Source organism: Rana temporaria, chromosome 2 (assembly GCF_905171775.1).
Source record: "Rana temporaria chromosome 2, aRanTem1.1, whole genome shotgun sequence".
Taxonomy (NCBI): domain Eukaryota; kingdom Metazoa; phylum Chordata; class Amphibia; order Anura; family Ranidae; genus Rana; species Rana temporaria.
In genome coordinates, this window is record NC_053490.1 from 469424200 (window position 1) to 469488842 (window position 64643).

Here is a 64643-nt window from a genome sequence, read left to right on the forward strand (position 1 = left end):
CCTGTCACTGTTGGGGGCCCAAAGCAACCCCCTTTTTTTTTTTTTTTTCGGGGTCCGGAGGGGCAATTTTTTTTAGGGGTCCTCAGGGGCCCCGATGTCCCCAGGGCCCCAGATGGCAACCCCCCTTTTTTTATTTATTTTTAAAAAAAAAAATTTTTTTAATATATTTTATTTTTTATTAAAGGGCCAATTTTTTTTTTTTTTAGAGGTCTGGGGGTCCCCAGGGGCCCGTAGTTCCCCAGGGCCCCGGATGACAACCCCCCTTTTTTTATAAAAAAAATCTTTTTTTATATATTTCTTTATTTCTTTTATTTTATATATATATATATTATATAATATAAATGTTGTTATTATTATTATTATTATTATTATTATTATTATTATGAAAGGACCCAGAGGTCCCCAGGCACATTTTTTTTATATATTATTTTATTTCTTTTTTTCATATATATATATATATATATATATATATATATATATATATATATATATATATATTTATTAAAGGGCTCAGAGGTCCCCAGGGCCCCATGTGGCAAACACCCTTTATTTTTTTATAAATGTTTATTTTTTTATATTTGTTTATATATTTTTTTTTTATTAAAGGGCCCAGGGCCCTGGATGGCAACCCCCCCTTTTTTTTTATAAATGTTTCTTTTTTATATATATTTTTTATTAAAGGGCCCAGAGGTCCCGGATGGCAACCCCCTTTTTTTGTAATTTATTTTTATTAAAAAAAAATATATATTAAAGGGCCCAGAGGTCCCCAGGGCCCCAGATAGCAACCCCCTTTTTAAAATATATTTTTTATATATATTTTTTATTTCTTTTTTTTCTTTTTATTAAAGAGCCCATAGGTCCCCAAAACCCCCGGATGGCTACACCCCTTTTTTTATATATATTTTTCTTTATTTCTTTTTTGTAAAGGGCCCCCCACTTCTAAATTCGCAGCAGCCCCCCCCCCCCTGCTTCTCAATTTCAGGCGGCAGCACCCCCCATCCCGGTTCTCTGCTCCAGGGGGCCCATGCCCGAAGCTGTGTAAGTGGCCCCATAATTCCTGATGGCGGCCCTGCCGCCCGTTAAGCCCCTGTGCTGCCCACAAATCAGGCTGAAAATCATCAGCGGCACGCAGTCAGTGACAGTACTGCTTCCCTTCCCAGGGTTTTAAAATGTACAGCACCCCTGGCTTCCCTTTATACGTGCACTTCTCCCTTCCTGCCACTGGGTGCTGCTTGTATATAAAAGTGAATTAGAATGTGATTTTATAACATCCCCAGTTTGCTCTTCCCGAGGCTGACTTCTTCATGTCCTGCTCCTCAAGGTATGTCACTATTTGCTAATCTATATTGTAAATAGATTGTTTTCTGTAGAGTGTGCCTAAAGTCTTTATAATATTTGATGATTCACTGCAGGTCTGGTCAGTGTTTTAAAAAGTTCCTCTATTTTACACGGGCATGGGGTCACAGCACCGTCTGTCCATTTTGCTTTAGCACCATGGGACCCCATGCCATGCCATGTGTAAAATAGAGGAACTCTTTAAATCACAGACCAGACCTGCAGCCCAGGCTGAGTAAGGCCTCAGAGCACATGGCATTACTGTCTGTATTTAACTGCTTGATGGGCTTATTTTGGGCCTGGCTGGTTCACATGTATGTGTTTTGGCGGCCCACATTTGCGCAGGCACAGCAGCCCATTCATTTGAATGGGCCGCCATGCCTGCGTTTCCTGCAAAGAAAAGTGCATGCCTCATGTAATAGGCTGCGCACGCGGCACGCCTATGCCCATCAAGCACTGAAATACAGCACTGTCTGTCCATTCTGCTGTCTGCTGTGACTTATCTGCAGTTCCCGCACTGTCAAACTTGCTGCATTTTTAGATGTTTAGGTCACGCTTTTAAAAACACAGTGCGTTTGTGTGTGTGCAAGAACTGCAGGTAAGTAGCATGGTGCAAAAGCAGAATGGATTTCAAGGCAACTGTATTTTTAAAATGCTGAATGCACCTTTTTTCTGCAGGAAACAAAGGCATGGCAGCCCATTCAAATGAATGGGCTTCTGTGCCTGCACAAATGAGGGCCGCCAAAACATACATGTGAACCAGCCAGGCCCAAAATGTTTGCCCAGGGCCCAAACCATATTAAAGACGGCCCTGGGCGGGGACGTACCTGTACGCCCATATGCCTGTACGTGCCATTCTGTGGACATACATATACATGCGGCGGTCGTTAAGCGGTTAAATTTGGTATGTAAAAAAAACAAAAAAAAAAATGTCTGCTTTACAACCACTTTAAAGTGGAACTTTACCCATAACAACTTAATAATGTATAAAAATAATGATCTTTAGCAAGGAACATATATTCCACATTTAGTAATTGCACTACCAAAATGAGTGTGTGCTATAAACTCCATCATTGCTCCTGTTTCTTCTTGCTGGAGGCTGCCATTTTGCTGAGCTCAGAGCCCCTGAACAGCAGTAAATCCTGAAGCGGATTTAACATTTAAAAAAAAATGTTACATTCCTGGAATGCCGGGATTGCTGACTGTCACATTTGCTTGTGTCCTCAACCAACCTGTCAAACCATAGCCGATGTCATAACTGATCACAGGTGCAGCACCACGGTAGCTGCAGATCAAACAGAAGCAGGTTCCTTGGCTGTAAAGGATAGGAGGGTTTCATTTTGCTTTAAGGCTGAGCAGATCTTCCTCTACAAATTCAGTTTAGGTAGATTCACAAAGAGTTAGGCCGGCTTATCTGCAGATAAGCCGACCTAACTCTGAATCTACGCCGGCGTTTGTTTAAGCGTATGCTCAAACAGAGATACGCTTAAACAAAGCTAAGATAGGCCGGCTTGCGCTGTTCTATCTTAGCTTGCAATGTTTCTGGTGGCCGCTAGATGGCGCTTCCATTGCGGCTGGCGTAGATTATGTAAATGAGGGGATACGCCGATTCCCGACGATTTACGAGCGTACGCCGGACCTACACCGTCGAGTTACGTTGTTTCCGTAAGGGATAGGCCGCCTAAATTTAGAGCTATGCTCTAGTGGACAAACTATTGTTAAGTATGGCCGCCGTTCCCACCGCGAGCTTCGAATTTTTTGCGTCGTTTGCGTAAGTCGTCCGCGAATCGGGAGTTACGTTGTTTACGTCCGCGTCAAAATCAATAGGGCCGTACGGCGTACTTAGCCGCAATGTGCCCTGGGAAATGTAGGCGCATGCGCAGTACGCAAAAACGTCGAAAAACTTGAGGTCAAGCCTCATTTCCATAGTACACGCCCCCAAACAAGTCATTTGAATTAGGCGCGCTTATGCCCGCTCGTTTTAGGCTACGCCGCCGAAAATTAACAGGTAAGTGGTTTGAGAATCACTAATAGCCTAAATAATTTACGGCGGTGTAGCCTAAAAAGACTAGGCTAGGCCGCCCTAATTTTAGGCCATTGTGTGTGAATCTACCCAAGCTGTGCCTGAAAAGAGAGAGCAACTGAGCATGTGCAGAGCAGGGTGAGTCAGATTTCTAACAGTATAGACACTTATTCTAAGAACATGCGAATATATGGGGCGCTCGCGGGGCTAAGGGGCTAAGTCCACACCCCACACTACATTGTATAAGGCTGCTGCTTACACGACAGCCGTATAGAGTGATTGAATGGAGATTAGGCATGTAGTGTAGTGTGCAGTCAGTCAGTGTAGTGTATATATAATACAGTTCGGAGTATATAGTGCAGTGAGTGTAGTATATAAAGTATTTCACAAAAGTGAGTACACCCCTCACATTTTGTGTAAATATTTTATTATAACTTTTCATGTGACAACACTGAAGAAATTGCTACAATGTAAAGTAGTGAGTCTACAGCTTGTATAACAGTGTAAATGTGCTGTCCCCTCAAAATAACACACAGCCATTAATGTCTAAACCACTGGCAACAAACGTGAGTACACCCCTAAGTGACAATGTGAAAACTAAGCACAAAGTGTAAATATTTTGTGTGGCCACCATTATTTTACAGCACTGCCCTAACCCTCTTGGCTATGGCGTTCACCACAGCTTCACAGGTTGCCACTGAAGTCCTTTTCCACTTCTCCATGGTGACATCACAGAGCGGGTGGATGTTAGAGACCTTGCACTCCTCAAACTTTCATTTGAGGATGCCCCACAGATGCTTAATAGGGTTTAGGTCTGGAAAAATGGTTGGCCAGTCCATCACCTTTACCCTCAGCTACTTTAGCAAGGCAGTGGTCATCTAGGAGGTGTGTTTGGGGTCGTTATCATGTTGGAAAACTGCCTGCGGCTCAGTCTCCAAGGGAGGGGATCATGCTCGCCTTCAGTATGTCACAGTACATGTTGGCATTCATGGTTCCCTCAATGAACTGTAGCTCCCCAGTGCCGGCAGCACTCATACAGCCCCAGACCATGACACTCTTGTCTTTGTACTCCTCACCTGGTTGCCGCCACACACGCTTGACACCATCTGAACCAAATAAGTTGATCTTGGTCTCATCAGACCACAGGACATGGTTCCAGTAATCCATGTTCTTAGTCTGCTTGTCTTCAGCAAACTGTTTGTGGACTTTCTTGTGCATCATCTTTAGAAGAGGCTTCCTTCTGGGACGACAGCCATGCAGACAAATTTGATGCAGTGTGCGGCGTATGGTCTGAGCACTGACAGGCTGACCCCCCACCCTTCAACCTCTGCAGCAATGCTGGCAGCACTCATACATCTTTTTCTCAAAGACAATCTCTGAATATGACGCTAAGCACGTGCACTCAACTTCTTTGGTCGACAATGGCGAGGCCTGTTCTGAGTGGAACCTGTCCTGTTAAACTGCTGTATTGTCTTGGCCACCGTGCTGAAGCTCAGTTTCAGTGTCTTGGCAATCTTCTTATAGCCTAGGATATCTTTATGTAGCATAATAATTATTTTTTTCATATTCTCAGAGCGTTCTTTGCCACAATATTCCATGTTGAACCTCCAGTGGCCAGTATGAGAGAGTGAGAGCGATTAACACTTAATTTAAAACACCTGCTCCCCATTCACAACGGAGACCTTGTAACACTACCGAGTCACATGACACCGGGGAGGGAAAATGGCTAATTGGGCCCAATTTGGACATTTTCACCAGAGGCGATTCAGTTCGCATGTGTTGCGCTATATAAGTTTCTCATTCACTCACTTTTGTTGCCAGCGGTTTAGACATTAATGGCTGTGTGTTGAGTTATTTTGAGGTGACAGCAAATTTACACTGTTATACAAGCTGTACACTCACTACTTTACATTGTAGCAAAGTGTAATTTCTTCACTGTTGTCACATGAAAAGGTATAATAAAATATTTACAAAAATGTGAGATACTATATGTACGAAAGCCATTGTGTTACATCGTTCCTCTTCATATAACCAAAACCTCACAGGCTAATCTCCATACTGTATGTCTGTGTGACACCATCCATTCATAGTCCACCGTTTGTCTAGTTTAACAACTTTCATATTTACAAGGACTTAGGGGTAGATCCACAGAGCAAGTACGCCAGCATACTTTCGAATTTCCCGCGTCGTATCTTTAGTTTGAATCCTCAAACCAAGATGCAACGGCATCTGGGTTCGATCCAACAGGCGTACGGCTTCGTACGCCTTCGGATCTTAGATGCAATACTTTGGCGTCCGCTGGGTGGCGTTCTCGCCGTTTTCCACGTTGGGTATGCAAATCAGCTATTTCCGACGATCCACGAACGTACGCGCGGCCGATGCATTCTCTTACGTCGTCTCTAGTCGGCTTTTTCCGGCGTATAGTTAAAGCTGGTATTTTGCGGCGTATAGATAGACTTGCCATGTTAAGTATGGCCGTCGTTCCCGCGTCGAAATCTGAATTTTTATTTTATTTTTTGCGTAAGTCGTCCGTGAATCGGGATGGACGTAACTCACGTCTAAGTTAAAAAAATGACGTCCTAGCGACGTCATTTAGCGCAATGTACTGCGGGAAATTTCTAGACGACGCATGCGCAGTTCATTCAGCGCGGGGACGCGCTTCATTTAAATGAAACCCGCCCCCTGATTGCCGATTTGAATTCCGCTGCCAGAAATACACTACGCCGCCGTAACTTACAGCGCAAAATCGTTGAAAATCCGCCAGGTAAGGTACGGCGGCGTAGCGTATCTCTGATACGCTGCGCGAATCCAATTCTCTGTGGATCTACCCCTAAGTCTTCAGGCATACAGGCTTATGAAAATATGCAGGACTTTTTCTGCCATATTTTGACTATTTTGACTAAAAACCCCTCTAATGTTACAATATGTATGTGTGTATTTATGAATGTATGGTGTTTGAGGGCAAATGCTTTCTACTTGCTGGAAGATTCATTTATTCTGGCCACAGGAATAGATTTAAAATACATGCGCACGTGCTTAGATGCGTTTATGCGCGCACGCTCTTTTATTTCTGCCTGTAAATGCTACTCTTTAAATATGCCTGTATGTGGCCTATACTGTATCTGCGCATGGCCACACAGTCTAAAATAGTAGTGCTTTTACAGACTTTAAAAAATAGCTGAATGCCTGTATAAGTATTGTTTTTAACCACATCACACCCAGCCTATAGCAAAATGACGGCCTGGGCGGTGGTTTAATTGTTGTGACTGGACGCCATATGACATGCCATTCATGCATGCCGCTGGGGGCATGGCAATTGGTGGTAGAGGCGTATCTAGTGAAAATAGCGCCTGTGGCAAGCACTGAAACTGCGCCCCTGTCAAAACATTTGAAACCTTTCAGATAACCAGGGACAGAGAGGGACACAGTGCGACGAGGACAGAGAGGCACACTGGGAACCACTGGTGGCTGGGGCTGAAATTTTTTTTGGGGGGCACCTGTCAATCCCCTCCCCAGGACAAGTAGCAATATTAGTAATTGCAGTGCTTGCGCCTGGCTTTAGCAGGCCGGCCGCGATGCCGGGAGCTACATTAGTGCGGGAGGCGTCCACAGGAGGACGGGTGTTTTTTTTTTCGTACAGGGGGTAGCTTTTTGCCGCCCCCTCCCTATGGCGCCCATATGACTTGCCATGGCTGCCATACCCTAGATACGCCACTGATCGGTGGTGCGGTGTGGCACTGGGACACACTGCATCTCTGATCATGGTAAAGAGCGTATGACATGGGCTCTTTACCATGTGATCAGTTGTGTTCAATCACAGTGTTAGGCTCTGTTCACACCTAGGTGTATATACGCCTGTAGTGCGACGCCGCAGCAGCCCCTGAGACGCTGGAGGGATGATTTTACATTGCCCTCTATGGAGATGGTACACATCTCCACGCCGAACGCCTGCCGCCTGAAAACAAGTCCCGGACCTTTTTTTCAGGCGGCTTTCGGCGTTCGGCATAGGAGATGTGAACCATCTCCACAGAGGGGGTACAACTGCATTCACAATCGCGGCGACAAAACGCCACAATTTCTCACCGCAATTCGCGGGACAAAACGTCGCGATTTGGTACGCCAAGGTGTGAATGCAGTCTAAGTGCCGGTTCACACAGGGGCAACCCAACTTACAGCGCGACTTTGCAAGGTGATTTGGAGGCGACTTCAGCGTGACTTTGAGCAACTTACAACGCGACTTGAAGTTGCCTCCAGGACAGGCGACTTTGGCTGTGGCCAATCACAGAATAATCAGCTTTGTGGGAGGGAGGGGTTTGCCTGGGTAAACTATTTTCTTTTCCTGTAAAGTTGCTTCAGTTAAGATGGAGATCCGACTTTGGAGGCGACTTCCATTGAAATCAATGGGTACAAGTTGCCCAGAAGTCGCCTTGAAGTAGTACAGGAACCTTTTCTGAAGTCGGAGCAACTTCAGTAGTGTACATTAAGACGGCTCTCATTCACTCCAATGGAATTTCTTATGTCCAGCGACTTGGGGCAACTTGAGGTCTGACAAGTCGGATCCCAAGTCGCTGTAGTGTGAACCGGCACTAAATATAAAATGTCAGTTATCGGCATTCCACTATTCACGCTGACATGAGAAGAGGAGAGCCAATAAGCAGCTCTTCTGATGGGGGGGCAGGGGTCTGCGCTGATAATCAGTGCAATGATTATCAGTGCAGCCCCATCAGCGATGCCCACCAGTCCTCACAAATATTGCCCACTAGTGCCCATCAGTGCTGCTTTTCAGTGCCCATCAGTAATGCATGTCAGTGCCTCCTCATCAGTGCCGATCAGTGTTACTCATTAGTGCCACCTATTAGTGCCCATCATTGCCACCTATCAGTGCCCATTAAGGCTGCCCATCCCATCAGTGCTGCATAGAAGTGCTGCCTATCAGTGCTTAATATTAGTGCCTCCTCATCAGTGAAGGAGAAAAATTACTTATTTACAAAACCTTATAAGAGAAAAACATTTTTTTTTTTAAAACATTCGGTCATTTTTTATTTGTTTAGCAACAAATAAAAAAACTCAGTGTTGATAAAATACCATCAAATAAAAAGTGCTATCTGTCTCAAAAAAATTATAACAATTTTGTTGGGGTACAGCGCCACATGACCGCGCATTTGTCATTCGGAAAACTGAAAATTGGCCTGGGCAGGAAGGGGGTAAAAGTGCCTGGTATTGAAGTGGTTAAGCTCTGTGTGCATGAGGCCTCAAGCTCTTCATGCTGATAAAAACCTTTCCATTAGTGTTGAGCAGAATATGCCATATTCGATTTCGCGATATATCTCGAATATATATTCGAATATTCGAGATATATTCGCTAAATTCGAATATTCGTGATATTTTATCGAAATTAATTGATTGCGATTTTTCGCTATTGCGAATGCGAAAATAATTGCGATTTTTTTAATAACTGCGGTAGGAGCGCTCTGATTGGCTCAGAATATTCGTGATATTTTATCGAAATATCGCAACATGCGAATGCGATATTTATTGCGCAATTTCGAGATATGCTGGAGGAGCGCTCTGATTGGCTCAGAATATTCGTGATATTTTATCGAAATATCGCAACATGCGAATGCGATATTTATTGCACAATTTCGAGATATGCTGGAGGAGCGCTCTGATTGGCTCAGAATATTCGTGATATTTTATCGAAATATCGCAACATGCGAATGCGATATTTATTGCGCAATTTCGAGATATGCTGGAGGAGCGCTCTGATTGGCTCAGAATATTCCTGATATTTTATCGAAATATCGCAACATGCGAATGCGATATTTATTGCGCAATTTCGAGAAATGCTGGAGGAGCGCTCTGATTGGCTCACTCTGAAATCGAATATTCGAGATATTTTAACGCAATTTCACAAAATGCGAATGCGAAATTGATTGCAGATATTTCGAAAACTGCTGTAGCAGCACTCTGAAATCGAATATGTATGATATTTTAACCAAAAAACATATTGCGATTGCGATTTTTCGATCGCGCATGCGCAATCGCGCGAACGACACGCGACCATTTCCTGGAGCCTTGCCAGTTTCCAGCTTATGATCGCAGCGCAATCACACAGCAACATGGTTGGAAGCAATTTCACTAAGTCTGAGGAAAAGTTGCTGATTTGTGTAAGTATTTTGACCACTGTTATTTCATTATCTTCAACTGCATTTTAGTCTAGTTTAAAAGTTAGTATATATGATCAGATATTAGTATTTCACAAAAAATGTGTCTCCTGCTTTTACAAAACTACAAGTCCCAGCATGCCTGGACAGCTGCAGACACCCTGGTTGGCAAATGTGTATTTAGGCACTTTTCCTTGTTATTTAGCATAATGAATTTAACATTTTTTTGGACATAGGACGTATGCGAACGTCCTGACTTCAGTGTCCTCAAGGCCCAAGGACGTTCGAATACATATTGCCCTTTAGATGTTGCAGAACTACAACTTCCAGCATGCCTGGGAATGCTGGCACTTCTAGTATTGTAAGTTCTGCAGGCCCCCATTTTTCAGGCCTTTATGCACGGGTCTCTAAACTGTGGCACCCTAGATGCAGCAAAAGTAAAATTCTTAGCATGCACTGACAGACCGTGGCTGATGGGAGTAGTAGTTTTGCAACAGCTGGAGGTGGACTGGTCTTGAAACCCAGAGTTAGGTAACAATCCCGTAGTGTTTTGCAACCATTCTGCCTCCAGCTGGTTATTTTCTGTTGAAAAGCCTGTGGCGTGCAAAACACAACCCAAAAACTCCACCCGGTGCAAGGAAAAATTTGCACACACCTAAAGAGTGACATCACAAAAAACTGCGACGGTTGCATACGTCAGTGGTCCTCCGAAAAGGTCCCGTCTCTGACCCCCCGGGGCGTTAGGCTCCTGACAGGGAAAAGAGTTAGCAACGCATATCTCCCCTATACGTGTATCCTGTGTTGTTAATAATATATTCATAATTATGCAAATGATAATGGCTGCTATATTTATGTAAAAAAGGTGGCGACCGAAATGGCAGGATATAAAATCTGTCATGTTACCCCTGTCATTGATTAATAAGGCGAGAATGCTTCCAATTGTTGAATAGCATACATTTACGTCATATATCCATAAGGCTGTCAACAAAAGTATTACAATATACTTTGTTCTTCATCTTGCAGAAGTTCCTGGAAACAGGATACGATGAGCTGCGGAGGCAGCAAGAAAAACAGGGAGTTATAAGCTCCCTGATTGAGGAACTAGGCGAAGAACACACTCGCATGGCGATCCTCAAAAAGTGGTCCGACCTGAAGAGGCGCCAGATGAACCGGGTCAGGCGTATCCGGAATAAATATCATCCTGGTAAGTTATTGGTCACAGTTATGTTTTTTTTCCCCTAAAGTGTATTTTGTGCGTGTACTCGAGAGAGGAGCCGGACTGCAGGAGTTGGGAGTAGGCAGGCCTCCCCCAGAGGTAATCTGCCACCTTTCTCCATGCCCCGGGTGGCAATGGCGGGTGTGAGGGGGTCCTCCCACACACACCGTCCTACCTGCTCCGCTTCGAAGCCCAACGGGGCAGAGGGACACCCTATAAGGGAGTGAGAGGATTTGCCCGCTCAACCAGCCCCGTTAGTCCTTCGCCTCTCTTTTTAGAGACCGCATGGTCAGAGTGCGTGCATGTTAACCCAATTGCGAGTGCGTGTGTAAGTGTGGTGGTTTTTGTGGGAGGGAGGTGGGCATACTAAGCGCAGGCTTACCTCGCATAGCACACCCACCGGGGGCCGAGCTGAGATCACCAAACTCAATTCACATGTAGCCGAGAGCGGGATCCGAACCCCTAGCTGCAGAGGTGAATGGCTTGTCAGCGCAGTGGCAATCGCGTTGAGCCAGCCCGGGTCCCTTGGGGACAGTTATGTAAGGTCATATGTAATTAATGTAAGGTCAGATGTTGTTAACCAAGACGCCATGTTGTTGTAACATATATCACCACCAGCCAAGGTATTCATAGTACTGTTGGAAAAAAACATGGGACAGCAGACAGGAACACAGAAGTTATGTGGGAACATACTTTTCCCATTGCTTTGCATGGGACTTTAAACAAAAAGCCCGACCCTCACCAATGGGGTTAGTTAAGGGATAAATTAACGATCCTATACTTTAAGTGGACGTATAGATAACATGTGACCAAGTGTTATCGAAATATCTACAGCTGTTATGAAATAACATGTATTTCCCATAGAGTTGAATGGGACTTTAAAGAAAAACCCTGACCAAGGCAAATGGGGGTGGGTAAGGGTTAAACCACCAATCCTATATTTGTGGCTGACATATAAGTAACCTGTGTGCCAAGTTTCATGTAAATATCTTTAGCCGTTTGGACGTGATGGTGGAACATACATACATACATGCACACACACGTTGAGTTTTATATATATAGATTCCCACTAAATTCCTGTGTTAGGCGTGGGGTTGTTATAGTAATCCCGTGTACTCCATCAAGTCCTTTTTTTTAACATGAGATCGTCTGAACAAAACAAAGGAGACAAAAACAGCTCATTTTACCATGGTGGCAGCCCAGCTCACGCTCAGTCCCCTGTAGTGCCCACAAGACCCTTTAATATAACATTGTCCCATTGGTTAACTGTCTATATAAATTAATTTGTATTCATATACAATACAGTAGAGTACACAGAATTTGCATACGTCATTAGAAAACATTTTTATAATCTATGAACATTGTGTTATTATAGGAGCTCCGCTACCAACTGTGCGCCCCAAGCGCACAAGGCGACAGGCCGCAGAGGAGGAGCAGGAGGAGGATGTGGAAGAGGAGGAGAGGGATGAGGAGGAGCAGCCAGGGCCATCCACATCACCACCCCCAGTTCCTGTGGAGGAGCAAGAGGAGGAGCTGCACCCCCCCCCGAAACTTCTGGTGGAGTAGTGGGTGACGAGGAAGAGGAGCAGGATGAGACGGTTAATTTTACCATCAATCAGGAGGGTAAATATGTGCACAGAGATTAATAAAATTTCAACAATAAAATGTAGCTCTAAAAATGGACAGCATTTAAAGCAGGGCTGTGGAGTCGGTCGATAAATTTTTCGACTCCGACTCCTCAGTTTTATGTACTTCAGACTCCGACTCCCCGACTCCCCGACTCCGACTCCTCTGTATTAATATGCGAATGTATTTTATAGATTCCTTGAGGGAAAGAAACGCAAACTACCACAGGACTACTGGCTGGGAAGCCAACAGTCTACTGTATTGCACAGTTTAAGCAAAAGACAAACACAATGAAAACAATCAAGTGACTGGATAATAGCAGCAGGCTTAAACATCAGGAACATGATCTTTAACAGTTCAAAAATACAGACCACATTATTTGGCTGTTTTAGAACAAAAACAAAGCTTATCTCTAATGAACCAAAAAAAAAAATATGAAAAACCTAGAAATGGTTTATATTAATCTTGAAATGTAGTTCTAGGCTTAGCAAATGCAAATAAATGCAATGTAGAGTTCTAAGGAAGAGAATTGCCTCTGCCAGATCCTCTTTCATAGAGTCTCTTAAGTCAGACTTTATTATTTTTATGGCTGAAAATAATCTTTCGTAACGGTCTTTGAAATCCAAATGTTTTTTTCTTATATCCTAACAGTTCTAAAAAAGCTCGAGGTGAAACAAGCTGCAATGAAAAACCTGACGCAGAGAGTAATGGCAAATGAGCAGCAGATACTTTTTTTGATGCGCCAAAATCAACAACTGGTGCAACAACTGGCGAAAAACATGGATGAGGTGACAGAGCTTCAGAAGTTAATGTCTTAATTTTTTTTTTTTTTTTTTTAATAAAAAATGTTATATTTTGCAAAGGTTTTATTTCTTATTGAAATTGTTAGTTTTTTAAACACATCTAACTTCACATCTAACACATCAACATCAACATCAACATCAACACATCTAGCTTAATAATAACCGAAAACATTTTATACTATTACTAGCTGAATACCCGGCGTTGCCCGGTCTTCCTATCTTAACCTTTTGGGGAGGAAAATCATAGTAATATAAATATACCCATCTTTTATATAAGGGTGTTGGTAAGGGTTAATTTAACTGTTATATATTTTTATTTGGCATATAAGTAATATGTATAGCGGGTATTATTGAAATATCTCCAGGCGTACAGAAGTTATGTGGGAACATACATTTTCCATTGATTTGCATGGGACTTTAAAGGAAAACCCCGACCCTCACAAATGGGGGTAGTTAAGGGATAAATTAACTATCAGTGGTATCAGTGAACAGCAGTGGTAATAGGAGTATATATAGAGTGGGAATTAACTTTTTACATAGGTGTCTTGACTGAGCAGCAGCAGCAGTAGCAGTAGTAGTAGATACAGAGTCATATCACTTGGGCAGGAGGTGCCATGATGAACAGCAGTGGTAATAGGAGTATATAGAGTGGGAAATTACTTTTGACATAGTTGTCTTGACTGAGCAGCAGCAGCAGCAGCAGCAGCAGTAGTAGTATTAGCAGTAGTAGTTGATACAGAGTCATATCACTTGGGCAGGAGTTGCCATGATGAACAGCAGTAGGAATAGGAGTATATAGAGTGTGAAATAACTGCTGACATAGGTGTATTGACTGGGCGGCAGCAGCAGCAGAAGCAGCAGTAGTAGTATTAACAGTAGTAGTTGATACAGAGTCATATCACATGGGCAGGAGGTGCCATGATGAACAGCAGTAGGAATAAGAGTATATAGAGTGTTAAATAACTGCTGACATAGGTGTATTGACTGGGCAGAAGCAGCAGTAGTAGTATTAGCAGTAGTAGTTGATACAGAGTCATATCACTTGGGCAGGAGTTGCCATGATGAACAGCAGTAGGAATAGGAGTATATAGAGTGTGAAATAACTGCTGACATAGGTGTATTGACTGGGCGGCAGCAGCAGCAGAAGCAGCAGTAGTAGTATTAACAGTAGTAGTTGATACAGAGTCATATCACATGGGCAGGAGTTGCCATGATGAACAGCAGTAGGAATAAGAGTATATAGAGTGTGAAATAACTGCTGACATAGGTGTATTGACTGGGCAGAAGCAGCAGCAGAAGCAGCAGTAGTAGTATTAACAGTAGTAGTTGATACAGAGTCATATCACATGGGCAGGAGGTGCCATGATGAACAGCAGTAGGAATAAGAGTATATAGAGTGTGAAATAACTGCTGACATAGGTGTATTGACTGGGCGGCAGCAGCAGCAGAAGCAGCAGTAGTAGTATTAACAGTAGTAGTTGATACAGAGTCATATCACATGGGCAGGAGGTGCCATGATGAACAGCAGTAGGAATAAGAGTATATAGAGTGTGAAATAACTGCTGACATAGGTGTATTGACTGGGCAGAAGCAGCAGTAGTAGTATTAACAGTAGTAGTTGATACAGAGTCATATCACATGGGCAGGAGGTGCCATGATGAACAGCAGTAGGAATAAGAGTATATAGAGTGTGAAATAACTGCTGACATAGGTGTATTGACTGGGCAGAAGCAGCAGTAGTAGTATTAACAGTAGTAGTTGATACAGAGTCATATCACATGGGCAGGAGGTGCCATGATGAACAGCAGTAGGAATAAGAGTATATAGAGTGTGAAATAACTGCTGACATAGGTGTATTGACTGGGCAGAAGCAGCAGCAGAAGCAGCAGTAGTAGTATTAACAGTAGTAGTTGATACAGAGTCATATCACATGGGCAGGAGGTGCCATGATGAACAGCAGTAGGAATAAGAGTATATAGAGTGTGAAATAACTGCTGACATAGGTGTATTGACTGGGCAGAAGCAGCAGTAGTAGTATTAACAGTAGTAGTTGATACAGAGTCATATCACATGGGCAGGAGGTGCCATGATGAATAGCAGTAGGAATAAGAGTATATAGAGTGTGAAATAACTGCTGACATAGGTGTATTGACTGGGCAGAAGCAGCAGTAGTAGTATTAACAGTAGTAGTTGATACAGAGTCATATCACATGGGCAGGAGGTGCCATGATGAACAGCAGTAGGAATAAGAGTATATAGAGTGTGAAATAACTGCTGACATAGGTGTCTTGACTGATCCAGAGGAGTCATGGGAGAAAATCATGTGGTCAGATGAGACCATAATATAACTTTTTGTTCATAATTTCACTAACCGTGTTCGGAGGAAGAATAATGATGACTACAATGCCAAGAACGCCATCTCTAATGTGAAGCATGGTGGTGGTAGCATCATGCTTTGGTGGTGTTTTTCTGCACATGGGACAGGGTGACTGCACTGTAGTAAGGAGAGGATGACCGTGGCCATGTATTGCGAGATTTTGGGCAACAACCTCCTTCCCTGAGTTAGAGCTTTGAAGATGGGTCGAGGCTGGGTCTTCCAACATGACAATGACCCAAAGCACACAGCCAGGATAACCAAGGATTGGCTCTGTAAGGAGCATATCAAGGTTCTGGCGTGGCCTAGCCAGTCTCCAGACCTAAACCCAATAGAGAATCTTTGGAGGGAGCTCAAACTCCGTGTTTCTCAGCGAGAGCCCAGAAACATGACTGATGTAGAGAAGATCTGTGTGGAGGAGTGGGCCAAAATCCCTCCTCCAGTGTGTGCAAAGCTGGTGTAAAACTACAAGAAAGGTTTGACCGCTGTAATTGCAAAGAAAGCCTACTGTACCAAATATTAACATTGATTTTCTCTGATGTTAAAATAGTTATATTCAGCACTGTAAATACATCAGGTCCGGGGCTTCATCAGGGAATGCATGGCAAGGGACCCCTCAGCGCCCTGAACCGACGACGGGTGCCAGAAAGTCACCGCCGATCCAGGACTCATTCATCTTTATGAATGTGAGTCTGTCCACGGAGTCTGTGGACAGACGGGTCCTCTTGTCCGTGACCACCCCACCTGCCGCGCTGAATGTCCGCTCAGATAGTACGCTGGAGGGGGGGCAAGACAATAACTCCAGCGCATACTGAGCGAGCTCGCGGCAGGTGTCCAATCTGGCAACCCAGTACTCCATGGGGTCGTCGGTGCTCATACTGTCAGAAGCACCGACGGACGCCATGTAGTCTGCCACCATGTGGGCCAGCCGCTGGTGGTGACTGCTGCTGCTGCTGGTGCTGGTACTGGGTCGCTCGGTTTGGAAGAACATCCTCATCTCTTCCATTAGGTCCCCTGCTCGGCTGCTGCTGGGTGCAGCCACCTGCTGGGTGAGATGAGGGGGGACAACTGGAGGCCGGGGAGTTGCCTGCTCCAACCGTCTGACAATGCCTGCCTGCAGTTCCTCCATCCGGTGCTGCCTCCGGCTGGCTGGGATGAACTGCTCCAGTTTCCCCTTGCACCTGGGATCCAAAAGGGTGGCCATCCAGAAATCATCCCTCGTCTTGATGGTCTTAACCCGGGGGTCCCTCCTGAGGCATCTCAGCATGTGGGCAGCCATGGGGAAGAGCACAGCCCGCTGTGACTCCTCAATGCTGGCCAGGTGAATGAGGTGCGACTCTTCATCCCTGAGGCGCTGCTGGTCAAACTCAGAGATGCCCAACCCCCAGACTATCGGTGCCCCCAACACCGGCTCTCCCTCCTGACCAGGCCCTGACTCCGGGACGACACCAGCAACCACCTCCTCCTCCTCTTCATCATCATCCTCCTCCTCCTCCTCGTCCTGGCCCTGGTCTCGGTGGAGCATTGCTGACTCCTCCTGCTCCACCAAGGCACTCTCCCCAGCTTCGAGCAGGCGATCTAGTGTCCTCTCCAGCATGAACACTATTGGCAGCACGCTATTGAGGCCGATTTGCTCACTGCTGACCATCTTGGTCGCCTGCTCGAAGGAGGACAACACTTGGCAGACCTGGTTTATCTGCCCCCACTCCGCACAGGCGATGAAAGGGAGTTGTGGTGAAGCCCTCTCAGTGCCTAGTTCCATCAGGTACTCCCTCACCGCCCTTTGCTGCTCCCACAACCTCTTCAGCATGTGGAGGGTGGAGTTCCACCGCGTCACACTGTCCACAATCAGCCTGTGAAGGGGCAGATTGTACTCCCGCTGCAACTTGGACAGGGACGCGGTAGCGGTTGGGGAGCGCCTGAAGTGGCTGGCAATCCTACGCGCCTTTGCCACAATGTCACTCAACCCTGGATAAGTGCGCAGGAACTTCTGCACCACCAGGTTGAGGACATGTGCCAGACAGGGCACGTGGGTCAGACTGCCAGCACTAAGGGCGGCGAGTAGGTTGCTGCCGTTATCGCAGACAACCATACCTGCCTGGAGCCTTCGGGGTGTCAGCCACTTCTGGACCTGAGCCTGAAGTGCTTTCAGCACTTCTTCTCCAGTGTGTCTCCGGTCCCCTAAACTAACAAGCTGGAGCACGGCCTGACAGCGCACGTGCCCCACACTTGAGTAGCTACGGGGGCGCTTGCTGGGAGGCTCAGCAGCTGCGGAGACAGTGGCTTGAGGGAGACCAGCAGTTCTCCCCTGGACACCCCGGGGCGGCACCACGAGATCGGTTGCCGCCGATCCCTCACCGACGCCTCGGAGGGAAACCCAATGGGCCGTGAAGCTGATGTAGCGCCCCTGCCCATGCCTGCTGGTCCAGCCATCCATTGTCAGATGAACCCTGTCGCTGACAGCGTGATCCAGCGACAGGGTTACATTCTGCACAATGTGCTGGTGTAGGGCAGGGACACCAGTCCTGGCAAAGAAATGGCGGCTGGGGACACGCCATTGGGGTTGGGCCTGCTCCAACATCTGCCTGAAGGGGTTGCTGTCAACTATGTTGAAGGGCAGCAGATGTTGGGCAATAACCCTTGCCAGGAGCCCATTGAGGGAACGCACACGTCGGTCTCCAGGGGGGAAGGGAGTGGTGCGGTCAAAGGCGTCTGAAATCGACGCCTGGCGCCGGACGGCAGTGCGGGACACAGACGCGGAGGGTGCTGTGGAAGTAGAGGTCTGGCTGCCGGTACCAGTACCTCTACTAGAGGGAGCGGGGGGGCATGACCTGCTGGAAAGAGATGAAGATGTGGCAGGGGCTGCTGTACCCTGCTCACTTGTGGTGGTGGCGCTGCTACCACCACCACGCTTCATCTCGTCATACACCGCCCAGTGGTTTATCCTCAGGTGCTGGTTCAGGGCTGTGGTACCCACCCGAGCCAAACACTTCCCTCTCTTCACCCTCACTTTACAAATCCGGCAGATGGCCACGGTAGGGTTGTCTGCCACCAGGGTAAAGTAATTCCAGACAGGTGACTTCAGCACCGCCCTCCTGTCAGATGGGGTGACGCTTACTTGCACCTGCTGGGACTCGGTGCGCACAGGTGGAGCTGCCTGCTGCTGCTGCTGCTGCTCCTCCTCCTGACACCTCCTGCTGCCATCATCAGTGGAGACCCTGACGATGGTCTCCCTGGTGGTGACCTGGCGCACCGTTTCACCAGGGTGCCTACCTTCCCCGTCGTCACTGACGTAGTGAGCCGACGCGTCAGATGGCAACCATGATGGGTCACCCTCTTCGCCCCCAGAGATGTCAGACCAAGGGCTGAAATGTGTTGGTCTGAGGGAACCAACTGACATGGAGCCTCTAGCCTGGCTCCGCTGTCCCCTCACCCACGCCTGGGTCTGACTAGGTGCTGCTGTTTCCTGCACCAAAACAGCAGCACCAGTTTGAAGGGATGTCTCTGGGATACTGCCAGCAGGTATCCCATCCTCCTCATCCATCCCTTCAAAAAGGTCCTGACCATCAGGACAGAGCTGGAGGTCTGCCTGATGCATGGCCTTCCCCAAGATATCCCTATCACTGTCGCTGTCGAACAGTAAGATGCTGGACTCTTGGGGGCTGGGGGGGGGGGTACTACAGGCACCGGAGTAATGGTGGTACTACTGTGAGTCGGGACCGACGACTCAGTGGCACTGCTGTGCCCCATGTAGTCCACCACTACTTCAGCCTGAGATGGCAATATCGGGCGGCTGCCCGATGGGAAGAACTCCCGGATCAGGCGTACTCCCCTTGCACCCGATCCTCTAACACTAGTAGGGGCACGAGAGGTACCCCGTGCTGGCAGCGATCCAGCACTGGGAGTAACTCCCCTACCCCTGCTGCCACGGCCACGGATGCCGCTCATTATTGCTGATATGTGTGTGGGGGGGGGTAAACTTTATTGGGGGGGGGAAATGTGAACAAAATGTGTTTTTGTGTATTTTTTACAAGACAGGCACGCAGACAAAGACGTACACAGACAGCTACTAAACTATAAGAAAAGTAGTACACCAAAGACAAGGACTACAAAATTAAAGAAAAAAAAAAAGCACTAAACAAACACTAACTTTTTTTTTTTTTTTTAAACACAAAACACAGACACTAAACACACACTAAGCTAAGCTAGATGAAATAAATGTACACTAACAGTGTGTACACTTACTACACAAAATTTAACTAAACTGAACACAAAACTTAGCTTTTAGAAAAGCTCTTTAGGAAAAACTAAACAAAATGTGAACTGAGATGCCTAGCAAATATCACTGAACAGCGAACCTGCAAGATCTAACAGTGAGGCCCCGTACACACGACAGAGGAACTCGACGTGCTTGGCACGTCGAGTTCCTCGTCGAGTTTTGGGATGAAGCCGCCGAGGAGCTCGGCGGGCCGGCTTCTCCCATAGAAGAACGAGGACAACGAGAAAATAGAGAACATGTTCTCTATTTTCTCGTCGAGTTCCTCGGCGGCTCCATCGAGCCAAAACTGTACAGACGACAGAGATTCTCGGCAGAATCCGGGTTTTGACCGAGTTTCTCGGCGAATTCTGCCGAGAATCTCTGTCGTGTGTACGAGGCCTAACACAAGATGAACAAAACTTAGCTTTTAGAAAAGCTCTTTTAGAAAGCTCAGCAAAATGTGTACTGAAATCTCTAGCAAATATCACTGAACAGCGAGGATTGCAGGATCAAACAGTAACACAAATGAACAAAACAGCACAAAACAGCACAAAACGTAGCTTTGAAAAAAGCTCTTGGGTCTATTGCTTTGAAAAAAGCAGTTGATATACTGGAAAAGATCCACTGGAATCACTAAATAGCAATGCTGGTGATGATCTAAATCAATCAGGAACAAAGACACAGGAACACAGAAACAGCCTCCACACTCTATAGCCAGCTTCTGAATCTGCAATGAAATGGTGCTGGGAGTGAGCTTATATAATGTCCATGCAGGCAGGTTCCTATTGGTTGCTAACCTCTGACGAGTGTGGAAGGAGAACTCTGATTGGCTCTGATGCAAAAGGGCGGAGCAAATAATCGCGCAATATTCCTATTGCCGAATATTCGCATTGCGATTATTCGGCAATATAAAATGATCGCTTCAGCTACTCGGCCCAAGGTCTCTAATCATACCAGCAATGCTTTTAGACGTCTATGGAGATCACTAGGATGTGATCTGTTTTAAAAATGAAACTGTAAAAATCGCTCTGATGCGGAAGATCGGGGCGAGGAAAGTAATCGCGCGATATTGCGTTTGCCGAATAATCGCATTGCGATCTTTCTGGAAAATTCAATGAACGCTTCAGCTACTCGGCCCAGGGTCTCTAATGATACCAGCAATGCTTTTAGACGTCGATGGAGATATCTAGGATGTGATCTGTTTTAAAAAAAAAATTGTAAAAAATCGAATATTCGGAATTGCGAATATTCACCGCGAATTTCGAAATATAGCGCGATTTCTCGAATATGCTATATTCGAGTCGAATATTCGCAATGCGAATATTCGTGAGCAACACTACTTTCCATATACAGTATGAGGGATTATTGCCTGGGTGTTGTCAGAAGGTCCTCCTAATAGACACTTAACCTATACAAAGTATTTTGCCTTAGGATATGGACATAGGAAACCTCTAACACCAGCATGTGCTCTTGTGTGTGTGTGTGTGTGTGTGTGTGTGTGTGTGTGTGTGTATAGTGTTATCTCCTGGCCATTGATGTATTTGTCTTCCAAAGCAGAAATGACACTTTCCATAGCCTAAGGTTACATAATAATTAGCGAGTGCTCATACACCTGCTATTGTTGTGGAGCCAGTCACTATGGGCCATATTCTGGTAGAAAGTAGGCGGGCGGCGCGTAAGCCATTTACACTCCGCCGCCCCAACCTACAGAAGCAAGTGCTGTATTCCCTAAACACTTGCTCCGTAGTTTGGAGCGGCGTAGTGTAATTGGCCCGGCGTATCCCCAAGGGGGCGGCTTGTATTTAAATTAAGCGCACCCCCGATTCCAACGAACTGCGCATGCGCCAGTGCGCATGCTCCAGTTCTCGGTGTAAAACGTCAATGACGCCGACGTGTGCGTCATTGACGTAAAGTCGTATTCGCGGACGACTTAGTAAAACGACGTACCCGACGGGAAAACACGACGCAGACCTGACGCCATACTTAACATGGCCTACGTGGGACTGGCGTAAGGTTACCCCTCATATAGCAGGGGTAACCTTACGCCTACGCAAACGACGTTAGCGACGGTTACGCGACGCGATTTTGTTCGTGAATCGGCGTATCAGGCTCATTTGCATAAACAAATGAGACCTGAACGTAAACGCCACCTAGCGGCCGGCGGAGTAATTACATTTAAGATCCGACAGTGTAAGTGACTTACACATGTCGGATCTTAAGCGTATCTATGCGAAAATGATTCTAAGAATCACTCGCATAGATACGCGGCCCAAAAAAGAGAGATACGATGGAGTATCCTGAGATACTCCATCGTAACTATACTCAGAATATGGCCCTATGTTCCTCTAGATCCCAGTCCAGATTCGAACCACCTTTTTTTACAAACTGTGCCCTTTGTCGCCACTGTGCCCATTGATGCCTCTGTGCCCATTGTCGCTGCTGTGCCCTGTAAAATGCACTTACCTTTCTCCTTCCACGTCCCTCGATGTCTTCTCCCGCCTTGGTGACGCTTCAGCCAATCAGGTTACCGATAACCAGAATCGGTGAACCTGATTGGCTGAGACGGCCGTCAGTCTTATCCAAGGAACGCACCCCCGTACGTTCCGAGGATAAGCATCCGGGAGACGAGGGCTGTCCTGGGCTGTATAAGGATTATAGCAATGTGATAGGTTGTGTAATCCTTATATATTGACTATAAACTGAAGGACTTATGATTGAATGATTGTGGAACGAATCATCTGAGTTTCAATTATTTCTTATGGGGAAATTCGCTTTGATATAAGAGTGCTTTGGATTACAAGCATGTTTCCGGGAACAAATTATGCTCGCAATCCAAGGTATTTATGTACACATTTTAGCAATGATACGTGATATTTCATAGGAACTGTGATACAACTTGCTCTTTTAGTGACGATATTGCAAAACTAATAGCCTGGAAACAAAAAGTCCATCTACAGGAGGTCTTTATTGGTTATCTCAGATCTTCAGAGCAGGCTGTGAGGTTCCTCCCTGTTTCATCATCAAAGTGAAGGTTCTCCCTGATAAAGAAACGACACTTCTTTTAGGGAATTATCTGCGCTCATCCAGAAGAATACCAACTCAGCTAAATATCAGCACAATTCATGTCCCGGTTCAGCCATAGCCAGCAGTTTGCTTACAAAGACCTGAATGCACCATTTTTGCTATAGAGATCATCTTTGGTTTGTTCCACTTATTTATGTTATTATTATTATACCTCCCAACTGTCCCTGATTTCGAGGGACTGTCCCTGATTTGGAGCAATGTCCCTCTGTCCCTCATTCCTTCTCATTTGTTCCTCATCTTGGTCGGATCTATATAGTTGTATATAAAATGCACGTTGTATCTATCAAAAAGTATTTCCCAGTGCTAAATCTTTCATGTGATTTCTAAATTGCTGCATTTGTAAATTCTAAAAGTCAATATAAAGGAATAGTAGTGGTAAAAAAAAACACTTGTGGGTTTAACCAATCTTATTTTATTTTTTTACAATTCTCCTTTAAGGGGGCGTGGCAAAGGGTGTGTCCTATGCCTGCATACTTTTGCTGATAGGAGTCCCTCATTACCATCTCACAAAGTTGGGAGGTATGTTATTATTATTATTATACAGAATTTATATAGCACTGACAGTTTGTGCAAAGCAAAGGGAGCCAGTACAGATACAATACAATCAACAAGAGGAGGGTACTGTTTGTAAGAGCTTACAATCTAAAAGGGAGGGGCAAGTGATACAAGAAGAGTTGATGGAGAAAGTACAAGTTCAGTTGTTAAGGAGAGGTGGGATAAGTTTCTCTGACGAGATGAGTTTTCAGGGATCTGTTAAAGGGGAAAAGTGTATTCTAATTTAACCACTTGCCGCCCGCCAATGACAGATTGACGTCGGCAAAGTGGTTGTAGAATCCTGACTGGACGTCATGACGTCCTCAGGATTCTGAGCCGCTGCGCGCCCCCGGGGGTGTGCATCGCGGCGATCGTTGTTGCAGGGTGTCAGTCTGACACCCTGCAACACCAACCAAGGTTAAGAGTCTCTCACGGAGACTCTTTACCACGTGATTAGCCGTGTCCAATCACGGCTGATCACAATGTAAATAGGAAAAGCCGGTAATCGGCTTTTCCTCACTCGCGTCTGTCAGACGCGAGTAGAGGAGAGCCGATCGGCTGCTCCTGTGACAGGGGGGGTTTGTGCTGATCGATCATCAGCACAGCCCCCCCCGAGGATGCCCACTGGACCACCAGGGATGCCCACTGGACCACCAGGGATGCCCACTGGACCACCAGGGATGGGCATATAGACCACCAGTGAAAAAAAAAAAGGATGCCACCCTAGACCACCAGGGATGAGGAGGACACACAAAATGGATGCCAATCAGTGCCGCAATGGATGCCAATCAGTGCCCACAATGGGCATCACTGATTGGCAGGCATTGTTTGGTACTGATTGGCATCCATTAGTGCAACACATACAATAGTGCCCATCTATGCCCATCCGTGCCACCTATCAGTGCCCATCCATGCCGCCTATCAGTGCCCGTCCGTGCCGCCTATCCGTGCCCGTCCGTGCCGCCTATCCGTGCCCGTCCGTGCCGCCTATCTGTGCCCAGCCGTGCCGCCTATCTGTGCCCATCCGTGCCGCCTATCCAAGCCCATCCATGCCGCCTATCCGTGCCACCTATCAGTGCCCATCCGTGCCACCCATCAGTGCCGCATATTAGTACCCATCAATGCCACCACATCAGTGCCACCTCATCGGTGCCCATCAGTGCCGCCTTATCGGTGCCCGTCAGTGCAGTACATTCAGTGCCCATCAGTGAAGGAGAAAACGTACTTATTTACAATGTTTTATAACAGAAACAAAAAAATACTTTTTTTTCTAAATTTTCGGTCATTTTTTTATTTTTTTTGCAGAAAATAAATATCCCAGAGGTGATCAAATACCACCAAAAGAAAGCTCTATTTGTAGGTACAAATGATAAAAATGTTGTTTGGGTACAGTGTAGCATGACCGCGCAATTGTCATTCAAAGTGCAACGGCGCTGAAAGCTAAAAATTGGTCTGGGCGGGAAGGTGTATACGTGCCCGGTATGGAAGTGGTTAAAGCAGTTGTACACCCAGAATTTGTTAAATAACAACCTGCAAGTCAAAGCCATAATGAGCTAGTATGACTAGCATACTAGCTCATTATGAATTACTTACCTTGGATCGAAGCCGTCCTGGTCTCCCCCTCTGGCCGCAGACATCTTCCTGGAGGGTTACTTCTGGATATCACCGCTCCAAGGCTGTGATTGGCCGGCGTGGCGATGACGTCACTCCACGCATGCGCGTGGGAGCTGTCAAAGCCGGCATTAGCCATTCACAAATCCGGCATTCCCAGTGCGCATGCGCCGTAGACAAAGTTGTATTCCTTTTGGCAAATATTGCAAACATCTACAGGTGCCTCTTGCAGCTAATTCCTGTGTGCCTGTACGGTTTAAGAGATATTCACACTTCCTGCAGCCGGTATACCGGAGCTGTCAATTCAGAGCTCCATGACTCCCGTGCGCATGCGCAGGAGTGACATCATCGCGACACGGCCAATCAGATGGCTGGAGGATGTGAAATCTGGAAGGAAGACCGGGTGAAGATGGAAGCGTCTGTCAGAGCTCACAGCACGGCGGTGCATGGCTTTGTTTTAAGGTAAGTATTTCATAATGTGCTAGTATGCTATGCGTACTAGCACATTATGCCTTTACTTTGCAAGGTTTCCTAAAAAAATGAAAATTTTACACAGTTTACTTTCTCTCTAAAATGTCTGTTTCTATTCGGTCAATAACGCCCATTGTCTCTGAATGGATTAAAAAAATCCAAAATATTGCAGAAATGGAAGAACTAGTGCAACAGGCAAATGACTCACCTTTTAAGTTTCATAAAACTTGGGCTAATTGGAAAAAATGTACTAATCCTTCGGAATTCCATACACTGTCTTCTGTCACTCCTTGACATGACCTGGATGCATTTACTTATTATATTCTTCCACTAATTATCCTTTTGATTACCTTATTCCCTTTCTTTTTTTTTATATATGCATGTATTATTTACAATATATTATAATCAATATATTTGTTTTGCATGATCTATGTTATTTAATTCTACTTTTGTTGTTTTATACATTCTATGTATTATCTCTTATAATTTGATTCACTTCTGATTCATATATATAGGTGGATTCAGGTAGGTTTACGCCGGCGTATCAGTAGATACGCCGTCGTAACTCTGAATCTACGCCGTCGCAAATTTAAGCGTATTCTGGAAACCGGATACGCTTAAATTGGGCTAAGATACGAGTGGCGTAAGTCTCCTACGCCGTCGTATCTTAGGGTGCATATTTACGCTGGCCGCTAGGTGGCGCTTTCGTTGAGTTCGGCGTAGAATATGCAAATGACTAGATACGCCGATTCACGAACGTACGTGCACCCGTCGCAATTAATTGCGCTGTTTACGTTAGAGATACGCCGGCGTAAAGATAAAGCTGCTCCCTAGGTGGCACATCCCATTCAAGGTATGGACGTCGGAACAGGTCTATCTTTTTACGTTGTTTGCGTAAGTCGTACGCGAATCGGGCTTGACGTAATTTATGTTCACGTCGAAACGGCGTACTTTGGAGCAATACACACTGGAAGATGTCCACGGACGGCGCATGCACCGTTCGTTAAAAATGTCAATCACGTCGGGTCACCAGTCATTTACATAAAACATGCCCCCCTGTTCCACATTTGAATTAGGCGCGCTTAGGCCGGCCCATTTACACTACGTCGCTGTAACTTAGGAGGCAAGTGCTTTGTGAATACAGCACTTGCCTCTCTAACTTACGGGAGCGTAGCGTATATGCCATACGCTACGCCTGCCTAACATTGCGCCCGCCTACGTGAATCTGGCTAATATTATTCTATTTTATGCTCACATCCTGCAAAATGTATTGTATTACACTGTTCATTATATCTTGGTGTCAAAAAAACAATAAAAACATTGAAACCAATAACGCCCATTGAAGAAATGTTTTTTCTGTCTCTGTGACAACTGGGCAAGAAAGGGTCACTACAAGCACGGACAGCAATCAAAAGCATTGTCAGAAGTTCTGATCCTTCTTAAAGGGGAGGTCCACCCCAATTTTTTTTTTTAAAAGCCAGCAGCTACAAACAATGTGGCTGCTGAAAAATAGACACTTACCTGTCCAGGGTGCCCACGATGTCGGCAGCCGAAGCCGAGCAATCGCGCGTCTCCCTGCTGCCCCCGCCCCCATCCTCGGTGAGGGAATCAGGAAGTGAAGCGTTTCGGCATCACTGCCTGGTTCCCTACTGCACATGTGCGAGTAACGCAGCGCGCCCTCACTGGTCCCCGCTCTCTACTGGGACCTGTGTGTTTCCCAGGAGACAGCGGGAGTCTATGTCCGGAAGTGGGTGGAAATACCTGTGCAGATACCTTAGACAGGTATCTGCACCCCTCCCCCCTGAAAGGTGCCAAATGTGACACCGGAGGGGGGGTCCCGAAAAGCGGAAGTTCCATTTTTGGGTGGAACTCTGCTTTAAACTCTACTAAAAAAAGATATGTTTTCTTTTACAGTATATCTCCCTTGGAGAGTTTGCGGTTCCCTTGGAAATGTATCCAATAGGGACAAAAAAGGTTAGAGGTTGGTTGGAGTCAAACTTTACAGCTGGGTTCACACCTATGAGAATTGGAGAAACGCTGTGTACTCCTAATGCACAGTGGGTTTGCCTTTGCCCCATAGTGTATGTAGTAGGCGTGTACACGGCGCTCACATGGCTCTGTTCTTCCGGTGATCACACTCTCTACATGCCCTGGAAGGACCCGCCCACTACAGTCACATGACCAAGCACATCTCCCAGTAGCAGAGCAATGCTCAGTGACAGATTCTGCCCCCTATGTCCTGGACCCTCCCACTAAAGTCACATGACGAAGCACATCTCCCAGTTGCAGAGCAATGCTCAGTGACAGATCCTGCCCCCTATGTCCTGGACCCTCCCACTAAAGTCACATGACGAAGCACATCTCCCAGTTGCAGAGCAATGCTCAGTGACAGATCCCGCCCCCTGTGTCCTGGACCCTCCCACTACAGTCACATGACGAAGCACATCTCCCAGTAGCAGAGCAATGCTCAGTGACAGATCCCGCCCCCTGTGTCCTGGACCCACCCCCTGTGTGTAGACGTGCGGCCGGTCACAGTCGGTGTCCCGGTCACGTGTACATATACCGGGATCTGTGCGCGCCGAGCTCCTAGTCATGTCTGTACAGATGGCGGCGAGGTTGGGCCGGGCGCTCCGGGGGAAATGGCCGCTCCCCTCTCTAGGTGTCCGGTCTCTCCACACACCGGCGTTCAGCTCCCGAGGCAGAGCCGGCTCCTCGGTCCTGCTGGGGGCGGCGGTGGTGGCCGGATTGGCGGCGGGCTTCTCCCGGTTACAGCGGGCGGAGATGGCGGCCTCGGTGTCGGAGGAGGAAGAGGTGGCCCGGCGGTGTCAGACGTTCATGGCGGCCCCGGTGACCCCCGTACAGGAGCTGCAGGAGAAGAGCCGGGAGACCCGGACCAGCATGGAGCTCCTCATCATGGAGACTCAGGCGGAGGTGTGCCGGGCCCTGGAGAGGGCGGACGGGGGAGCCACATTCACTGTGGACCGCTGGGAGAGGAGCGAAGGTGAGAACCGGGTCACTCACCTCTGATTCTCATGACAATGTCCCCTGTCTTATACTGTCATTGGTGTGTAGATCAATGACCGATCTACGTATACTGTCACCAGGTCATTGTCCTTCATGTTGGGCGCTGATCGCCGTACCCGCCCCCCCCCCCCCCCCTCTGGCTTGTCCTGTCTGTGGGGCGCTGGTCGCCGACCCCCCCTGCTTGTCCTGTCTGTGGGGCGCTGATCGCCGACCCCCCCCCCCCTGCTTGTCCTGTCTGTGGGGCGCTGATCGCCGACCCCCCCCCCCCCCTGCTTGTCCTGTCTGTGGGGCGCTGATCGCCGACCCCCCCCCCCTGCTTGTCCTGTCTGTGGGGCGCTGATCGCCGACCCCCCCCCCCCCTGCTTGTCCTGTCTGTGGGGCGCTGATCGCCGACCCCCCCCCCCCCCCCTGCTTGTCCTGTCTGTGGGGCGCTGATCGCCGACCCCCCCCCCCCCCTGCTTGTCCTGTCTGTGGGGCGCTGATCGCCGACCCCCCCCCCCCCCCTGCTTGTCCTGTCTGTGGGGCGCTGATCGCCGACCCCCCCCCCTGCTTGTCCTGTCTGTGGGGCGCTGATCGCCGACCCCCCCTGCTTGTCCGGTCTGTGGGGCGCTGATCGCCGACCCCCCCCCCCCCCTGCTTGTCCTGTCTGTGGGGCGCTGGATCAACGACCCCCCCCCCACCCCTGCTTGTCCTGTCTGTGGAGCGCTGATCGCCGACCCCCCCTGCTTGTCCTGTCTGTCCCACGACCAAATCCTGCATCAGACTGGTGTAAGGTAGAGGATGAGCAGTACACTGCTTTAGTGAAATTCCACTATAAAGCGGTATTAAGCGGAGTTCCACCCAAAAGTGGAACTTCCGCTTAATCCACTCCTCGCCCCCTTAGATGCCACATTTGGCATGTCATTTTTTTGTTTGGGGGGGAGTGGGGGCTTCAGGAGGAGTGGGACTTCCTATCCAACTTCTTCCTTCCGCCGAGGGGCTGCTAAGGCGAATAGTCTAATCGCCTTTTGGCGGCCCCTCCCTGTAGGCATTCGCCTGGGACACGTTACAGGTCCCAGGCGATCGCCTGTCTAATCGGATGGCGCCGCTCGCGCATGCACAGTGGGTGCCCGGCCATGAAGCCGAAAGCTGTCACGGCTGGGTGCCCACACTTAGAATGAAGACGCCGGCCGGAGAGGGGGGGAGAGGAGCGGAGCCCCGGCCGGCGCGTCGCTGGAACGTGGAGCAGGTGAGTGTATCTTTAGTAGAAGCCAGCAGCTACACTTTTTGTAGCTGCTGACTTTTAATAAACATTAAAAATGCCTGGAACTCCCCTTTAAACCCAAAAGCAGACATTTGATATTGCAGCTTTCAACACGTAGTTTCTTCCATTTTCATCTGGTGATCAACCCAGTAAGTCTGTTGCCTTTCAAAAGCTCAATCTCCCCAGCAGAATGTATCAGTTTACATGGATAAGGCAAACCACTTGACACTGGCAGGAGTGCTTTAAAATGATCCAAGTTTATTTATTCATACAAAACCTTTATTCCAAAAGAGAAAAAAAACAGCTGTAACTGATTATAAAGTGTAAGCTGGAGTTTGGCTTTTGCATCTAAATCTAATACCCCCCCCCCCCCCCCCCCCCCCCACTGACATTGCTGCTGTGCTCATTCGTCCAGAGTGGAGGCACTCTAATACAGGAGGCGTGCTACTGGCTAGATCACCAGGTGAAAACGGGTAAAAATCCTACAAAGGAAAACTAATGCTTTAATTGTTTAGAAATCCTGCAAGTGTTCTAATCTCCTGTGAGCCCTCGTATGTCATTGTCTGTGTGGATCAGACATCTGGGGGGGTGAGGTGTATGTAGTCCTCCCAGGGCTGCCATCGGGAATTTTGGGGCCCCCTACACAGCTTTTGGCATGGGCCCCCTGGAGCAGAGAACTGGCGGGGGGGGGGGGGGGGGTGCTGGCGCCGCCGCAAATTGAGGTTGGGGGGGGCTTTGGGTGCTGACGAGAAAAAAGAAAAAGGGGATGCCATCCGGGCCCCTTGGAGGTCAGGGAGGCTTTGGGCGCTGACGGAAAAAAAAAGGGTTGTCATCCAGGCGCATTAGAGGTCAGGGGGGCTTTGGGCGCTGACGAAAAAAAAAGGATGCCATCCGGGCCCCTGGGGACCACGGGGCACCTTAGCGGTCGGGGGGGCTTTGAGTGCTGAGGAAAAAAGGGGGATGCCATCCGGGCTACGTGTACTCTTGTCGGGTACGGATTTTATGGGTTATTCATCCATATGTAATTGGATCTGAGCCTCTTAATGCTTATGAATGAAGGGAGTGCAGTGTAAGGAGGGATTGCTACGTTTTATTTTTCCCTGTGTAATAATTTCAGGGATACAACACAAGATCTGCACTATGATTGGTACTTGGATATATCTGCTTCTACCTTCAGTTCTCTCTACCTATCTGATGCTCTGTTCCATTCCAGGTCCGCGTCCCACATGGAATATTTCCATAATAAAGCTCCTTCCGTTCTTCTTGCAGGTGGCGGGGGCATCAGCTGTGTTCTCCAGGATGGCAAGGTCTTTGAGAAGGCGGGCGTCAATGTGTCCGTGGTCCATGGGTACCTCTCACCAGAAGCCATCCAGCAGATGAAGAGTAGAGGAAAGAACCTTAAAACTAAAGATGGTAAGAAGTCTTCTATGGCGTGTGCCCGTCTGTTCTGTACATGGGCCGTTCTCATGGCGCACACGTGCATTTCTATGCACAGAATACGTGGAAATGACCTTCCCACCCACCATGACCTTCATCTCCTTCCTCTACACACCAGATGAGTGTCGGAGGCTAAGAATCGCATTGTTCACATCTTGGGCCTGGGAGGGGGCACAGCATATGGCGACATTTGTATTGGTTGGGGATTTATTTAGAGCTATTTTTTAAGTATAACTCGGGGCTCTACAAATACCCCCCCCCCCTCAGTACTTGCTTCATTCTACACCTAATCTAGTCTTTTCCTTGGGAAGGGGGCTGACGCAGAAAGCTTAAGGTGTTGCAACAGTTCTATGATGATTATATCTGTCCCCCCCCAGCCCCTCCTTCCTCCAGGTTATTCACATGACAGAGCCTGGTGGTATGTGTTGGGTGAATAGCCAGGAGCAGAGATGCGATCATTGTGTTAAGCTAACAATATACAAATTCAAAATTTGATCAGTCCATCCGGACCAGACAAATTTCAACCAATGTGTGTGTGTGTGGGGGGGACACCACCAATGTGTGTGTGTGGGGGGGACACCACCAATGTGTGTGTGTGGGGGGGGGGGACACCACCAATGTGTGGGCTTCCCCAACGGGACAGAAGTTGATTGTTCAACTGACTTGTGTTGAAGGTACATGTTGGAAAATCTTCTTCTGGTTGGGACTGCAGCCGCTGATCAGTGTACGGACAGTGGGGGGTGCTGCTGTCAGAATACAATGTCCCGGCAGGAGGGATTGATCCACCCACCTCATTTGTGTGGATGTAGTAATCTGTTATGCGCACACATGTTCACTCAGTTGTGCGCTCGCTTGCGCGTGCTCTTGTGCTCGCTCGTACTCGCTTGCGCGTGCTCTTGTGCTCGCTCGCTTGCGCCTGCTCTTGTGCTCGCTCGCTTGCGCCTGCTCTTGTGCTCGCTCGCGCGTGCTCGCTCGCTTGCGCGTGCTCTTGTGCTCGCTCGCTTGCTCTTGTGCTCGCTCGCTTGCGCCATCGCTCACTTGTGTTTGCGCGCTTGTGCTCGCTCACTTGTGTTTGCGCGCTTGTGCTCGCTCACTTGTGTTTGCGCGCTTGTGCTCGCTCACTTGTGTTTGCGCGCGCGCTTGTGCTCGCTTACATGCTTGTGCTTGCTCGCTTACATGCTTGTGCTTGCTCACTTGCGCACTTATTTGCTTGTGCGCTCTCACTTGCGCGCTCGCTCATGCATGCACACGCACGCAACTCACTCAATATGCATTTATTTAAAAAACGTATCCTTGAAAAGTCACACCACTCAGCCTGGCTGCCATACTGTAATCGCCATATAGTTTATAATTTTACCCACCAAAGCTTGTTTGGTGATTCTGGTGATCGTTTTGCAAGTCAGAAACAGAAGTCTGCACTAGTCATGGTTTACCCTTCATGCCCCTGAGGGCCTCATTCACATGGGCGGCGTATTGATTCGTACACCCGTGTGAAGGGCCTTCTCAGCTACCTGGTATACTCGGGTGTTCTATACAGGCAGCCTGTTTTTCATCGGTGAGAGGTGGTCGGCTGTACAGATTGCCACTCTTCCCGGAGTGCACGTCGGTACGGGTCCGGTGCACAGATCATGCTCTAGACCTGCCCGGATGTAAACTCCCATATGTGCGATGGGATCTGTACAGCCAGCTGACTGGCATTGATTTGAACAGGCTGCCGGCATGGATCACCTGAAGACAGCCGTTCCTATGGATCGGTGGGAATGTGACCGGTGCTCTGGATGGAGGTAATGATGCGGATTCGCTATGCAGTGCGCAGGCTGGCGGATAAGATGGAAGCTGATTTGCTTATAGAGCAGAAAAGTAGGGGATCTTTCTGATTTGGTCAATTGGGGAAATGTTTGTAATCCACAAGATTGTCTGTACAGAATTATTAATTCTTTGGATGGAAACGTGATTATCACTGGTAAATGTAGATTATTATTTCTGTCTTCAGGGAAGTTGCCTTTCTCTGCTATGGGGGTGAGTTCGGTTATCCACCCCAAGAACCCCCATGTCCCGACCATCCACTTCAACTACAGATACTTTGAAATTGAGGAGGCCGATGGTAAGAATTTATAAATGTCAGCTGTGCTTGAAAAGTACGTATTCTATTCATAACCTGTATTGGACCTTTTATATCTTAGTTTATCTTCTGTGGTAACTGATGTGTTCAGTAACTGAGACCCAGAGAATTCAAATGGAATATGTTAGGAAAATCCGTCATCGGAGGTTCCCCTCAATTGTATCCAGGGTGGAAGGCCACTGAAGCTATATGCACATCCCTTGCCGTCTCCCACCTCTGGAAGCTTGTTTTTGCTTTAACCACTTGCCTACTGGGCACATACACCCCCTTCCTGCCCAGACGAGATTTAAGCTTCCGGCACTGCGTCGCTTTAACTGACAATTGCGCGGCCGTGTGACGTGGCTCCCAAACAAAATTGACGTCCTTTTTTTTTTTCCCCACAAATGGAGCTTTCTTTTGGTGGTATTTGATCGCCTGTGCGGTTTTTATTTTTTGGGCTATAAACAAAAAAAGAGCGTCAATTTTGATTTGTTTAGGCCGATACGTCTTCTACATATTTTTGGTATAAAAAAAAAAAATGGCAATAACCTGGTTTGCGTAAAAGTTATATTGCCTACAAAATAGGGGACATAATGATTTTTTTTTTTTTTACTAGGAATGGCGGCGATCTGCGTTTTTTTTTTTTTTTTTTTTTTTTTCGGGACTGCAACATTATAGCGGACACATCGGACACTTTTGACACATTTTTGGGACCATTCACATTTATACAGTGAACAGTGCTATAAATATGCATTGATTACTGTATAAATGTGACTGGCAGGGAAGGGGTTAACCACTAGGGGGCTGGGGAGGGGTTAAATGTGTATCCTGGGTGTGTTCTAACTGTAGGGGGAGGGGGGTGACTGGGGGGGGTGACCGATCTGTGTCCCTATGTACCAGACACACAGATCGGTCTCCTCTCTCCCTGACAGGACGTGGAGCTCTGTGTTTACACACAAAGCTCCACGTCCCTGCTCAGTTACTGGGCAATCGCGGGTGCGCGCCCTAGAGGCTTTAAATGACAAGACGTCATATGACGTCCTGTCGGAACAATAGAGCAATTCCGCCCGCCGTCATTTGACGGCGGGCGGGTGTTAAGTGGTTAAAGAGTTAATTTGCCTTTACCTAAAGCTATCTGTGCAGGTAGGGGATGTCCGTAGATAAAAAAACAAACTATGTAGCTTTGCCCAATAATGCCCTTGCTATTGGTGTAGGCCATGTATGTACCTCCTGGAGCCTGGCCGAAAAAATCAGAGCTGGTATAATCTTGTTTTACCTTGTTCGGACCTTGCTGAGAAACACATGGCTGATTCAAACCTATTCACATGCATGTGCTCTACACTGTCGCTATAGCTCTGAGCTCTGCATCACTGCAATGGAGACAATAGTAAACCACACGTGTGGGGATCAGAGATGGTGGGTTGAGCAACAATGGCTGAGGGTGTTTTGGCAAGGTCTTGGCAACAAGGCAGGATGGGCTAATGCCATCTCTGGGAGTTTTTCAGCCAGGCTTTAGAAGGTGCGTAAATTGCCTGCACCTGTAGTAAGGGCATTTTAACCACTTCTGTACCGTAGGACGTCCTATGACGTCCTAGACTTTAGTGGGGGATATCTGAATGATGCCTGCAGCTACGCTATGACGTCACGCCCCGGAAGTAAACAAAGCCGCAATCACGGCTGAAAGCATGAGATCGGTGTATTTTTTTTTTTTTTTTTTGCTTTCCAGCCTGGAGAAGAGATGTGGGGTCTTATTGACCCAGTCTCTCTTCATAAAGAGTACCTGTCACACACCATTTCTATTACAAGGGATGTTTACATTCCTTATAATAGGAATAAGTGATCAAAGAAAAATATAAAATAAGTGTAAAATAATAATAAAAATTTAAAACACCCCTGTCCCCAGTAGCTCCTGCTCAGAAGCGAACGTGCAAGCAAGTCCCACCCACATATGTAAACTTCGCTCAAAACACACATGTGCGGTATCGCCGCGTGCGTTGGAGCGAGAGCAATAATTCTAGCACTAGACCTCCTCTGTCCATCTAAACTGGTAACCTGTAAAAAAAAATTAAAGCGTCGCCTATGGAGATTTTTAAGTACCAAAGTTTGGCGCCATTCCATGAGTGTGCGCAATTTTAAAGTGTGACATGTTTGGTATCTATTTACTCAGTGTAACATCATCTTTCACATTATACAAAAAAATTGGGCTAACTTTTTTTTTTATTTTTTTTATTTTAATTCATGAAACTTTTTTTCCCCAAAAAGGCGTTTGAAATATTGCGCAAATACCGTGTGAGATAAAAAGTTGCAACGACTGACACTTTATTTCCTAGAGTGTCTGCTAAAAAAAATATAATGTTTGGTGGTTCCGAGTAATTTTCTAGCAAAAAAATGATGAATTTTACATGGAAAGAAGTGCCAGAATAGGCGTGGCATGGAAGTGGTTTAAAGTGGAGTTCCACCAAAAAAATGGTACTTCTGCTTTAAGTAATGGGGCAAGTTCACCTCTCCTCCCTCCCTGCAATCTTCTGGGACACATCACAGGTCCCAGAAGATTGCCCAGCCATTGGCAGCACTGTGTGGCCCACATTAAGAATGGCAGTGCCTTGGAGAGGAGCGAGGCTTCATACACTCACATCGCTGGACTGTGGGACAGTCTCATTTATTAAGCCTAGGTTCACACTGCTGCGAATTCAAAATCGCAGTAAAATGTAAATCGCGGCCCGAAATCGCAAAAAGTAGTACAGGAACTACTTTTTGAAAACGCAGATGCGGCGTCGCACTAATTAGGACAGTGCCATTGCCGACAATTGCCGCCGGTTTGAGATGTGATTTGACATGTCAAATCGCATCTCAAATCGTTCCAAATCGTACCCAGTGTGAACCAGGGCTCAAAGTCAGCAGCTACACTTTTTGTAGCTGCTTTTTTTTTTTTTTTTTTTTGGATTTAACTTTAGTCAAAGCTGCCCAAGTTATTTTTAACATCTACACAATTCCTGTTAGCGCTACAAACTTCCAGTCTTGAACGTAATGTATGTGACTTGGAAAAATACAAAAAAAAAACGAATAGCCAGTGCAGCCGCCAACCACTGGAAAAATGGATAACAAAAGAACACAAAACGGCAGCGCTCAATGGAACTAGTATAAAGCTTTATAGTATTGTAATAAATAAAAATAAATTAATATTGCACAGAATATAAAACAATGTGGCTATATGAACAATAAATTACGTTGTAATATTTATAATCATAAAAGCATAAAGCTGGATAGATAATGAAGTATACAAGTTTGTAAAAGTTTGTTTATTTCATAACCTTTAACTTCCTCCAATTCTTGCCTTGAAAAGAGTGTTTGTTTTTCCCCCATTCCTCTTCATTCCTCCATATTGTCTTCCTCAGGCACCAAGCAGTGGTGGTTTGGAGGTGGAACAGACCTGACCCCAACTTACCTGAACAAGGAGGATGTGCTGCATTTCCATCAGACTCTGAAGGGAGCCTGTGATAAACACAGCCCTGATTTCTATCCCAAGTTTAAGAAGTGGTATGTCTCTGGGTTATTTCTCTACATCGCATATTTAGTGTCTAGATCTATATATTTCTTATGATCAGGAATTTAACAAAAATGCTTTTAATTTTTTTGCTTTTTTTTTTTTTAAATATACAGAGGCTGTTTGAAGTGGAATGCCGCTGTTATGGCAGCAGATAGCTTCCATAACCCCGGTATCCTCTTCAACAGCGGGCGGTCCTCTTTCAGATAAGTGGTCTCTGTGGCGGATTCACCACAAGATTACTTTTATCAGGGGCAGAGCTCCGATCGTCTCCTTCGCTTATTGGAGTCGTCAGTAGCAGCGGAGACAATCTGGTCATTTCCCCTGTGAGGCTGGATACAGAGTGAGCGAAAGATGGCCCCCACTCTGCTCCATAACATCATTTCTGCCCAGTGGTCTTAAAGGGGAATTTTTCTAATTTTTTTTTTTTTTTTTAATTTTTGATTTTTATTCAAGTGTAAATGTGACATCTGAGGTCTTTTTGACCCCAGATCTCACATTTAAGAGGTCCTGTCATGATTTGTTTCTATTACAAGGGATGTTTACATTCCTTGTAATATGAATAAAAGTGACCCAAAAAATCTTCAAAGCGCCCTGTCCCGCCGAGCTTGCGCATAAGTTGTGCCCGCATATGAAAGCGATGTTCAAACCACACACGAGGTATCGCCACGATTGTTGAAGCGAGAGCAATACTTCTTCTAAAAAAAAATGCTAATGGAGATTTTTAAGGGTCAAAGTATGTCGCCATTCCACGAGCAAGTGCAATTTTAGAAGTGTGACATGTTGGGTATGCCTTTACTCGGCGTAACATTATCTTGCACATTATTAAAAAAAAAGAAAAATTGGGCTAATGTTACACTTTGAATTAAAAAAACAGTATCTTTTTTTTTTTTTCAAACAATTGCGCTTGTAGGATCACTGCACGAATATGGTGTTGCGTAAAGTATTGCAACGACTGCCATTTTATTGTCTAGGGTGGCTGAAAAAACATGTGTAATGTTTGGGGGTTTTAAGTACGTTTCGAGCAAAAGAAAAATGATTTTAACTTGTAAACACCAAGGCTTGGTCCTTAAATTTATTTTTTTCACCCAAAATTTACACAACTTTGGCCAAAAATTCCCAAATTTTAAAATATTGGTTGCAGTTTTAAAAATGTGCAAATGCTGGAGTGACATTTTATAAATATGACCCCAAAGTGTGCAGACATTATTTGTGGGAATATAATCGGCATCTCTGTGGTCCAGCGGTGCCCAAGCAACATGTGACTCATGACCTCGAACCAGGGAAGAGCATGCCTGGGTCAGCAACCTGTTGCTGGTGATCTGGGCTTGCTGACATTCCTCAGAGTGCAGGTGGCTACGGTAGGAGCAGCATAAGCCTATGCTTCCTCTGTAGTGCTGGTTCCTGTCCCAAGCAGAGCGATGCCCAGTGCACTCCACCTCTTATCCTTGCAGCCTATAGAGTGATGGCAGAAGCTGTAAGAGGAAAAGAGGGTCAGTATATTAAATGCATACGCTGGACCTATTGACACTTGTAAAAGGGGTAAACTACTATAATGCCCCGTACACACGATCGGAATTTCCGATGGAAAAAGTCAGATGGACTTTTTTCATCGGAAATTTAGACCGTGTGTATGCCCCATCGGAGTAATTCCTTTGGAAATTCCGATGAATTCCATAGATTACATGGAGAACATGTTCTTATTCCTTCGATGGAATTCCGTCAGAATTCCGATGTGAATTTGGTCGGACAAAGGTCCGATCGTGTGTACGGGCATTAGGCTGCTTTCATGGGTGCAGCACAGTGCATCTACGGCTTTTTTGCTGGTTAGCGGCACTGAGCCATAAACTTCTACATCACATCTGCAAGATCTAATAGTGGGTAAACATCCAACAGTGATTGGAACAATGGGAATATGATGCGGATTGTTTAAAATCTTCATTATGGTACTCAAAATAAAAATCTATTCTGAACCATTTCATTTTATTGTGGCCTGCCATCAGTTACCAAATCAAAGTGGCCCTCGCTCTTCAAAAGGTTGAGCACCCTTGGTGTAGTCGCTTCAGGGCAGGAACAAATTGCCTCATGGGTAGCCACTCGGGATCTACGTGCATCAGACTGAGTTTGTCTGTTTTGCAGAGCGTTTAGCCCCTGGTCACACCAGTGCGACTTGTGTGATATGATGGTTTCAAATTGCATAAGTTGCACCCTATTGCCCATAATGCATGCAGTCAAATTGGCACGACACTGAATCCATCAGTGTTGTACTCATTCTGAAAGTTGTTCCTACACTACTTTTTTGCATGTTCAGGTGCGACTTGCATAGACATTTGTGCATGAAGTCGCACAGATGTCTTCCAAGTAGCACCTGAAGTCGGACTGACATGCGGCTTTGAAATCGTGTGATTGCAAGTGAAGTCGCACAATTTCAAATCCACATTTGGTGTGACTAAACGCTCAGACAAAAGCACCCTCTGGGCTGCTGTTTGTAGTGTTCATCAATAAGCATCAGTTGTCGGGTGGCTGTGCTGAGCATAGTCTGATGGAGGTGAGGTTTTTGGTCATCTGGCTCTTAAGTGGCCATTTGACTGCTCTGATCTGTTATTCTGCAGCACTTCAATAATGAATGGAACAAGTCATGTGGCTTACCAACTTCCACTTTGCAACCATAGACATAACTTCATTCATCCAAACCAAATCTCCTTTCTATGATAAACATCTTGTATGTGGAGTCTTAACTGTGTATAACACACATTCTGGAGCGCTTAGATAACAAGGGTGCGTTGGTGTGGTCTGATCTCTGACCGGAGCATTCTTCCACTATCAGCAAACACACAGTATGCTCACGAGTGCATTCCTATCCATTCTGCTTGCTTGGCATTTTTTTTTTTCTTTTTTTTACAACTGCCAGGATGATCGGAAAAAACACACCTTGAATTGTTTACTATTGGATTTTGCTTATGTTTTACAGTTAAACAAAACTCCTGTACAGTGGTTTAAGTATGCAACTTTTTTCATTGTAACCACTTGCTGTCCTGGCCAACTCTGACAATCTCACTTGCATGTTAAAATCAGCATTTTTTTGCTTGGAATCCCCAAACTTTATACATTTTCAGAAAGCAAAGGCTTTCTTGCCTAGGTGGATGCTGCATCTGTCCCCCGTCACCAAGAACGAGTGATCTAACCCTGCTGATCGCTCAGTTCTCAGAGCTCTCTGAACAGAGCTGGTGACTGTGGGTCACCGGCTCTCTGCTCTGCCCCGGAGCACTGGGTTTTTGAGGGGGTGGGAGCAGCTTGCCAGGCATGTGGGCAGATCCCAACTCTATTGTCACCATCTTGCCCAAAACTGGATCGGCTTTGTGAGGTCCGCAGGCCTCACAGGAACAAACTGCACTACTGTGATCTACAGGAGAAGTGCAGCCAAACAAGCTTTGGCATTTCTTCTTTTTAAAGGGGAGTTCCAGCCAATATTTATGTTTATTAAAAGTCAGCAGCTACAAAAAGTGTAGCTGCTGGCTTTTAATAAACAGACACTCACCTGCTCCAGCGGCACGCCGGCCGGGGCTCCGCTCCTCTCCCCCCCCCCCCCCCCCCCTCCCTGGCCGGCGTCTTCATTGTCACTGTGGGCACCCGGCCGTGACGGCTTTCGGCTTCACGGCCGGGCACCCACTGCGCATGCGCGAGCGGCACTGCGCATGTGTGCGCGGTCCGGCGCTGCGCTGTTTGATTGGACAGGCGATCGCCTAGGACCTGTCACGTGTCCTAGGCGATCGCCTACAGGGAGCTTTTGCATGACGAAGAGGTCTTGCGTGACCTCGAAACGTTGCTTTTTGGATCTCTATTATGCATTACATTTTTGGACGTTTTTTCAATGATCCTTGGTGTGCTGACGAATATGTGTACATCGCCTACAGGGAGGGGCTGCCAAAAGGCGATTAAGCTTAATCGCCTTTGCAGCCCCTCGGCGGAAGGAGGAAGTGGGACAGGAAGTGGCATGTAAGGGGGTGAGGAGTGGGATAAGCGGAAGTTCCATTTTTGGGTGGAACTCCGCTTTAAATGCATTTTAGTGCACATAAACACTTTAAAGCCTTTACAGGTTACTAGTTTTATTACAGATGATCGAGTGGCTGTTGAGCCTCTTGATCACTTTTTATAAAAGACTGTTTTCAGGTGCAAATTCGGATACCCCAATCATGGTTTGTTCCCGAGGATGTACGGGAAGTGGGTAAATTGAGTAGGGCAGGGTAAAAATCCTAGTTGGGCATAGTATTTTTGTTTCCCCCATATTTGTCTCATTTAAAGAGAATATTCCCTTTCATTTCTGTGGAGTCTACAGTATAGAAAGTAGAGATCAACGTTCCAATGTGAGGTGGAGAATGTAATGTAATCTGCCATCTTTGTACCCATTGAGTATCTGACTTATTTGAACCTCCAAGGGGGTTAAACAAAAATTGAAATTGCATATTACACACACCTGTGATTCTTCTACCTTTTAGCTTTTGATGAACGATTGAATCTTCATACTTGGCTCCAATGTCCTTTTTTATATTTGTAGACTCGGTAAAAGTGCCTGGTGTTTAACACATATATGTCCTTGTAGGTGTGATGACTACTTTTTCATCCAGCACCGTGGAGAGCGCAGAGGAGTTGGAGGAATCTTCTTCGATGATCTGGACTCTCCATCTCGGGAGGCACTCCTCCAGTTTGTAGAGAGCTGTGCCAAAGCTGTAGTGCCCTGTTATGTCCCTATAGTGATGAAGCACAAGAATGACCCCTTCACCCCAGAGGAGAAACAGTGGCAGCAGCTGAGAAGGGGAAGGTAAGTAAGCTCATACCTAATTGTACTAAACCAAACTTGTTAATTTGCTGAGAGGGTGTCTGATTCTACCAAATATATTTAACAAAGTCTTCAGGTGCAGTTGGGTGGGGGGGGGGGGGATGGAGTGTATTTGATCCCCTGCTGCTGATTTTTTTTTAAATTAACTGATCATTTGTCAGTGGACAAATGATCAGTCAATTTTAATGTAATTTTTATTTTTTATTTTAAAGTTTATTTTAACAATGAGACAGGATAACATATATCTAGAAAAACGCATTTCAAAAGTTATAACTTGATTTGCATTTTAATGAGTGAAATAAGTATCAGCAAGATTTCTGGCTCCCAGGTGTCTTCTATACAGGTAATGAGCTGATATTTGAAGCACTCTTAAGGGGAGTGCTCATAATATCAGCTTGTTGCCTGTATAAAAGACACCTGTCCAGATGCAATCAATGATATGCCAATCTCTCCACCATTGCCAAGACCAAAGAGCTGTCCAATGATGTCAGGGTCAAGATTGTAGACTTGCGCAAGGCTGTAATGGGCTAAAAGACAATCGGCGAGTAGCTTGGTGAGAGGCAGGGCTGTCTTAATGATAGGGCACACCTGGGCCCCTGCCCTTTCCCCAAAGCAGCTGGTTCTTGAGCTCGGGCTGCCCCTCTACATCCCAGATATTCCCCCAGCACTCTGACCCCTCTACACCCTAGTTATCCGCTACTTCATACCTACTTGATTTAGGTCTACCTGCACTGTCTCCATTGTAAGGGGCCCCAGAGCATTACTTTGCCCAGGGGCCCATGATGCGATTAAGATGGCCCTGGTGAGAGGATGACAACAGTTGGTGTGATTATTATTCACAAATGGTTTCAAGGCAGCTGGGACCATAGTCACCAAAAAACGATTAATTACACACTACGCCATGAAGGACTGAAATCCTGCAGCACCCACAAGGTCCCCCTGCTCTAGAAAGCACATGTACAGGCCCGTCTGAAGTTTAATAATGAACATCTGAATGATTTAGAGGAGAATTGGGCAAAGGTGTTGTGGTCAGATGAGACCAAAGTCAAGCTCTTTGGCATCAACTCAACTTGCCGTGTTTGGAGGAGGAATGCTGCCTATGACCCCAAGAACACAATCCCCACCTTTAAATGTGGAGGTGGAAACATTATGCTTTGGGGGTGTTTTTCTGCTAAGGCGACAGGATAACTTCCCCAGCATCAAAGGGACGATGGACAGGACCATGTACCATCAAATCCTGGGTGAGGACCTCCTTCCCCTTAACCAGGGCAATGATAATGTTGTGGATGGGTATTCCAGCATGACAATGACCCAAAACACACGACCAAGGCAACAAAGGAGTGGCTCAAGAAGCACATTAAGGTCCTGGAGTGATCTAGCCAATCTTGAACCTTACTCCCATAGAAAATATGTGGTGGAAGCTAAAGGTTTGCGTTGCCAAACTTCCCACCTTGTAACCTTTCACTTGGCGAGGATCTGCACTGGCGTGGGACAAAATCCCTCCTGAGAGTGTACAAACCTTGTGGCCCACTACAAGAAACATCTGACCTCTGTGATTGCCAACAAGGGTTTTGCCACCAAGTACTAAGTCATGTTTTGCAAAGGGGTCAAATACTTATTTCACTCATCAAAATGCAAATCAATTTATAAACTAGTAGTTTGTCTGTACCCCCTATGTTATGACTGCAATGTGCTGAGCTTAAAGCCCAACTGTAGTTAAATCTGCAATTGACATTGGCACTTCCAGAACTACAGGCAATAGAAACTGGTAATACAATGTCACTGTCACTTTGATTCATTTAATTTTTTTTATAAATTTATTTTAGTTTTTCTTTCACAAAGATATTGATACACCATTCATAAAAAAAATCTATACAACAGTTCTGTTTTAAGCATAACATCTTCTTTTCCTTAACATTCGTTACTCTTTCACCAACAATTAAAGCTCTGTACACACGATCGGATATCTGATTGAATCTAATCCGATGGATTTTTTCATTGAATATCCGACGAAGCTGACTTTCATCAGTCTTGCCTACACACCATCAGTCAAAAATCTGATCGTGTCCAAATGTGGTGACGTACGACGAGCCAAAAAAAATGAAGTTTAATGCTTCCGAGCATGCGTCGACTTGATTCTGAGTACGTGTGGATTTTTGACCGATGGAGTTCCATACAGACGATCGGATTTTTCTATCGTTTTTTTTTTTTATCCATAGGAAAAATGTAAAACATGTTCTATTTTTTACATGGATGGAAATAAAACCGATGGGGCCCACACACGATCGGTTTGTCCGATTTTAAAACGGTCCATCGGTCGGTTTTCAGCAGACAAACAGATCATGTGTACAGGGCTTGACAGTTTTTTGGTTCTACTTCAACTATCTCATCATTTTAATCACACTTTTATATACCGTATTTATCGCGGTATAGCGTGCTCCCGCGTATACCGCGCACCCCTAAAGTTGCCCCGAATCCTGTGGAAAAAAAGTTTTTTTTGTAGTTACAGTTTTGGTGTCTTGCGCGGCGGCCTCGTCGGGTCCGGCGTCCGTCTGCGGCTTCGGGTGTCCTCTTCGTCGGGTCCGGCGTCCGTCTGCGGCTTCGGGTGTCCTCTTCGTCGGGTCCGGCGTCCGTCTGCCGCTTCGGGTGTCCTCTTCGTCGGGTCCGGCGTCCTTCTGCGGCGTCCTCCCCGCTCGTTTCCCGCGCCGAGTTTAAATACTGCGCCGACATATACAGAGCGCAGTACTCGTGTATTGTCGGCAATGCTCGGCAACTCTCGCGCTGACGTTCTGTACGTCCAGGACGTGACCGTGGAAGGAGCCGAGACTGCCCGACTATACCCGAGTGTACTGCGCTCGGTATATGTCGGCGCAGTATTCAAACTCGGCGCGGGTATCGGCGTATACCGCACACCCACGATTTTGCCCTGATTTTCAGGGCAAAAAAGTGCGCGGTATACGCCGATAAATACGGTAGGTCTACTATAGTCTCATATCTTTGTTCTATTTTCATTACCCTGTTCCCCACCCTGGTTATCCCCCAATACAAGAAGAAAAAGTGTCATAGAATGTAGAACATAAATATAGAAAAGTAAGAGAAAGGGGGAAAAAAAATGATTCTGTCATTCCACAAGAGGGCATTTTTTAATGGTTTACACTGGGTGGCGCTCTTGTCTTTTAGAACGCTTGCCTAGATTAGCAGACAGGCGTTCCTTATATTGGTGTGGTGAAGAGAGAAGACTGGTGATTTTTGTTTTGTCTTGTTTGAAAACTCAATAAAAATAATAATTAAAAAAAAGAACATTAAAAGTAATTGCTGTTGCTGGTCCTCTCGCCTATTCTCCAGAGGTGAGAGGACCAGCCTCCCCCGCCACCTGTAAGAACGATCAGGTGGCTGAACAGCTATTCTACTTATGGTGAAGAATCGCCGGCTCTGAAAAGATATCTGAATGATGCCTGGAACTGTATCCAACATTCAGATATAACCAGGCCCGTCGCTACAGGACAGGCAAAACAAACAATTGCTTGGGGCCCCGAGCTGGCCTGGGGCCCCCAACTTCCCCTTCCCAGGCTGTAGCGTGGCCGAGCTCCCCTTCCTCCTGGAGTCCTGTCAGGTACCGCGCGTGGTACAGGAGATTCAGTTTCCTGTTCCCGGCCGGACTGACAGGAAGTGCACACTGAGTGCTCACTTCCTTTCAGTCCAGCCAGGAACACAGGAAACTGAATTTCCTGTACCGCACCATGCCCAGCCCGGGCACTATCTGATTGGGAACTGGGGACCCATAATGATAGAACACCTGACTGACAGGAGGAAGAGGAGCTCGGCCACGCTACAGCGACAGCCTACAGGGAAGAAAGGGAGGTGAGAATAGAAAAACATAGGGACTAGGGAGGGGGGGAGGAGTAAGAACATGGGTGTAAAAATTAGTGTAGCGCTAACGTAGGCTTTGCGTGTGGGGGCCCCCATTTTGCTTGGGGCCCCCAAATTCCTTCAAACGGCCCTGGATATAACCATTCAGTCTGTGACATCATATGATGTTGGGTGGGTGAGGTGAAGTCAAACTTGTAGTTAAAGTTTAATACTTGCTCCTCCCCACTTACACTGCTGAATAGCGCTGGATGAGAGAAGCTTGCTAAAAGATCTTCAGTATCCAGTACAATTCCCAGCGTTTTGGATCCCTGGCCCCTCTTCTGCACTCTGTGGTTGCATTCACTATTGTATTATGTAGTAATGTAGGGATCAGTAGATGGCACCACAGGGCTCAGTGGGAAGTGCTGGCATCTGACAGTCCTGGAAGCATTGAATGTAGCCTCATCAAGAGTCTTTGAACTTCATGGAGTTCAGTGGCACATGCAGGGGTGCAAATTTTTTTTTTTTTTGTGTGTGTTGTAGGCAGTCACTTGCTCCTGTTTTTAAAATGTGTGTTATGGTTGATCTTAATGGTGATATTTTATCATAGATATGTGGAGTTCAATCTCGTCTATGACAGAGGTACCAAGTTTGGCCTTGCAACTCCCGGCTCTAGGATAGAGAGCATTCTGATGTCCCTGCCATTGACTGCCAGGTAAAGATTTTGTAATGTATTTTTGTTAAATGGGTAAATCGGGTTTCTTGATGTCCTAGATGGAGCTATACATGATGACCGCAACCTCTCGGCTATTTAACGCCTCGACGAAAGGCTCCAGTATGACAGTCTAAACAAGTGCCAAATCCTGCTATGTGATGCACGATTTTAGTAAAGTCCACAAAAAAAAAACGTCCTTCACATTCTAAAACCTTGTATACACAATCGGATTTTCCGACGGGAATCGGGTGACAGGCTGTTGCAGCGTACAAATGATGTAATTTTCCATCGGACAATTGTCGCATTTTCCGTGGACAAATGTTGGATGGCATACTTTAAATTTTTCCGAAGACAATGGTCTGTCGGATTTTCAGAGCGTGTGTACACAAATTCATCGAACAAAGGTACAAAAACGCATGCTTGGAAGCAATGCTCGCCAAACGCAACATTGGCAGAAGGTGCCCACTAAAGAGCTGAAAAAACACTTAGTACTTAACTACGTTTGTGTTTGTTGGCCGACAATTCTTTGCCATTTTGTATGCAAGGCAAATTCCTGGCCAATGCCCTTCGGACAAAAGTCTGAGGCTTTGTCTGCGGAAAATTGAATCGTGTGTACGAGGCTTAAGTGAGCCAAATCCTTTGTGTCTCACATGCTCCCCCTCCCAGACACTGCAGCTCATGGTGGGAGGGTTTCAGCAACAGGCAGTGCTGCCAATATAAAAAGCCATGGGAAGGACTCCAAACCGAGTGCACTGCGCACACACAACGCGTCATACATTTCTTCAGTGGCCGACGTTGGTGCACAGTGGAATTTGCCTGACAAAATGCTTGACCGACTACTGCGCATGTGAACGGCAGAAATCCACCAACACTTGCGCTGCTAAGCCCATCTTGGTACACCTTACATTCCACCTCATCACACCTTCAGTAAGAAGGCGGGGCAGCGGACATCTTGCTATATTTTAGTAGATAAGTGGGTGAAAACTATTGCGCTACTAGGAGTAGGTCAATGTTAAAGTGAATGAAGTTAAAATGAGTGACGTGGAAGCAGCTATATCTGGTAGTGTTCACTGTACACAAAAAAGATGAAGAAAAAAAAAATGTGATACGCGCTACACACTATGGCAAGGCTAATAAAGTGCAAACCACAACAACCTTCCAAACTAGCAACAACTAGTACATAGCTAGTGATAAAGTGTACCATAACATAAAGAAAATGGTGAACAACTAGTGAGACACTATGGGTCAGATTCACAAAGAGATACGACGGTGTATCTACAGATACACCATCGTATCTCTGACGTAAACTGGTCCTATCTATGCGCCTGATTCATAGAATCAGTTACGCATAGATAGGGCTAGATCCGACAGTGTTACAATGTGTTACACTGTCTGATCTTTTTTTCAATTTAAAAATGGCGCCGGGGGTGTTCCCGCTGATTTACGATTAATATGTAAATCAGCGAGATACGCAAATTCACGACCGTACGCGGACCCGTCGCAGTGTTCTTGCGTTGTTTCCGTAGCGGTTTTCCGTCGTATACTTACCCCTTCTTTTATCAGGCGCAGCCACTGTTAAGTATAGCCGACGTTCCCGCGTCAAATTTAAATTTTTTAACGTCGTTTGCGTAAGTCGTTCTCGAATACGGACGGATGTTGTTTACGTAAGCGTCGCAACCACTGACGTCCTAGCGACGGCAGTGGGAGCAATGCACGCCGGGAAATTTCGCAGACGGCGCTTGCGCATTTAAATCGGCGCGGGAACGCGCCTGATTTAAATAGTACACTCCCCTAGCCGCGGAATTTGAATCCCGCCGGGGGATTTAGGATCCGCCGTCGCAAGTTTGGAGGTAAGTGGTTTGTGAATTAGCCACTTGCCTCCTAAACTTGCGGGAGCGGATCTTAATTCACGTAGAACGAGCGGATCTATAGATCCGCTGCGCTACGTGAATCTGGCTATATATATATATATATATATATATATATATATATATATATATATATATATATATATATATATATATATATATATATATATATATATATATATATATTGTGAAAAACACAGTTGAACCCATGAATGTAATGGAGATGAGCAATATCCTAAATGAGGAGAAAATGTCCTATAACTGAGGAAACCGATATTGGGCACCAATGGATAATCTTCAAAAGATGGCTGTAGGTGAATCACAGTGCAGGTAAAGAGGTATCCATAACCAGTCTCCCAAAACTCTCATCTTAATGTAGTAGGATATGGGCATGTAGCATGGGTGTAAGCGTATCCAGAGATGAGCATCAGAATACTTCCCAATAATATCCTCTGCAGTGGTCCCTTCCCTCTGTGGTGGACTCTGATCCCAAAATGAATAGCGGATCTAGGCAGGTACTCAATGTTGTGTTTTTGACCCAAAGAGAAGACGATCAGAATTCTTTCCAATCTTTAGCCAGGTTTTTGCTGCATTTAGAGAGAACCCTTCCTAATGGGCTCCGAGCCTATAGTGCTGCACTCTGCCTGAAAGCGCAGGGGAAAAAGGACGGAGCCTATTATTATTATTATTGATCCCATGGATCAAAATTTGGTTAGTTCCTGCTGGACTGGCTGAATGTCGAACAGTGTATGGCTGGCTTAAAGCGAAAGTTCACCCGAAAAGCAATTTTTGACATTAGATTGAGGCTCATTTTGTCAAGGGGAATCGGGTGTTTTGTTTTAAAATCGAAGCAGTACTTACCGTTTTAGAGATAGATCTTCTCCGCCGCTTCCGGGTATGGTCTTCGGGACTGGCCGTTCCTATTTGATTGACAGGCTTCCGACGGTCGCATACATCGCGTCACGAGTAGCCGAACGTCGGTGCGGCTCTATACGGCGCCTGCGCACCGACGTTCGGCTACTTTTGGAAAATCGTCACGCGCTGTATGCGACCGTCGGAAGCCTGTCAATCAAATAGGAACGCCCAGTCCCGCATACCCGGAAGCGGCGGAAAAGATCTATCTCTAAAACGGTAAGTACTGCTTCGATTTTAAAAAAAAAACACCCGATTCCCCTTGACAAAATGAGCCTCAATCTAATGTTAAAAATTGAGTTTTTAGGTGAACCTCCACTTTAAGGCTGCATTCACACCTGGGTGTTTTTTTTTTTTTTTTATCTTCACAATTTCATAATGATCTGCTAAAATTACCAAGCAAAGCGTATTGCAGATGGCATCCATTTTAATGGCACTTAAATACATGGTTCTGCTGCAACTGTTGCTCTGCAATCATGGCAAGTGGCAAGACGCAAAGCCTGCCTTTCTAAAAAGCTCCTGATCCTTTTTGGGTGTCAAGCTTCACGCAATGTAGTTTTCTGAGGTTGCAGTGCAATTTATCAGGTAAAGATCATGGCAAACCCGCATCCTGTTTTTAGGTGCCATTAAAATGGCATCTGAAATTCATGTTGTGTGCTTGTCATTTAGAGTATTTTGAAATTTCTAGCAGAATTGTGGCGATTCTGCCCGCTATTCAAAAGCCCACGTGTGAATGCAGCATAAAGGGTGAAGGGAGTATACTATAAGGCTTCCAATAACTTTTTTTTGTATATAGTAAATGTAATGGTTTCTTTCCTTTAGATGGGAGTACAATCATGTACCACCTCCAGAGTCACGGGAAGCTGAAATTCTTGGTATTCTGCGAGAGCCCAAGGACTGGGTGCATTGATGTCATCAAGAAGATGTTTATCACATTCCTTATTCCACTAGTGCCTTGAAACCGAACTTCTGGCAAACAAATGCAATTTGAATGTAATTTTACTTATAACCTGCCAATTTTTCATTTTGTACAGCCAGCCTTGTGCTTTTTATATTGTATGTTTTTTCTACTTCTCAGGGCACCCCTTGTCGGTCCTCTCTATCTGATCCCTGGCATTACAATAAAAAACAAATGCCATCTTTATATGACTCTCCAATGCAGTCCTCCCAGGAGGTGGGGGTCCTTTGGGTGTCCTTGCCTACACTTCCTGTTTGCTGTCTAGTGGGGAGGTCCTCTCAGGATTGAGGAGGAGTCTACAGTGGTGTACGTCAACATAGGCGGACTTCCAGGAACTGTCTTCTGCAAGCATACTGTATCTGCAGTTGCCTTCACCTAGAAAGTGCTGAGTGACCTGGTGATGGTTGGAGAGGGATATAAATTATTTGTTGTGCTTTAATTGTATTTAGCGGTTTACCTGGCGTTCAACTTTAATGTTATCGAGTTTGCTGCTGGATGAATCCTGCTGCCTTCATCTATACGTTCTGCCCCAGGAAGTCTTTATAATTCTGAGCATGAGATGGGTAATTTTTGAGGACCTGACATATTTTGAAGGGTTGTGTGACTACACTTTGCATCTAGAATACAACATTGTTAAGTTAGATCCATTCTTTGTGATATGCTGTATACTAATGAATGTGAATGTTCCTATATTTGTTTTTGTGCATTCACTTTTACTTGGGGGAGAACTAGCAGTGTCTAGTTCCAGGGCTGCAATTGAATGCATTGTTTGGTATTGCACACAAAATCTTGTGCTGCAGTTTACTTGGGTGTATACAGATTCTGTATTTAATTTTTTCTACAGTAGCTGATCTACTGTACAAATCCAACAAGTGGATGGAAAAACTTGTATAGAAACCTGGTTTTAACCTTATAATGTTTAGATTATTTTGAGCTATCTATTTCCATATGCATGTATCCATAATACTTGAGTTAAAATTGTATGGTGCCTTTGCATCCACAGTGCGAATGAAGATCTTGCTGTTTGTAAATTATTATAATTTTTTTCTTCCAATATTGCAATCATGCAAGGGTCACCCCTGGAGGTGCGTCAGTTCCCTGTGAATTGCTTTTACTTAATTGTATTACTATTTTATTTGTAATCAGGAGACTGATTGAAATGTGAAGATTCAATGGATATTTTGTACCTTTTTTGTATTCATAATTGCACATGAGATAGAGCTACAGTGTTATAAATAAATCGCTATTTTCCTGACAAACCAAACTGTACTTATTTAGCTTTTTATATGGACTGCAGCCAGTCTAGTCCCAAATAAAATAACTCAACACAAGAATTTTTTTTTAAAGTGTTCATACTAAAAGATGAGCACACTAATCTGATATGTGGATTTCATAACGGGACCTGTTGGCAACTAGTTTTCCTGGAGGCCATAACTGACTACACACCACAGCGTGTTACATAGATGGACCCCAATGGGTCTAGTAGTGCTACGAACAATGATGAACAGCAAGCGGTAGTTACTCTTTCCTCCTTAGTGTATCTTGGAGGGCCACTGCAGCTGTATCTCCGATCTCACCGTTGGTTTCCTAGGCAATACAACCTCCAGCCTCAGAGGGAACGAGGTTGCACAGCTGATGGCTGGTAATATGGCAGGCTGTTCATCATCGTTCGATGCACTACTAGACCCATTGGGGTCCAGTAGGGGTGTACTCACTTTTGTTGCCAGTGGTTTATACATTAATGGCTGTGTGGAGTGTTTATTTTTATTTTTGTGGGGACAAAAAAATTACACCGTTATAAAAACTGTACATTCACTACTTGTAGCCTAGTGTCGCATGAAAAGATATAATAAAATGTGAGGGGTACACACACACACACACACACACGTGACCGTTTTATGAAATGGGGGGGGGAAATAAGACCATCACCCAAGAGTCCGTGGCCCAGATTCTCATACATTTACGTTGCTCCTGGGCAGCGTAACGTATGTGATTTACGTTACACCGCCACAGGTTTACAGCCTGATTCTCAGAACACTTACCTGTAAACTTGCGGCGGTGTATCGTTAAATCGCTCAGCGCATGCCCGCCCAATTCAAATGGGGCGGGCACCATTTAAATTAGGCGCGCTCCCGCGCCGAGCGTACTGCGCATGCTCCGTCGGGTAAATTACCCGACGTGCATTGCGCTAAATGACGTCGCCCCGACGTCATTTGCTTAGACGTTTACGTAAATGGCGTGGGATACTTAACATTGGTTGCCCCTCCTAATAGCAGGGGGCAACCTTACGCGTTGCTTACGCTACGGAAACAACGTCGGCATCGACCGCGCGTATGTTCAGGAATCTTGCGTAATTACCTCATTTGCATAGACGGGGAAAATGACGATGCGACACCTAGCGGCGGGAAAAAAAATAGCTTTTAAGATCTGACAGCGTAAGAGCCTTACGCCTGTCAGATCTAATGGGTATCTATGCGTAACTGATTCTAAGAATCAGTCACATAGATACCCGGGGCCAGATGAGGAGTTACGACGGCGCAAATGGTGTTGCGCCGTCGTAACGCCTTTGAGAATCTGGGCCCAAGATTCTTTAATAATGTCGTATCACATAACAGCAAGTTAAAAAAAAAAAAAAAAGTTTTTGCGTTTTCAAAAGCCAAAAATCTCCTTTCATCGAGCCTTGAATAATGTAGCGAAAAAAAAATGTATGGATATGAATCTCTTGACCGAGAGGAAGAACTATTGTGTCTCAGTGATCATCACTTAGACATGAAGGTAACAACCTAACATTTAATATGTAAAGGTTTTAAAGCCTCAAGTGATACAGAGATTAAACCATCCTCTAAAAAAAGTTCCTGTTTATCTGCTACCCTCTGCTCTCTAAAGCCTTCTAAATCACCAAGATCAATGGAAATTTCTCAGCTTCAGCAGGTAGAGGATTGGGATGTGTCAAACAAAGGCTAGTCAAAGGAGTCTCATCCTTGAAATTTTGACTGGGCAGGGAAAGAGTATTTATAATCAAAAATAGGAAGTAGCATTTCCACAGCCCAGGGACAAAGACATTCACCTAAATGCATACAGATTTATTAGGCTTCATGTACACGGAACGTTTTTACAACTGTTCCTGAATGATTTAACCCACGTTTAAAACGTTCATTTTGCCACGTTTACATGCAGCGTTTATATAAAAAAAAAAAAAAAAACGCCTACCGTATTTGCAGGTGTATAAGGCGACCGGGCGTAGAAGACGACCCCCTAATTTTACAGTCTTTTAAGATTTTTTGCCTGTACTCACCGTATAAGACGACCCCCCCCCCTTCTGAGGCTTCCGACGCTTCATATTTCTTCCTTCTGGAGCCATATCCTTCTTCTTTCTTGCTGGAGCCAATCACGATGAGCGATGTAGTTTATTAATGAATACATAGCCTGCTTGGATTGGCAGAGGCTGTAACATCATCGGCCCACGTCTATCTGACTCTCAAAGCCAATCGGTGCAGGCTACTGTATGTAACCTGCTCAGATTGGCAGAGGTTGTTACTCCAATCCAAGCAGGCTCTATATTCATTTGAATACATCGCTCACTGGGATTGGCTAAGCGGTATATACTGTATGTAGCTGAAGCTACATACAGTATTACCGCATATCTAGCAGGCATGCGAGCAGCTGACCCGGCGTATAAGACGACCCCTGCTTTTTGGCCAGTGTAAAAGGTAGTCTTGTACGCCAGAAAATACAGTATATACGAAATGCTGCTAAACATGGTTACTGCGTTTAGTCATGTTTTGGCGACTGTAACGTGGAAATCTTTGGCGTCTGAACCCATTTTTATTAATTTTTTGCTTTCAAAGAAACTGTAAAACGCAACTGCCTAAAAACGGCAATAAGCGAGACTGTACATCAGGGGTGCCCAACCAGTGGCCCGTGGAGCCCTCTGATGTGGCCCGCGACCTCCTGCTGTGGGTGGATTAGAATAGAATATTTTTATTAAAGGTCAGTTTATTACTAAAATCAGTGTATATATGGTCATATCTGTTCTGCAGTGGTTACTGGGCTGCTTTCAAACTGACCTGCAGATGCAGAGCAGTGCACCTACGAGTTACCTGCACTGAGCCATAGACTTCTGTTATTACCTGCGAGTTTGGTGAGCTTTCTGAAAATGCACCAAACCTGCAGAATATAATAGAAGTCTATTGCAAAGTGCAGGAAAGCCAAAGGTACACTGCGTTGGTAAACTGCAGCGCATCAATGTGAAAGCAGCCTTGGGCCCCTTTCACACGGTCAGTCCAACCCAATTGTACCCTCCATTCACCTCTACGGAGTGGCAGATGTTAACCGACATACCTCCAATCCGATCCGCCAAAAAAAGTATAGTGGCCTTTGTCCGTGTCTGCTCTGCATATGCAGAGCAGACATGGACCTGCCATCCACCCGCTCTGTTTGTTGTAGCCCACGACTGGTTACCAAGTCGCTTAAGTGGCCCTCGCGATTCGAAAGGTTGGGCACCCCTGGTGTACATGATCACATAGGATAACATTGGCCCGGATTCAAAGAGAATTGCGCTTTTTTTGCGGAGACGCAGGGTAACGATTTTGCCCTGCGCCCCCGCAAATTTGCTCCGCTGCCCTCGATTCACGGAGCAGTAGGGGGCGGGAATCATTTAAATTAGGCGCGCTCCCACGCCAAGCGTAGAGCGCATGCTCCGTCGGGAAACTTTCCCGACGTGCATTGCGGCAAATGACGTCGCAAGGACGTAATTTGCTTTAGAGTGAACGTGAATGGCGTCCAGTGCCATTCACGAATCACTTACGCAAACGACGTAACATTCAAATATCGTGACGCGGGAACGACGGTTATCCTTTAGCATTGGCTGCCCCTACTATTAGAAGGGGCAGCCTTGCGCTAAACACGCCGTACGGAAACGATGTAACTTGTGTACGCAGGGCCCGCGCAACATTGTGAATCGGTGTTAGTATGCAATTTGCATACTATACACTGAGCACAATGGGAGCGCCCCCTAGCGGGCATCGCAAGAATGCCGCCTAAAATATGCGTGGCATAAAAGCCTTATGCCACGCAGATTTTAGGCTGCAGTCTGCGTTACGATGTTCCTGAATCAGGAGCATTCGTAACGCCGGAGCAAGTAAGCAATTGCGCTGTGTAACCTATGGTTACACAGGCGCAATTGCTTATTGAATCTGGGCCATTGAATGAGTTCAGGGGCAGTGGAAAAAAGCATCCAACTGCCTCTGAATGTATGTTTAGCAGTGTCCCGTGTACATAGGGGTCTAATGGTTAGGTGTGTTCCTCTGAATCAAATGAACATATAGAAAGAAAAGAATCAAAGGTCCAAAAAAGGATTTTTTGGAAAGGAACAAACTGGTAGTAGCAAAAAATAAAAATAGTAATCATTGAAAACAATTCCTCCAAAATATTATTCAAAAAAAGGAAAAATACCTTCACCACATAAGTATATAATATGATAATGTTCTCAAACAGGAGTTTGGGATGTGGCATCACACACTGCATGGCAGTGAACAGGGAGCAAAGATTTGAGTGGAGGGAAAGGATAGTCTCTACAAAGTCTCATAGGGAAACATGCACAGCTGAGGCTGTCAGTCATCTGTATGCTGAAGAAGGGGAATGGGGGGTGTCCCTCAGGAGTCTGTGGTGTTGGGATAATCTGTCAGAAGTGCCAATAAAGGAGGGGTGAGAGAAATGACACTATGCTTTGGGCTGAGGCAAGTACACACTATGGAGGGATATGTTCTGTTCATTTTTTATTTCAGAAGTTTGCAACGATAAGGCCCTGTATACACGGTCGGACAAAACCGATGAGAATGGACCGAGGCTCAGTTTCATCGGTCCAAACCGACGGTGTGTATAGCCCATCGGTCTGTTGTCCTTCGGTCCAAAATTTTAAAACATGCTTTAAAATCGAACCGATGGCCCGCTGCCCGATCGGTTCAAACCGATGGTTAGTACAGAAAGCATCGGTTCAAAACCCGCGCATGCTCAGAATCAAGTCGACGCATGCTTGGAAGCATTGAACTTCGTTTTATTCAGCACGTCGTGTGTTTGACGTCACCGCGTTCTGACCCGATCGGTATTTGCAACGATGGTGTGTACCCACATCAGACCATCAGGCCACTTCAGCGGTGAACCGATGTAAATGGCCCGTCGGACCATTCTCATCGGTTTGGAACGACCGTGTGTACGCGGCCTCAGTGACATTCTTGACCCTACCACATTTTCACTAGCAATGCAGATGTCATAGTCTTGGGAATAACTTGTGTGCGGATTGTGCAAGAGATCATTTATATCTAGGATGCTTAACCCAAAGATAAAGCAATGAATAAAGAAAAAAAAGAAGACTATTTTCCAAAACTTGCCACCATTTTCTTTTCTTGGAGTCTCAGCATGAGTAGAAATAATGTGTAAAAAGTGGGAAATACTGCGCTAATCAAACAACAAAAAGCTGCTACATACAAAAGTGACAAAAATTAGTGACCAAGGTGAATGAAAAATGTAGAGCTAAGGTGCAAACTAGATACACAATATTGAGTATAACTAATGCTACACACATAAATCTCCAAATGATGTGAAAATCTATAACGATAAAACAACATACATGTGTATAGAGAATAATAATAAATGTCAAGTAATTAGACAAATCCGTGTCTTGAACACAAAGTCCAACAAAGAAGAATTGTTGTTCAAAAGTAAAACCCAATGATGAGGTAAACACGTGGAAACATCAAGATAATGTATCTTCTATCATGAACGTATGGTGTATACGAGGGGTATGCAATTAGCGGACCTCCAGCTGTTGCAAAACTACACGTCCCATCATGCCTCTACCTCTGGGTGTCAAGCTTTTGGCTGTCGGAGTCTTGCAATGCCTCATGGGACTTGTAGTCTACAACAGCTGGAGGTCCGCTACTTGCAAATCTCTGGTGTATACTCTTACCAGAGAAGGTGGACTCAAATGCCATCAACACTGAGTCAATCAAGCAGAGAAAGCCAGGATCTGTACTCCTCCAAGGCAATCATAGGGTCCCAAACGATTTCCAAAAGAAGCATCCAGGGGTCTGGTGGACAGCCATACTAGTAGAAGACTAGATTACTAAGCCAGATGGAAGGATCAAAAAAGCTCTCATCCAGAGAAAGATAAAGAGAAAAAAAGGCTCCACATGGTGTAGATCAAAAAGGGTAGGTTTTATTGAATAAAAAACAGATGATCACAAGAATAAAAAAGCAATGTGGGAAGTGGTAAGCCTAGTCCGACGTGTTTCGTCTAACTAGACTTCAACAAGATCCCTTCACACCAGTCCTCCATGGAACCGCATAGGCAAAGGCTTATCTTGTAAACTAATGGTGGGAGGGTCCAGGGGCTACCACCTTACCTTAAAACTTTAACAGTGCCCACCAGTGCTGCCAATCAGTGCCCATCATAGCCTCCTCATCAGTGTCACCTATCAGTCCTGCCTATCAGTGCAGCCTAAGCATGCCCATCAGTGCAGCATCATCAATTAAGGAGAAAAATTACCTGTTTGCAAAATGTTGTAACAACCTATAAAAAAACATTTTATGTAGCAAAAAATAAAAAACTCTGTGGTGATTAAATACCACCAAACGTTAGCTCTATCTGTCTCTTAAAAATGATAAAAATATCATATGTGTACAGTGTGGAATGACCGCGTAATTGTCATTAAAATTGTGACAGCGCTGAAAGCTGAAAATTGACCTGGGCAGGAAGGGGGTGAACGTGCCCAGTAGTCAAGTGGTTAAAGTGATACCTTACCTTAATCTCACATCCTAAAGTGATTCTCCACCCTACCAGTGTTTATTAAAGGGGAAATCTGTTTGCCATTTTACCATTGTTTGGGCAACTCAGTTTTCTTCAAAGAGATTACATCTCTACTGTCCACCAACGTAAGGGCCCCAATTATCCGGCAGAAGAGTTCTTCATGTGTCTGGAGTATCTGCTAAAAATGTACTTATTCTTATATATCTAAATTTCTGAGCGATAAACCCTGACTCGTATCACTGTAAGCTAGCTCAGTGTTTGTTGTTTCTCATCTTATTTGCTCACTTGGGGAAAATGTAAACCGTTTAAATCTTCTGTCCTGCAGGATGGTGGGAGTGGCTTAAAGTGGTACTGTATTGTGTTCTATTGCCTGTTCCTGTTGGTGTTTTGCCATTTGAAAGACTTGCACAAGTGTTTTCTTTTGCCTGCTTTGCCATTTCTGTGACAATAATGCAAGTTAGGCTGGGTTCACACTACGGTTTTCCCGTCCGTCAGCCGCATACGATTTCAGTATTGAAAACGTACGGGCCCGGACGGGAAAACGTATAGATAGAGAATGCATTGCAAATCGTATGCACTCAGATGCATCCGGGTGCGTATGATTTGCTGGCAAAACGTTTTTTAAACGTACGCAAAACCGTGTTCAACCACGGTTTTGCGGTCGTTTTTAAAACAGTATGGCAAACGCATACGTTTTCCTTTAACATTAATGTCAATGGAAAACGCACATGTGTGCAGTTCCATACGTTCCCGTCCGTTTCAGCCGCATACGGTTTTTCATATAAATCGTATGCGGCTGACGGACGGGAAAACCGTAGTGTGAACCCAGCCTTAAACATTTATCTCATCAGTATTCTTTGTGTGACATCCAGGAAGTCACCTGATTCCGGTATTTCAATGGTGTCAGCAGTGGCAATACTCTGCTCAGGGCTCAGTCATGAACAGGGAACCCAAAATACTCAGCGGCTCCTAAGGGGGCCGCACTACATATATGCAGCATTTGTGTTTTTTTAAACTGCCAAGAATTTTGACAATCGGATAAAAAGAAAAAAGAAAAGGCAGGAACAGAGATATTGCTTTCCTCACAAATTCTTTTCAGACCCTAAACCATACCTTCCAACCTTTAGAGATGGGAATGAGGGACACCACACCATTAGCAAAAGGTACGTAAGCATAGGACACACCCATTGCCATGCCCCATTAAAGGAGAATTCTACAAAAACTATTAGGTAAAGCCACAAGTGCTTTTTTTTTACCACTTCTATTCCTTTATATTGGCTTTTGAAACTTACAAATGCAGCAATTTAGAAATTGGATGAAAGGTTTAGCACTGGGAAACACTTTTTTATAGATAAAAAGTGCATTTTATATACAACTATATAGATCAGACCAAAATGAGGGACAAATGAGGAGGAATGAGGGACAGAGGGACTTTGTTCCAAATAATTGACAGTCCCTCAAAATCAGGGACAGTTGGAAACTATGTCTAAACCCGAATAAGAATGTATGATGGAAGCTCAGACTTCACTGGCTGTTTGCTTGTTCTAGGTCAGTGATCCATTAAGAGTCAGGATTACACCTTAAAAAGCCAGCAGTAATGTCTGCCTTATTTCTACCCTCACAGGTTCACTTAATGTAAATCAGGGGTGCCCAATCAGTGGCCCGGGGGCCACATGTGGTCGCGGAGCCCTCTGATGTGGCCCGCGACCTCCTGCTCTGGGATGGAATAAAATAGAATAGAATACTGTGCTGCTTTCAAACTAATCCACAGGTGCAGAGAAGTGCACTGAACCATAGACTTCTATGACCTGCGAGTTTGGTGTGCTGAGAGTAGAGCGGGCTCTATAGAGTCAAGTGGGCTGCCATCCACCCGCTCCACTCATTGTGGCCCGCGATCGGTTACCAAGTCGCTTAAGTGGCCCTTGCTCTTGAAAAGGTTGAGCACCCCTGATGTAAATCATTGTTCTTAGTAAATCTCTATCATGCCTGGATTGCACTCTGCAGTGCCCTCTTTTGGTGCTAGTGTGCATGACTCCTCAGTCTTCTACACTTCTGCAAGAAGAAAGGGTGGAAATGATCCACTGCAACTAGAAAATTGGTTCCTGCTTAGCACTTTTTTCCTTCTTTCTGAATAATCCTTTTTGTTTGGTTTGGACTAGTTGTGATACATGCACCTTCAGTATCTGATTCAGTTATTTATGTTGCTCATCTGTATGCATAAATAAATATGTCCACTAACATACAGGGTGTGTTTGAAGTGGCATGATGGCAGTCACATCATTCCTGTCCCCCTGTCATGGTAACATCTTGATTTGAGAATAGGGATTTCTGAGATCATCTGTTGCTGCTGCTGCAGGAGATTATGTCTAATCTTGATTTTCTGACTGCACAAGCCCCTGGCATGTAAAACTTCGGCATTTGCTATTTTAGGTGTTTACTTCATACAACAGCAGTAAAAAAAATGGTATATGCAGAGCAACAAACCAAGCTAGAGGTTAGATCTCAGTTAATGGGATACTCCGAGTCCATATTGAAATAAATCTGCCGTAAATGCACAAAATTATAAATGTAAAATGCTTGGTTCTAGATACTAGCTGGCCATTATAAACAGTGAGAGGAATTGATCAAAATTAGCGCAGACAGAATCTGGAGCAACTGTGCCTGGCCACTAATCAGCTTCAACCTTCCATTTTCAAAGCTTAACTGAAAAAAATGAAGAGAGCTGCTGATTGGTTACTATGCACAGCTGCTCCAGATATGTCGGCTCCACGTATTTCCATTCATGAGAGAATCCACTCTGTCTACTAGGGGCCTTGATTATGCACTTGAATTGACAGATGACCCCCAATGCAGGTACTGCTACACTTTACAAAGATTTGAACAGGAGCAAGACCTCAGCAGTTATAACACAAAGCAGGGCATGCCCCCAACCAGGAGATGGTCTCCACTGAGATACAGTATCTCACAAAAATCAGTACACCCCTCACATTTTTGTAAATATTTTATTATATCTTTTCATGTGACAACACTGAAGAAATGACACTTTGCTACAATGTAAAGTAGTGAGTGTACATCTTATATAACAGTGTAAATCTTCTGTCTCCTCAAAATAACTCAACACACAGACATTAATGTCTAAACCACTGGCAACAAAAGTGAGTACACCCCTAAGTGAAAATGTCCCAATGGGCCCATTTGGCCATTTTCCCTTCCAGCGTCATGTGACTCCTTAGTGTTACAAGGTCTCAGGTGTGAAAGGAGAGCAGGTGTTTTAAATTTGGTGTTATCACATTTAACTCTCTCATATTGGTCACTGGAAGTTCAGCATGGCACCTCATGGCAAAGAACTCTCTGAGGATCTATAAAAAAAGAATTGTTGTTCTACATGAAGATGGCCTAGGCTATAAGAAGATTGACAAGACCCTAAAGCTGAGCTGCAGCACGGTGGCCAAGACCATACAGCGGTTTAACAGGACAGGTTCCACTCAGAACAGGCCTTGTCCCTAAGAAGTTGAGTGCACGTGCTCAGCATCATATCCAGAAGTTGTCTTTGGGAAATAGACATATGAGTTCTGCCAGCATTGCTTTAGAGGTTAAAGGGGTGGGGGGTCAGCTTATCAGTGTCCAGACCATACGCCACACACTGCATCAAATTGGTCTGCAAGTTTGTCGTCCCAGAAGGAAGCCTCTTCTAAAGATGATGCAAAAGAAAGCCTGCACACAGTTTGTTGAAGACAAGCATACTGAGGACATGGATTACTGGAACCATGTCCTGAGGTTCGATGAGACCAAGATAAACGTATTTCATTCAGGTGGTGTCAAGCGTGTGTGGCGGAAACCAGATTAGGAGTACAATTTAAGACAAGTGTGTCTTGCCTACAGTCAAGCATGATGGTGGGAGTGTCATGGTCTGGGGCTGCATGAGTGCTGTCGGCACTGGGGAGCTACAGTTCATTGAGGGAACCATGAATGTCAACATACTGAAGCAGAGCATGATCTGGGCTGCAGGGCAGTATTCCAGCATGATAATGACCCCAAACACACCTTCAAGACGACCACTGCCTTGCTAAAGAAGCTGAGGGTAAAGGTTATGGACTGTCCAAGCATATCTTCAGACCTAAACCCTATTGAGCATCTCTAGGGCATCCTCAAACTGAAAGTGGATGAGCACAAGGTCTCTAACAACCACCAGCTCTATGATGTTGTCATGGAGGAGTGGAAGAGGACTCCAGTGGCAACCTGTGAAGCTCTGGTAAAATCCATGCCCAAGAGGGTTAAAGCAGTGCTGGAAAATAATGGTGGTCATACAAAATATTGACACTTTGTGCCCAATTTGGACATTTCACTTAGGGGTATACTCACTTTTGTTGCAAGCAGTTTAGACATTAATGGCTGTGTGTTGAGTAATTTTGAGGGGACAGCAAACTTACACTGTTATACAAGCTGTACACTCACTACTTTACATTGTAGCAAAGTGTCATTTCTTCAGTGTTGTCACATGAAAAGATATAATAAAATATTTACAAAAATATGAGGGGTGTACTCACTTTTGTGAGATACTTTACGTGAAATTGACAGAGTATTGGACATTCGTCTTAAGAGTTCAAAATAATTTATTGTTATGTAAAATTGAAACTCACATCAGAGGTAAAACATAGCCAACACATTTTGGTTGCTAAACAATCCCCCTTTATCAGGGTTTGAATGAGCAGTGATAAATATTTCTATACATGTATCTAAAGAACCCCTATATCCAAAGAGAGACCTTGACAATAGCAATGACTGTATAACAGTGATGGCCGTTATGTGTCAGACTTACAGTCATGGTCAAAAATATTGGCACCCCTGCATTTGCTTCCGGATATCGCGGCTCCGGCGCTGTGATTAGCCATAGCCGCGATGACATCCCTCCCGCGCATGCGCTTGGAAGCCACCGGTAATGGCACACAGACTGAAGCAGCGGCAGATAGGTGCCATTGCTTCAGTTTGCCCTATTGTGCATGTGCCGATTACATCGGTAACATGCAGGGGATAGAAAATATTTCCTAAACCATGCTGGGTAGCTACAGGTAAGCCTTAAGGGGTCCAAAAAATGTGTAAAAAATACGCAACCAATTGTAAATGCAAATAAAGTGCAAATGTGTAAATTATTGTTTGGCCTGAATTAGTTCATTAGGCTCAATCCAAAAACATATAACAATGTCCAATTAAAGACGACTGTGAAGCAGCTTGCTGTAATCAGAGGTACATGGAAGCAAATCTTCATCCAATATTTCAGCCAGATGGAAAATGACATACAGAGGGGCCGCTTACCAGACCTTTAGGATCTCTATCACGGAGATCATGCGAGCTCAGCAAACAAGGGGTCACTCACGAGACTCCACGGCAGCTGATCGTTTCTCCAATCAGATCCTCTCCTTCACCAAACGTCTGGAAACTGCAAACAAGTCTTGCCACAACCAAGATTCACTCCCAGCAAAAACAGTAAGCCTATATATATTATACTTTTTATTTCGGTAAAGAAATTATAAAAAAACAAAAACAAACATGATATAACAAATGAGTTGCAGTCATGATGATTCTGTCCAGATTTGCCCAAGAGTGAACTTTACATATCCAATTCTTTAAAATCTGGGCTGCATACTTATTCCAAGACAATTAAGGCAAAACTATTCCAAATAACAAACTTCCTATCCTTTACGTAGTTTTAAAGTGGTAGTAACAAAAAATCAGTCCCCTCCGCAGTTTAAGTCATGACAATCATACCTGAAAATGATGCCCTCCAGTGGCGCGCTTTCACCACTTAAGGCGCTTCCATCTTCTTTCTGGGTTTGCAGGCTTTGGTTATCTGATTGGCTGAGCAGGCAATGACGTGCGGGAGTTGCTGTTTATGGCACGGCTCTGAAGGAACGGCACAGCTATGCCGTTCCTTCACAGCACATGCACCGGCTGCATCTAAAGTAAATATCTCCTAAACGGTGCACGTTTACTAAATATTTACCTATAGGTAAGACTTATCATAGGCATACCTATAGGTAAAAATCAGACATGGCAGTTTACTACCACTTTAATATGAATTTGATCAAATTCCTGTGCTTCTCCTGCAGTCCAGTGTGATTGGAGGTATAGACATCAGAAGTCACAGAGGTGGAATGGGAGAGGTGTAGCCACACCCTCCACTGCATGGTTTTGGGACTTTCTGTTCCCCTTGAGAATTATACATCTTTGAGAAATTATGAAGCATCCCACACCTCCCCCCTTGCTTCTCTCTAAAGTGCTTTTCTACCTAACCCCAGTTTAAGCCTCTGTTATTCCTAATAATTTTTTATTTTTTTTTGCACAGATCTTATTTTATTTTTACAATTCATATATTTTTTTCTTAATAAAATAACTTATCCACTGTTTGTTAAATAAAATAAATAATTGTAGTGTCATAATAAATGTGCGGTCATGTTTTACCACTTAATCACCGCCCCATAGCCGAATTACGGCTACAAGGCGGTTCCTTAACTGTGGGAGGACGTCCATGGACGTCCTCCCAGAATCGCGCTCCCGCGCGCCCCCTGGGGCGCGCACACAGGAGTGTCCGTGACCACCGGGTCCAGAGGACCCGGCGCATCACGGATCACGGTAAATTGCTGCTCATAGCGGCCGTTTACCACGTGATCGCTCCGTCCAATGACGGAGCGATCACATGTAAACAAACCGGCGTCATTTGATGACGCCGGTTCCTCCCTCCTCTCTCTGTATTGATCGGTACAGTGTGAGAGGAGAGAACGGGTGTCAGCAGCGCTGTGGGCTGGATCTGTAACTATTGCAGTCACAAATCCAGCCATCCCTGCTTAGCCA

General features: G+C 45.5%; 1 protein-coding gene across 1 annotated transcript; it reads left to right on the forward strand.

Annotated features, from left to right (window-relative positions):
- The first annotated feature begins 27983 nt into the window (after positions 1-27983).
- On the forward strand, positions 27984-51251 carry CPOX (coproporphyrinogen oxidase). Its single transcript, XM_040338713.1, has 7 exons — positions 27984-28500; positions 31036-31179; positions 33197-33307; positions 36700-36841; positions 41449-41667; positions 46145-46249; positions 49852-51251. Exons 1-7 carry the CDS (start codon positions 28092-28094, stop codon positions 49937-49939), a joined length of 1218 nt encoding a protein of 405 aa, XP_040194647.1. The 5' UTR covers positions 27984-28091; the 3' UTR covers positions 49940-51251.
- The last annotated feature ends 13392 nt before the right edge of the window (positions 51252-64643 follow it).

Excerpts from the sequence above, each read along its gene's own strand:
- CPOX (XM_040338713.1), top strand. The coding sequence starts at position 28,092 with ATGTCTGTACAGATGGCGGCGAGGTTGGGCCGGGCGCTCCGGGGGAAA. Across the intron at positions 28,501-31,035 it reads CCGCTGGGAGAGGAGCGAAG|GTGGCGGGGGCATCAGCTGT; the intron begins GTGAGAACCGGG and ends TTCTTCTTGCAG. Across the intron at positions 36,842-41,448 it reads TATCCCAAGTTTAAGAAGTG|GTGTGATGACTACTTTTTCA; the intron begins GTATGTCTCTGG and ends ATGTCCTTGTAG.